Source organism: Setaria viridis, chromosome 6, assembly GCF_005286985.2.
Source record: "Setaria viridis chromosome 6, Setaria_viridis_v4.0, whole genome shotgun sequence".
NCBI classification, from domain to species: Eukaryota; Viridiplantae; Streptophyta; class Magnoliopsida; order Poales; family Poaceae; genus Setaria; species Setaria viridis.
This window is the reverse complement of record NC_048268.2, coordinates 6,819,857-6,882,701: the sequence shown is the minus strand read 5'-3', so window position 1 is coordinate 6,882,701 and position 62,845 is coordinate 6,819,857. Positions and strand designations below refer to the sequence as shown.

Genomic DNA, 62,845 nt, shown 5'->3' with positions numbered 1-62,845 from the left:
TGGCGTGCGGAAGAAAGGCAGGGGCGTAGCCTGAAACTCATATGGAGGTCAGGCCAGACATGGAGTCCCTTGTGGGAGTGCATCCTTGGGTTCGGGTAATTATGTTTTTGATCTTTGGGTATGGCTAATCGAAAGATTGTTATGCACAACTCACGCAGTTGTGCATGGCTAGTGATCACTGGGTTCGGGTAATTATGTTTTCGATCTTTGGGTACAGCTAATCGAAAGGTCGTTATGTGCAACTCACGCAATTGTGCATGGCTGGTGATCAGGTATCTCCTGCATGTACTAGTCCGGATCACCGTAATTCTCAGTTACGAATGAACTTGGTCATCCCTTAAGCATCATAGAGTAAACAAGTTTAATATGATGTTTTCCTACTTAATATTGTTGGATGATGTTTAGTTCCACTTGATTGATCAAAATATTTTATTCACCTAGCATGATTAGTTAAGAATTAATTGTGGTTAAAATAATAAAACTAAGGTTCCACAAGTAGTAAGCTTTTCACAAAATGTTGAGTCAGCCAGTACACTAAAAGGCTATCGTACTCCTTGGAACTTTATTTTAGTTTATCTATATTGATTAGACGGGTCAGCGTACCTTCATACTCAGGGGATCCCTGTTCTTATTTTCAGACGTGCAGCAACAGTCTACTGAAGAGGAAGGCTCAAAGAACTAGGGTATTTTACGGGTCTCGTGATACCCTAGTGTTGAATCTAGTTGTTTAATTACTTACTTCCCAGACCTGTTGGTTTGAAACTCCTAGAATGGTTTAACTTGCACTCTAAGTTTATTTCAACCTATGGTTTGTAATAATTCATACCTTCAGTATTTATGTAAAAATGTAATATTTGTTGATACTTTTCCTTCATGGAAGCGATCCTAATGTATGGCTAAGATTCAAGTCGTGAATGATTCGAGGCGTACTAGGGACACTCGACAGACTATCGGATTTAAACTATTTTAAGTGTGTTTTGAATAATCGTTGTTCCAACAGCGATTAGGTGTGCTTAAGCCAGTTTAAGTCGGACGGTTCGCCACAACTGCCAAAGGTGAAACAGAAGGGATAACTTCCTCCGTTATTTATCACTGTGGCGTAGTAACAACGGCGCAAATAAAGGGATTTTGGTTTAAAGGAGACTTGAGATTTTGGAATACCTGATTGCCAGTTACCTCTTTTTTCGGAAGAGATAAGATTTCCTTTCAAAGATGGTCACGTTGAGCAGAGGCTAACCCTTTTACCCACCAAACTAGTCGGTAAAAGGCTCAGGGGCTGTGTGCCACGTGTCCATCGTCAAAAAAGTTTTCTCTGGGTTTTTAGGGAAAGTGATGCAAATTACAGATTGACCCTCAGCCTGATTCTTCGATTCAACCTAAGGCTCGGGGGCTACTCCATATGGAGTGCAACTTTCGTCACACTTCCATATAAAAATTCAAGACTGAATGATATGAGACTGAGTTAAATAAGGCTTGAGTACATTCTAGTCGCATGGCAGTTTTTGGGTACCTTTGAAGATTCAACCAGACGAAGAACTCGACCAAAACTAGTAGGTGAAGTCTATAAAAGTACTTAGAACTGTTGTATTTGACTAAAAAGTACTTGGGAACTTGTCGTACATATATCTATGGGCCCACCAGAAGGTTTGGACGGTCCTAAATATGGGACTGGACACTGAGACATATCTGACATAGAGACTATGGCGCAGGACAGCGTGATCTACATAGGAAGATAGGAACCAGTCGAGAATTAAGAAAGTACTCGTAATAATAAGAGTAGAACTTATCTAGTCGTATTCAAATATTCTTGTAACCAACCGACCTGTAACCTGCCCGGCAATATAAGGCGAGGCAGGGACCCCTCCAAAGCAATTCAATCCAACCAACACATAGGACGTAGGGTATTACGCTATTCAGCAGCCCGAACCTGTCTAAATCGTGTGTCTGCGTTTACCTTCGAGTTACTGATCTTGACGAGCCCCACCAACCAAAATACTATCTCGGTCACCCTTTGGTAGGTTGCCATATCTAAACAACACCAACATGTGTCGCTAGTCTCTACTCATCCTCGTGCACTGTGTGTTAGTTTAGGTAATTAATGTTGCATGCGGTTACTAAAGAAAACAAACTTCACAAATGTCACAGGCATTTATGGGTTTTCAAAGGAGGCATTGATTTGTTAAGATGAACCCTACGTAGGGTATAGCCGTATAGGGTTACATCTACATGAGATGGTGTTATTTACGCTGCGGAATCTTATCTTGTTTGGTTTTGCGGAAATGCATTTGCAGGTTTTGGATTCTTGTACCGGATCTTTGTGGTTTGCAGCATCTGTTGTTGTCTTTTGATTTTTATTATTGTTGTTGGAGTTATTTGTTTTCAATCAATTCCATGGCTATTGAGGTTAAGATGCGCCCGTCCTGATCCCGCACGGTTGCAAGCTCTACGAGCTCTCCTGCAGGCTGCAGCCCCTCCGGCGTGATCAGATCGAAAATGCCTTCTTCTTCATGTTCCCTAAGCGAACAAGATGAATCCTGCTCTAGTTTTTTTTTTGGGGGTTAACACAGCGATAAATGGGCCGGTGCCGGAGACCAGTTGCAACGGGGGTCGCGGAGGTGCAGTGCTATGGGACTCCTGGATAATCCAAGATTTTAGTCCAAACGTTATCCAATATATCCATGTTATATTTGGATCCCGAGTCCATGTATATCCAAGTCCAAGGAGGTCCAATCCAAATGAGTTGGTGAGGCAAAGTCCAATTGGACCTTGGACTACGCAAATTCCAGCCCCATCTTTAAGTACAGCAATAGTATCTGTTCATACGATCAAGGGTTTTTATCTTAATGAGATTTCACAAATTTCATTCATTCCGGTGGAACCAAATTAAATTTTCATGGTCAGGTAACTGAATGATCGTTTGATTAAGGGCCGCCTAAACTACCGAATGAAGCACACAAACTTGCACAAGCATTGTAAACATGTAGCACGCCTAATTGTCGTTTCCTAAATCCTAAGCAGTTCCCTGCAAAAAAAAAAAAAAAAATATCCTAAGCAGTTGACTCCTGATAGCTATGCTCCGGCAGTCTGGCTCATGCATTCTGTTTGACTTTTAACCATTCTCCTTTCCAAACAGGAGGTGCTCAATTATGCAAGGCTTAAAAAACAAATGATCATCAGCAACTAGATCGCAAAAGCGACAGGCTGCAGCTCCACGACAAGCTCATCCCGTCCGAGCACGACGACGTTCCCCGCGGCGTCGGCGTCGACGATCACCGAGTCTCCTTTCATGATCTCGCCGTCGAGCATCTTGTCGGCCAGGGTGTCCTCGAGCAGCCTCACGACGGCCCTCCTCAGCGGCCTCGCCCCGTAGCTCGGGTCGAAGCCTTCTGCAACCACGAGGTCCACGAACCTCTCCGTCACCAGCAGCTCGACTCCCACCTCCCTGATCCGGGCGGCGACGTCCTTCACCATGATGCCGGCGATCTCCTTCACCTCCACCTTGGTCAGCGGCCTGAACACGATCGTATCGTCCAGCCGGTTCAGAAACTCGGGCCGGAAGTAGCGCTTCATCTCCTCTTCCACCAGATCCTTGCTCCCGTCGCCGCCATGGCCGTCGCCATTCGCAGCGACGATGGCGGCGCCGCCGATGTTGGACGTCATGATGATGAGCGTGTTCGTGAAGTCCACCGTCCTGCCCATGCCGTCCGTCAGCCGGCCGTCGTCGAGGATCTGCAGCATGATGTTCATCACGTCGCGGTGGGCCTTCTCGACCTCGTCGAAGAGGACCAGCGAGTACGGCCGCCGGCGCACGGCCTCCGTCAGCTGGCCGCCGTCACCGTGCCCGAGGTAGCCCGGCGGCGAGCCGATCAGCTTCGACACCGCGTGCCTCTCCATGAGCTCGCTCATGTCCAGCCGGACCATGGCCTCCTCCGAGCCGTAGTAGTAGGCGGCGAGGGTCTTGGCGAGCTCCGACTTGCCGACGCCGGTCGGGCCGGCGAAGACGAAGCTCGCGATCGGCCGGCGCGGATCGTTGAGCCCCACACGGGCGCGCCGGATGGCGCGGCTTATCGCCGTGACGGCCTCGTCCTGGCCGACGATGTGCCGGTGCAGGGCCTCCTCCATCTTGAGCAGCTTGTTGGTTTCGTCAGTGGAGACTTCGCGGACAGGCACGCCGGTCCAGAGGGACACGATGTGGCGAATGTCTTCTTTGGTGACCACCGGCACTGCTGACATGCCAGGATTCACCTCATCGTTGGTCATCTCTTTGCTCTTGCCGCTCAGAGCTATGATCTGGGAGTTTAGCTCCAGTTCACGATCGCGAAGCTCCTTCGCCTGATTGCATATCATTCAGATCGTCATATCAGTCACATGTTTCAGCAATTGGAGAAGACGAGACGACCCAGAGAAATGCAATCGTCTGTTCATGAAGCAACAAAATCCATGTGTATCATTATTACCCTTTTAAAGTTCTGGCTGTGAATGGCATCGTTCTTCTCCTCCATGATTTTCTGGAGCTCTGTTTCAAGATCTTTAACTTCCTTGGATAGCTTCCGCTGTGGATCAGTTCAGATTGATATTTTTTCGTAAAAATGCATGCGAGAGTTAGAGATAACAAAAGAATGATGGTACATTTGTGACCGTTTGTACCTGGGCATGTCGTAGACGGACAAGGGATCCTGCCTCGTCAATCAAGTCAATGGCCTTGTCCGGAAGAAAACGATCACTGCAAACAGAAGATGCTGTCAAAATTATGAACGTTCACTCTCGAAGCCATAGCTCCTTTCTTAGAATATGGAACAACATTCACTGATACCATAGCTCCTTTCTTAGAGTAACAGACCTGATGTACTTGTGCGAGAGCTCAGCAGCTGTAGTCAGTGCTTCATCGGCGTATTGGACTTTATGATGGGTTTCATATCGCTCTCGAAGCCCTTCTAGAATTTCTCTGGCTTCATCGACTGTTGGCTCAGGAACTTTCACCTGTCGAAAACGCCTTTCCAGCGCTGGGTCCTTCTCAATATGTTTCATGTATTCATCAGTCGTAGTGGCTCCAATACACTGACAACCATCAACGTCAGTGAGAACCTTAGTTAAACAAATTGAACAGAAAATATTCCCACATGTCAGGTCAAACGTGATATGCTGACCTGTAATTCGCCTCTAGCTAGTGCTGGCTTCAAAATGTTAGCAGCATCAATAGCGCCTTCCGCCGCTGCTCCTGCTCCTACTAGGGTGTGAACTTCATCGAGGAATAGTATTATATCACCACACTTCTTGATTTCTTCAAGAAGATTCTTTAGTCTTTCTTCAAACTCTCCACGGTATTTTGTACCAGCAAGAAAACGTCCCATGTCAACGGAGATAACCTACCATTGATGAAGTTTTGGAAACCAGAATTAATTACTGACCAGTGACCACCCCATCTCATGTTTTGCAGGACAGGTCAAATAAAGCAAAAGAAAATCATCACATTGGCCCTATATCAGAATTTAATTTATTTTCGGTAAATTTGCATATTAATGAACTAATTTATTCATCTGGATGTATGTCTTCAAAGAAATTCATCCAAGGATAGTAGCTTACAAATTCATAGCGATTAAAGCCTATTAAATGGAAAAATTCATAGGCTTAGAAGTGCAAACTGGGCAAAACAAACACGAAAGGAAAAACAGCACTGCAGCATCTTATAAATCTAACCAACATAAATAGGTACTCCTTTCCATACATCTAACTTGTATGTAAAACAGTTTGTTGTTTGAAATAACAATCAAATAGAATCAAGACAAAACAAATCACAATAGAGGCCCTAAATAACAAGGAGTATTGACCTTTTTCCCTTGCATCGTTTCAGGAACATCCCCCCTGGCAATGAGCTGGGCAAGCCCTTCCACTGCTGCTGTTTTTCCTACTCCTGGCTCTCCAATCAGACAGGGATTGTTCTTCCCCTTTCTGCTTAAAATTTGTACAACTTGATCGATCTGTTTTTGTCTTCCGACAACAGGATCCAACTTTCCCTAGAGTAAATAACATGATCAAATTATAATTAATGTCCCAGAACATTATGGATTGTGTTGCACTCTAATAAGTCCAGAAAAGTACCTCCTTTGCTAAATTTGTTAGATTAGTTCCATACTCATCAAGTGTGGGTGTGGACTTCTTGCCTTTTGTTTTAGCAGAAGTTTCACTGCTTTGAGTTTTCAAAGAAGTCTCGCTTCTTCCTCTCCCAACTCTACCATCGATGATTTGGAAAGCCTGAGATGCAAGACAAGTTTATGATTATCAATTGACTAAGAATAAAAATGTTATCAAGAGTGATATAGGTAAAGAGGCAAAATACTTTATTTGAATATAATTTACCGCATTGAGTATGAGGTCCAAGAGAAAAATGCAAATGCACTGTGAAATGTGGCTCCATAGCATTTGGTTGCTTCCAATCTTGAGAACTAGGTGCTGCGTTTCCTCTCGTGCAAGTGCAACAATGTTCATAATCTCCCCAGTGAAACTATTGAGCGTCACCCTGGTGACAAGAGAAGCATTCTTTTGTCCTCTTGATGATCTGCTGGGAAGTATAGATTTGGAACCAGGTAAGGGTGCAGGCGCAGGACTATGCACTGCGCGTAGACTAGCAAATGCTGGTGTCTTGGCTTGATGGTTTTGAACCATCGATACTACTGAGGGAGGCCTCCTAGTGCCCTGACATTTCCAATTGGTTGTGCTACCTCCAGATGGCGATCTAAGAGAAAGTGGTCTAGATATGCTTCTTGCCATGATTGCAAATGCAGTCCCATAGCCTGCATATGATAGATAATCAGGTTAAGAGAAAACACATTCTAGATGCTTCCTCTGGTGAGAAAAATGAATTAAAATTTCTGGTATCTACTTCAGTTATATTTGAGTTCATGTATTATTTCGAACACGAGAATTTCAAAAGAACTAGGAGTCATGCACATACTCTACAGCTTTTTAGTTTAATTGATTATGACCAACTCTGCAGAACAATAATTAGTTTTAACTATTAAGCAACAAAATCCAATGCTACAATGCATGGTTCTACATTACTAAGATAGATGAACCTACACACTTCAAGAGTTCACCAAAAATTGTATATGCACATAAAAAAAACAGAGAGAGAGAGAGAGAGAGAGAGAGAGAGATCATGCCTCATCTCTTTTTTTTTTTTGTCCAGTACACATAAATATACTATTACCTAATTTTTTGTCAGGTGTGCAGCATTTGGCACGATATGCCTGTATAAATTTTAGGAGAATATTTTTGAAGTGTAGAAGTTCATCTACCTATAGTGGGTGCAGATGAATTTTAAGTATTTATTTGACTTCCCTAGATATGAATGACAGGAAAGAAGGATCCCTGAAACCCAACTGAACCTCACGCAAACGCATGTAGGCATGGACACAATACACAAGAAATAACCCCCATACAGACTGCATGAATCAGAGTGCAAAAAATCCTAGATTTCACAAATAAGCACGTGTGTTTCGACGCACCTGCAATCCTTGCAGCCTGTGCCACGCTTATGGTAGGGCGGACGGGGACATTGATAGGAGGTCGAGTAGGGGCCCAGCAGAGTGAGGCCATGACTTCAAACTAATGCGTTGCCTGTGAGAGGGTCGATGATTAGAGTAACAAAACAAAGCATTCTACATGTTAATTTCCCAATATGAAAAATGGATTGGATCTGTGACACATATCTATGTCGCAGAACGTAGAAGTTACCATGATCATGCTTCGGTTTGAGGCTTTGAGTTCAATTCATAGCCAAATGTATGTACATTTGAAATAATTTCACAAGTATTCTACGGGAATCATGCCTTCGTCAGTAACATCCACTATAGTTTAAAACAAAGTATCGCCCAGTTTATGGCATGCTACAACAAATCAAACTGCGCGCGGCTTTTACCACGATCATCACTGGCTAGATTTCTCCTCGTCCATGATTTTACTTTACCACGATTATTCATGGTACAAGTACAACAAATCCCGAAAATTCGGCTGGGTGAGTTAACCATGGGCTAGGCTTCCGACGGTTCAGCTAAGCAACAGATGCCCTGAGTCCACGACTCCACGGACGATCAATGACTACGAAGCAAGCACTGAAGCTACAAAACCCCCAAACAAGCAAGCGCTCAGCCGCGAGGAGGCAAGGATTGGTTGGTACCTGCTGTGACGCGGCGGCGGCGGCGGCACGGCGGACTCCTCGACGAAGGCCTGGCCGCTGCGGCGACGAGATTTCTCGCCGGTCCCACCCCGCAATGGCTGGCAACGAAGCGGGTGGCAGGATCAAGGTGGGGTTGCCGGAGGGTGAGCCGCTGAGGCCGAGGCGACGGCTACGGGCGGCGGCGGAGGAGGAAACTGGGGCGCGAGGATCGGAAGGAAACCTCATCCCGCGCGAAGCAACCGGGGGTACTAAAGTAAATTTGGAGATCGCCGTGGAATCGTGTCGGTTGAGGAGTCCGTTTCCACTTTCGACTTCCAGCCCCCTCGTGTCGGTTGAGGAGAGTCCGTTCCACTTTCCAGTTTCAAGCCCCCTCGTGTCGGTTGAGGAGAGTCCGTTTCCACTTTTCAGTTCCAAGTCCCCGATGCGGGTTGTGTTGTGCACTTACACTGTTCCAAATATTACCTCTTGCAACACCCGTTGGATCCAAATTTTACAGGCCACATTTTTTCAAATTGGTGTAAATTTTCATAAAAATTTTGCTCAACACTAATTTTTGCATGAACATGCACCCTTCTATCATCTATCCATTCATATTTTGTGTTGAATTTTTCGTGAACTTTTGTGATACGGGAAAACCTGAACTGTTCTCAAACATTATAGGCCAATGGACACGGTAACAGCTGCGCCCCCGAGAATCTCATCATTTCAGGTGATTGAACGGCAAGAAAGCGTGTGAATTTCAGAAACCATCCATGACCTGGTCTTTTGATCACGCATGGATTCAAAATTCCATGAGACAAAGATAACCAACACTGCTCGGTGCCCACCAATCCACACGAAGAGCATGTTCCGACGCATTTTTCTATTTTCCAGCAAGGTTGCTACAAAATCCTACACAAGCCCACTGCCAGCAGGCCTCTTCAGCCCACTACACACATGTAAAAGAGCTCATATATTACACAGAATGCACACGGCACAACAATCCTACAAACATCACATTACCAAAAGCCAACTGTCTGTTATGCTTACTGAGAGGGTAAGCTGAAATTAGTCTCTCTCTTTTTCCCACAACACTACATTGACCAGCTTGTGGCGCTGCATCCTAGCTACTGGGTGCTATTTCTGACATGAACAAGGTTCCTCAGCTCTTCAAATGCATCCATGGTCTCTGGGTCGAAACCACCAGCAAACTGCAAAAATGAGCGATAGTTTAGATATAAATGACAGAGAGCTTGCAGATTTGACAAAACAACAGCTTCTTGCAGACGAGCGCCATATGAAAATGATTCTGTTGAATAACTTAGTGGTTGGAAATAAAGATATGAGAAATGCATCTGTATGTGGTAATGATGTTAGCAAAGAATGATTGCTAGTCTGATCAATAGCTACATGCATGGGAGTTTCCCTTTTGCTACAATGTGTTACCTGATGCATCCTGAAAGCAAATCTGACAGCCTGAAGCAGCATATACTCCAGGGCTGGATCCTTGTTCAGAGGTCCCATGTACTGAAGCTCCATAGCGACCCTTTTCATGTACATCTTCGCTAATTTCACAGAAGCAAACTTTATCTGCAGCCACCAAGCAGAAAACATAAGGGAATACTCCAGCAATATAAATAGATAGAACAGCAGGTCTTTCACAAGCTGGTGTTGCGTTATAGGCTTTCATGAATAATGGCAGGAATATAATCTGCAATTGCTGACAAGGGATCAAAGACTCCTGAGAGACTGATAGCATTCCTTAAGCAACAGTGCTCAAAAGCAATAGTTTCAGCATTCTCAAGGAAACTAGAGAAAATCACAGTAGATTTCTCCATTTAGGATTATGAGGCTCTTCAAGTAAAAAGGAAAAATAAGAGGTATTTACAATGTCTCTGTCACCATTGAACTTTTAGTAGCCATCATGCAAAGCATGCCTAAAAGTAATGGACAGCAAGCTATCATTCATTCCAGTGAAGTAGTGTAATTCTGACAAGGCCATTTGCAGTTTTATTAGCTGATGAAAGAGTACACTTAGAATTTAAACCTGCAGGGGGCAGTCCAACTTAGAACATTTACCTTGCTAATAAGATTGTTATCAAGCATCCAGTCAGTAGGAATATTGAACTCCTTGCACTGCCTCATCATAGCATCTCTTGTCCTCAGAAGGTTGTAGACGCCTCGCTCAGTCCTGAATTAAGAATGCCAATCAAATTATCAGTACCTTGTTTCGTTACCTGAAATAATTATCAAATGGACGCATGTTCATTGTATATTTAAGTAAACTAGGTCATACTTTTCAGATACTGTAACCATTTTCTTCAGTGCAATGTCACAGGGTAGGCGTGGATCATCTTTGTAGTTTGAAACTTCTGATTCCAATTTTTTCAGGTCCTGGTAGCCGAAAGCTGCCTCTCGTAGAGTGTCTGCCTTCCTCTCAGGCCAATCAAAATGCTTTAACACTGCTCTCTCATCCACCTTCATGTGAGGAAATTAAAAAAAGGAATAATTTAAGTGACTGCTGCAATTGAAAATGATTACTCAGAAATCAATCATATCGGAATATACATACTAGGAAGCCAAGTTCATCATCTAGCCACTTCACAAATGCAACCACATCTTCGATATCTTTGTAGGCTGCATTAGTCACCTCCTTAATCAATGATTTCACAAATTCACCTTGAGTCTCAACATCCGCCTTGATCTGAAAAAGGAATAAAGTACACAGTTAGTGCCAGAACCAACAAATTAATACTATTTGTATTGTCACCGTATTTCGATAAGCAAGACTGAGTGCACTACTTACTGCCTGCAAATGGGAAGAGCGGTTCTCAATTTCACCAATCATGCTACTCCGCACATTAGCAGAGTTAGCAGCTTCACAGACTCCACCACTGGAAGTATCCTTTTTTGAGTCCCTTCTCATAAGTGAATGGTAGAGCTCTGCGACCTGTGGTGCCCTCTTCATTACACCAGTACTTTTTGAGGAAAACTTTGGCGGAGGCGGAGGAGGTGGTGGCCGTGGCGGATTTGCAGTCGATCCGTTTGATGGACCAGAGTTTGACACAGAAACAGAAGGTCTTGGTGGAGGGTTAGGGATGCGCAACACACGCTTTTCAACATCCAGACACTGAGACTTACATACTTCTGACTTGCCAAGAACAAATCTTGAACTTTCAGATCGACCAAAATCATACTTGTCCACGAGAAGATCATGCTTCTCCCTGATTGTCGGATCCTTATCACAGGAGAATGACTCATCTGTTGCGTCTGGAAGGCTGATAAAGGTATCAGATTGCCTTCTCTTCACGATGTTGAAGTCTTGCGCACATCCCTTTGGCCCACCAAGTGAGTGCCTACGTGTCGGACTTCGTGCTTCTGCTGCTTCTACCCAGGCCCTATCAAGAAGTGCTTCCTTTTTAGATGCTTGACAACTCTTATCATTCTGAGACCACTGTTTGATGCGTTCTGCAATGCTGAATTTTATATCGGAATTGTCCTCAGCATTTCTTGCATCACCTTCAATGCTACCAAACTCATTAAAAACCATGCCACCATTATAATCTATATCAGTCATTGCTCTAGCTGCTTGATCCGAGTTACAGAGCTCATGGCGTAGGCATGAATTGATCCACCGAAGATAAGCAAGTTCCTCAACCTCGGTTAGCCGACTCATTTGCAATCCCTCAACTTGCTTGCTCAGATTTGCATTTGTGTGCCTCAGCAACGATGCCTCAGCTTGAACCTTGGCAACAATATCACTCTGTGACAGTATTCAACGCATAGCAAAAAAAAAGGATTAGTTGAAATACCTTCATACAAAGTACAAAAAGAAATAATCAAGTTCAAACAATGGTACCTCTGCATTCTTCTCAAGGCCAGTCAATTTGGACTCAGCTGAAGAGAGCTTAATTGCTAGGTTTCGTTTCTGAAACTGAAGCTCTTTGTTTAACCGGCGTAGTTCAACAACTTCAAATTCCAAGTTTCCTGAAGAAGATGTATTGTCCCCATCTAGAATAGGTACCCGATTGCCATGCCCATCTAATCTTACATTTTCCTCACGTTGTTCTACCATAGAAGATAGAGCTGATAATTGTTCAGACAGACTTGTTTTCTCAGCTTCTAATGAAGTATTAAGTCGTGCAAGCCTGTCAATTTCACCTTTCCTAGCATCAAGCTCCTTCTCAAGTTCTGAAACTCTTGGGTTTTCTCTGCATTGCCGCAACTCTGCCTGTAATGCTAGCTCCCTTTCTTTCGACTCACGCAGTTGTTCCCTGAGATGATCCAACTCAAGGAAAAGATCATGAGATGCGGGGGACCTAATATTGTGGCAATCAAAGACATGGGGATGGACTTGAGCACCAGCTGGTGAGCAAGGGAAGTCTCCAATAAGAGATCTTTTAACCCTAGAGTGATATGGAATCTGTTGGTTGGTCTGATTGACATTTTCAACAGTCGCAAGAGGTGGTTTCTTGCTTGCAATGGCAGCTGTCTTCTTGGTTTTCTTGTCTGTTGTAAACCCTTTGACAATTTGGGAACCCCATGAGGATCCAAACTTGGGCTTCAGAGAACTTGGATTGCTTTTGGAGTCAACCCTCGATCTGCATGGCTTTGTTTGGTTGTCAAACATGATATCTTCTTTCATCTTTTCCCAAGATTACCACATTCAGAGCAGTAACCATGCAATTGTGACTGAACCTGATCAGTACAATGCTCCAGTAGCAAAACCTGCGAATAAATGAGGAAAGCCATTACTACCATATTGGTAGCAGCCAATTTTGCCATGAAAAGAGAAGGATAAATAATAGCGTAAAATGGTTTTGCAAAAGAGCTATAGGATTAAGTTTCCATTTCTAAACTCTCCGCATATAACCCCAACTTGTATGTAATTAACTCATCAATCTCAATTTATTACCAAATGAGTTGTTATCACACCTATGCATGGAGCAATTAACGCAGTAATGAACCAGTTAGCCTCGAAAAGCCCTCCCTTTCCTACTTACTCCTACGAAGCCCTTACACGGAGCATTAAGAGAGTAGCATTCATAGTGATGAAATCAACTCTATCAATCCCTATACACAACAATTGGGAATCAAAAGGAGAAATACAAAGGTCTGAACAATCATGTTTAGTACTACCAGGGTTGCTGTTCTCCACAAGGTTTGAGTAATCAAATCAACCCTGGATTCCTAATCCGTCCAAATCGTATAGCATTTGTTGGGGAAGATTAGAAAACCAGCTCCAGGAATTGTGTTCTACCAGACTACAAAGGAGATGTACACAGTAACAACCTCATTTCCACAACATCCTGAGTATTAGGCTTACTGAAACATGGAAAGATAAGCGGAGACCCCTCCAAATCCGAAAACTTTTAAGCAACAGGCATCCTAGATTCCCAACCAAAAAAATGCCAACTTATTTAACAAACATGAACACGGTGCCATCAAAGCACAACCTTTCGCCATCTTAGAACAAAAGGAAACCGAGAGCATTGCACATGCCACTTGGTTGAGCAGCTCATACCTCTTATCCTGATGCCGCAGACCCGCTCAAAATCATAAGTGTCCGCTGAGGGACCTCACCTCAGCTAAAACCATGAGCAAGAGAAAGACGAATCTGAGCTGAGGCACACTCCGTTCAGAAAACCCCTAATCTTTCCCCCGCACTACCAGCTCAAAATCACCAGGATTCAGTACGACGAGATGGGCGGAAAACACAGCTCAAATCGATCTTGAAATCCCCCACCTAGCCTGCGCACCAACAAACCCCAAGCAGCTGAAAGCCGCGGCCTTCCGGTTCCAATCCCCTACCGAGAACCCCCGAATCAGCTAGGACGAAACCCGCAGCCGGGACCGCGGTGGCCGCCGGCGATTAGAATATCAAGCAGCTAGCAAACTAGCAGCAGCGGCGCTCCGGTCAATAAATAAACAACGAAATCGAGCAGCGAAGACTAGAGGATGGATGGATGCAGACAAGGGGGGTGGTGCTTACTGCTAGCTTCGGATGCTTTGCCTCTCGCCGCCCGAAGCGGAAGAATCGCCTCCGCCCCCCACGCGCGGATTTTTCAATGGATTCCTCCCCCAACTTCGAGACGCCACGCGGCCGCCTCGAGGTCTCGGCCTCGGTCTCTCCCTCTCTCTCCTCTCCCGTAGCGAAGAGAGAGAAGGGGATGCAAGAGGAGGAGGAAGACGGCCGGGGTTTGAATTTTGAAACCGGACGGGGAAAAAAGGTGGGTAGCCGTAGCGGTAGCTGCTGCAGGCTTGCAGCAGCAGCACGCTAGCGGGGGGCAGAGGGCCAGGGCAGGCAGAGCAGGGAGGGGATGCTGACAGGTGGGGCCCGGGGTGTCGGGGCGGTCGGCTTCGTCTTTTCGCCTGATTTTTCGCTGCCTGTGCCCGTGCGCCGGGTACCGTGTGTGCTTGTAGGGGTGGGCCCGCGTGGCAGGACGCTCCCCGAGCTGACTTTGTCAACGGGTTTTGTCCGTATTGTAGACGTCCTTCAAGTTTGTCTAGTCAACTTATCGTTTCTACTTGAAGAAGCCCTAGCGGAGGATTTATGTAAATTGTAACCACCAGATGGTTTTGGGAGAGAAATTTCGACATGATCTGCATGAGCAACCAACCGTCCGATTTGATTTGGAAAGCACCGTTCATGATTTTTTTTCTTCGAAATCGAAAAGAGAAAAAAAAAATAGTGATGCCGCACTGATTGACACTCCTGCCAGAACTGCATCAAGCCGGTTGCAATTGTAATCACCTGAGCTGCTTGATATTTGACAGGTAGCGTGAGGGCCCTTTGGCACGGCTTAGCCGGTTTCGATTTTGGCTTCTTGCTACAGTAGTCAAGCACTATGCTGCACTGTTTTCTAGTGTAGCGTGAAATTGGAACGCAAAACGAGGCAAAAAAAATGAATTGAGTAGAGGGGAAGCGGTGGAGCCGAAAAAAGTGTCTTACCCGGATTCAACTCCGGTACACGCTACGATGCGCTACATTAGCGCACAGTACCGAATTCGGAGCCGGCGTAAGCCGCACCAAATGAGCCCTGAGTCCATCCCCAGCCAGGGCAGGCCCGTCGATGGCCATGTGCCAGGTGGGTGACCGAACAGGACCCCAGCCACGATGGGCCCCCAAATTAATAGCCAGGCCTGTTAACAGCACAAGCCTAGGGGCTAGGGATCCGCCAGCGACATCATCAAATATCGGCAACTCGCGCATGTACGCCGTCCGACACATCCGCCGCCTCCGCCAAAAACTGAATCGTCACAACTCGCGAGCTGTACGCCGCTAGGGGCACATCTGACATTCCCATCCGCTCCTCCTCAACCAGACAACCATGACTGGTGCTGTGGCGGATCCACTTCGGATCTACTTGGTTAAACATGATTTAGCCGCCTGATACGCGACGCTCATGCATAAGTCGAGTAAACACGAAGTGCCGTCGGATTTTCCTCCGATTTAACCACTTGAACAGGACCATTTTAGCAAACTCACACGAAGGTGAGCGGTTCCAGAGAGTACAACAAGTCCACCGAGTTAACAACTTAACCACTTAGTTTAGTTGCGAAATAAACATCAGAGTCTTACAAGGTTTTCAGAAAGACAAAAGAAAATAAAACCACTAGCGGAAGCAATCGTCGGGGGTCGGACGTCCTAGTGAGGCCAGCCGGGACATCACTGATCCCTCTCCTCGCCGTCCGAGGAGGGATCCCACTCGACCGTCCAACCCGGAGGGAGCTGGGGCGGCCAAGTGCCAGCAGGAGAAGGGTCGGGAGCAGCAACTTCACCTGAAAAACAGGAGCCACAACAAGGCTGAGCTACTAAGCTCAACAAGACTTAACCGACAGGGTTAAGCTACTCCATACTTCTAGACATGCAGGGCTTTTTGGCTAAGGGGTTTGTTTGCCAAAAGCACTAAGTAAAACCCTATTTTCAAGTTTTAGCTCCGGTTCTAAGTTCATTAACCGGTCTAGGTTTTGCAACCTATTCTAAGCAATCATAGAACCCAAAACAAGGTATGTATATATCAACAAAACCATGTCATCATCAAATTCCTCATTTACTCAGGGTGACATAGCCATCAAGCAGTCTCAAACTGTGAGAGGCAGACGAATCGATTCGAGTTCTTTAACCATGCATGGTGAACCTAACCTCACGACATCCGCGCACCCGGAGGTCGCTTCCTGTGTCGGCCTTCCCCATCAATCCCCTAACCCGTGTCGGGCCCATTTCCTTTGGTGCAAGGTTCCACAGACCCGGCCTCTGCTGTTCTGTGACCACGCTTGCCACCACGTGCGACAACCAGCAGGGGAAACTCCGTTCCAAGAACAATGGGACGACCGCTCACGTCTAGGTTCAATCCGGTACTCGGCTTCCTCATCCCATACTAAGTATGAGGTTAGTACTTTCAAACACTTGATCACGAACACCACCACTGTCGGGCCTTAGCAAGTTTCATAGATAGACGGGGCGATCAACCGACCACCAAAGAGTTACCCAAACCCTGCCCCGTCCATCGTCCTTACAGTTGTAACAGAAAGGTAGACATCCAACTCCTACAACTCGCGAGTGACAGGGAATCACTCGGCTTTTACCGTCTCCTAGTTAAGCAAGCAGCTACTCGGTCCAACAGCTAGTGTTCAGATCATGGGACCATCTAAGTCATGCATCTAGGGTTTCAAACAACTCCTATACGTAAATGCACAAGCATGTTTTAAGGAAGGCATGTGCAAGTTTGGAAAACAACACAGGGTTTTCATGCAACCGGGGCTTGCCTTCGAGCAAGGAGGAAGAGAACTGCTCGACTTCGGCTTCTGGGGGCAAGAGCTCAGCTACAGCTTCGTCTTCTGGTGCCGGGTGCAGCTCGTAGAAGCCGTCGGCGAGGCGCAGCTCTACACGAATGCAATGCATTAGTTAGCATAGACGGTTATTTCAACAGCAACACTTGCAAGTCTGAGCTCAGAAAGTCGCGACAAAGAGCAGGAGGGTGGGGAGGTTCAAGGGAGCTGGTGGAGATCAAGAGGTAAGGGTTGTAAAGGAACTTATGATCTGATCCTTAAACTAGAGGATTTGGTATGCTAGGGATCCTCAGACTCAATCGCTGAAGGGTTCCCAAGTTTTACACATACACCCTCGGGTTGAAGAAAAAGATCACAGCCGAGCCCTCGGGCGAGGCGGAGAGGGGTCGGCGGAACAGATAGGGTCGGGCGAGACGGAACCGGGGTCGGGCAAAGCGGACAGGGGTCGGCAGCTTACCTTCTTCCTACAAGGAAAGCTTGGGGTCGGGAAGAAGCAGACTTGGGCGGGGGGACTAAGGCTTTGAACAGCAGCGAGGTCCGGCGGTGCTCCGGCGGCGGCGGTGCTTCTTGTGGATCACAAGTGAGCTCTTACGCAGCACGGAGGAGCAAGCGGCTGGGTGGCTTGGGGAAAAACGGAGTGGAGCGGAGAGGAGAGTTTCTCAGGAACTTAGTGTGTGGCGCTAGGAGCTTGAGCAGGGAGCAAGAGAAATGGCGGAAGGCAGCAATGGCGGAGGGAACTCCGGCGGGGCTCGCGCATTCCCTTTTATAGCGGCTGGGAAGGGAGAAGGGAAGCGGCGCGGGAGAGAGAAGGGGAGCGGCGCAAAGGCCGGAGAAGAAGCAATGGAGTGCTCTGCCGGGGCGGCGATTGAGCGACGAGGGCGGTGGTGCAGGACTTCGGGGATGACGCCAGCGGTCATTGGGCTCTGGCGTCAGGGCGGCGCAGGAGCGGGTATGCCGGTGGTTGAGATTTGGCGGAGGCGGGCGTCGTCGTGCGGTAGATTTGATGGAAGTGACCGGGTTAACGGCGCTAGAATCAAGGGCGCACAGGTGAAAAGACAGGCAGCCGCGGGCGCGCGGGCGAGCACGGAGCAACAGATTGTCGGGCGGCTTCTGACAGGGCGGGGAAATGAGCTGTCGCTGCCGTGGTCGGGGTTGGCGAAGGAGGAATCGTCGGGTAGCGAAGACCAGGCGGCGCGACTGTGTTCGAAGTGACGGAAAAGACGGGCGACATCGGGCTCTGCGGCCGGGATCTGGCGATGTGATGATGGGCGCGGGAGGCGAGGCGTTGCAGAAAGGTCGCAGAGGGGCTTCCGCTACCATTGAGGAAGGGGGCGCGAGAATCCATTCGGTCGCGGGTCAGAGACAAAGCTGAGCGGCGAGCGTCGGAGAAATTGAGCCATGCGGCGGGGAGACTCTGAAGCGGGCATGCAACTCGAGTGCGCCTATTGCGGAAGATCTGGGGGAAAAAGATCTCGCGGGTCCACTGGTCAGATAGAACGGACGTTTTGGAAGGGCTTAGAAGGATCCGACGGTGGGCTGGTTTTGGCGGGGTCGGAACCGGAGCGAAGCGGGGAGGGGTCGGGTCTCAGGGGTCGGGACCGGTCGGGAGGTTGAACACTTCGGCGCGGAAAACTAGACAGGTGCTCAGGGCTAGGATTACGATTAACTAGGAAGATTTAGGGCCGGTCGTCACAGGTGCCCTGTCTGATCCTGATCGTGGTCACCTCCGTTACGTACTGTCCCACTATCCTGATCCTGCAGGCTGCACTGCTACAGTCCATGAGGCGTGACTCGTGAGTCCGGCCGTCCGGGGAAGTACTTCTGTCACCTGCCGGTCAGTTTTCTTTCTAATATATGTCTTGTGTCTTCGGTCTTCCTGAATTGAATCTAAACAATTAAATAAAACTTCAAATACATGTGCTATACTGCTATTTGATTTAATTCAATTATTCAAATAATTTTGGAACAGATGTTGGTGTCCTATGTCTACTACAAGAATTAGAAAGTATAAATCTGGTGCTGAAAAATGTAAGAAGAAACAAAGACTAGAAGCTTTTGCTCAATCACAAAAGGGTGCACTTGATAGATTTGTTGTCAGAGAAACTCTAGAAGCTAATATTGGTGATGATGCAATAGAGGTTGAGACTCCATCTGCTGAAATTCCAGAAGATAATGTTGATGAAGGCAACAGTAATACAGATGAAGAAGAACGAGATGGTGATGGCGATGGAGGTAATGAGGCTAATATTGTCGATGGTGTTGGAGGTACTAATGGTAATATTGGCGATGGCATCGATAATTCTTTGCAGCCTGATATCTTTGATCCAAGAATTTGGGATGCGCTTGATTCTAAAATGATCGATATTTTGCTAGAAAAGGGTCCTAAAAGAGACATGTCCATTGAGCATGGTCCTAGAGACAAATTGTCCAGAAGATTTTGAGCACTATCGTATAGTAGAGTTCTCTCAAATGGAGAAAAGTGTGACAGAGAATGGCTTGTGTACAGCAAAGAACTTGACAAGGTATTTTGTTTTTGCTACAAATTATTGAGAAAGGGCCTTGTGAGAGGTCAGTTAGCAAATGAGGGGTTCAATGACGGGTCTCATCTTAGCCATAGGCTTAAAGAGCACGAAATTAGTAGAGAACATGTGACAAATATGACCTCATGGTATGACTTCCGTCTCAGGTTGGAGAAGAATCAAACAATTGATAATGTTGCCCAGCGAGAACTTGAAAAAAAAGGGAGCATTGAAGAAAAGTTTTGCTCAGGATTCTTTTGATTGTAAAATTTCTCGCAGAACACAATATAGCATTTCGTGGCAGTAATAGCAGATTGTATCAAGATAACAATGGCAATTTCTTAGGATTGGTTCGGATGGTGGCTGAATTTGACCCAGTTATAAAAGAGCACATTGACCGCATCACCAATGAAAAAATCCGTGATCACTATTGTGACGACCCTGGTTGAAATCAGCCGAGTTAATCCTAATCCGAGTCTCTAATCCCTCTGTCTCGGCTCCCCTGAGCTTAAGCGCTCCACCTCCGGTCCTAGTCCCGACCCCTGAGAACCCAACCAACCCCGTCGGTTCCTTCTGAGTTCCCCAAGGCAGTGCTCCTTTCAATATTGGAGCTGTGGGACAACCAAGACTGACCGATGGACCCGCAAATCTTTTCCTCAGATCTCCCGAGGTAAACGCACTCGAGCGGCCTGCACCGCTTCAGAGCTTCTCCGCCGCTTGGCTACATCCCTCCGACGCCCGCCGCTTCGCCCAGTCGCCGGCCGCGACAGGATGGATTCCCGCGCCCTCCTCCCCAATCGTAGCGGAAGCCCTTCTGCAACCCTTTCTGCAGCACCTCGTCTCGCTCGCGCCCTCGCCGGCCGCGCCTTGGTGCTCCGTCGCCGCTGTGGCAGAGCTTTGCCACCTGCTGCGTCAAACCGCCTCGCGGCTCGCGCCCATCATCTCGCCGGATCCCCGGCTGCAAGGCCCGATGCCTTCCGGCTTTTCCGCCGCCTCTCCACAGTCGCGCCGCCCCCGAACTCGCTATGCGACGATTCCTCCATCGCTAACCCCGACTCCGACAGCGTCGCTCCCTTCTCTCACCCCCCAGTGCCGTGCGCCGGCAATGCCGCTGTATCGTGCTCGACTGCGACGCCGTTCACCCTGTCTTTTCGCCTGTTGCAACCTCGCTTGCAGCGCCTTTCTCCCTGTCACACCAATCACATCCATCGCTCGACGACGCCCGCCTCTGCCAAAATCTCAGCCCCGACAAAACCGCGCCTGCGCCACCTTGTCTCCAGTGCCCAATGGCCAAAGACGCTATCTCCGAAGTCCTGTTCCGCCGCCCATCACCGCTCAATCGCCGCCATGGCAGCGCACTTCCTCCTTCTCTTCCGGTCTTCGTGCCACTCGAAATCTCTCTCTTCCGCGCCGCTATAAAAATGGAATGCCAGAGTTCCACCGGAGTTCCTTCGCCTTTGCTGTTTCGCCGCCCTACTCTGAGAGCACCTGAGCACTCCCGCTGAAATCTTGAAAGTTTCCCCTCTCCGCTCAAGTCCGCTCCCCCCAATCCACCCAGCCGCCTGCTCCTCCGCGCTGTGCTAGAGCTTCCTTGTTGCTCACAAGAAGCTCCGCCGCCGCTGGAGCACCGCCGGACATCGCCTCCGTCCAAGCCCTAGTGCTTAAGACCTTCCGCCCAAGTCTGCTCCTTCCCGACCCCAAAGCTTCACCTATAAACCGAAGGTAAGCTGCCGACCCCTCACCGGTTCGCCCAACCCTATCTGTTCGCTTGACCCCTTTTCCGTCTCGCCCGACCCCGTCTGTTAGCCGACCCTTATTTGCCTCGCCCGAGGACTTGGCTGTATCTTTTTCCTTGACCCGAGGGTATCTGTGTAAGATTTTGGGGACTTCTCTGTGATAGATCTGAGGACCCCAAACACAGTTATCCCTTAAGGTTTAAGGGTCAGATCATAAGTTTCTTCCAATCCGACCCTTGGTCTTGTTCTCTATCCACTGAAGCTTGAACCCCCCCCACTTTTTCCGTAGCTTTGCTACAAGTTTCTGGGCTAAGACTTGCGAGTGTTGCTGTTGAAATAACCGTCTAAACACTAACTCCTGCATTGCATTCGTGTAGAGTTTTATCTTGCTGACGGCATCTATGAGCTACACCTGGTGCCAGAAGACGGAGCTGTAGCTGAGCTACCAGTTCCAGAAGCCGAAGTCGCCCCAGCTGAAGACCAGCTTCCCTCCCCTCCGCTTGAAGGCAAGCCCCGGAGCATGAATCCCAAATTTTCCCAAACTTGCGCATGCCTTCTTTCTCATGTTTGTGCATTTACGTATAGGAGTTGTTTGCAACCATAGATGCATGACATAGTTCCTTTGATCTGAACACTAGTTTGTTGGGCCAAGTAGTTGCTATGCTTAAATAGGAAACGGTAAAAGTCAAGTGATTTCCTGTCACTCGCAAGTTATAGGAGTTGGTTGTTTCTCCTTCTGTTACAATTATAAGGACGATGGACGAGGCAGGGTTTTGGTTAACTCTTTTGGTGGTCGGCTGATCGCCCCGTCTGTCTATGGAATCTGTTAAGGCCCGACAGTGTTGGTGTTCGTGATCAAGTGTTTGAAAGTACTAATCTCATACCTAGTATGGGATGGGAAAGCCTAGTACCTGATTGAACTAGGGCGTGGCTTATACCCCTGCTATCCCTGGAACAAGGTTCCCATGGTGCATCATGTAGGTGCAAGTGCGGTCACAGTACGGTAGAGGCCGGTACTGTGGAGCATTGCATGCCAAGGGAAGTTTGGACCTGACACGTGCCTGGGAATTGATGGGGACGGCTGACATAGGAAGCGACCCTGGTGGTGCGCGGATGTCGTGAGATTAGGTTCGCCATGCATGGTTAAGAAACTCGAATCGATTCGTCTGCCTCTCACAGTTTGAGACTGTTTGATCGCTATGCTACACTGAGTAATGAAAGAGTCTGATGATGATATGGTCTTGTTGATGAGCTTATACATAAATATGGATTTATGTTTGCTTAGAGTAAGTTGCAAATGTAGACTTGTTAATGAACTTAGAATCTGAGCTAAAATATCGAAAGTAAGGACCCACTGTAGTCGCTTTTGGCAACACAAACCCCTCAGCCAAAGAGCCTTGCATGTCTAGACGTTGGTGGAGTAGTCCTCCCCCGATCGGTTAAGTCTTGTTGAGCTTAGCAGCTCAGCCTTGTTTGTGGCTCTCTTTCAGGTGAAGTCGAAGCTCCTGAGTTTGCTCCTGTTGGCTCTTGGTCGCCCCAGCTCCCTCCGGGTTGGACGGTCGAGTGGGATCCCTCCTTGGACGGCGGGGAATGGGATCATTGATGTCCTGACTGGTCTCACCAGGGACGTCCGACCCCGACGAATAGCTTCCGCTTGTTTTACCTTTTGTCTATTTTCTTCAGAACTTGTTAAACTCTGATTTACAACCAAGTGTGTAACAACTTATTAATCTAATGGCGGACCTGTTGTATTCTCTGGAACCACTCACCTTCGTGTGGGTCATGCTAACTCGGTCCTGTTAAGTGGTTAAATCGGAGGAAATCCGACGGCACCTTGAGTTAACTCGATTAAGGCATGAGTGTCGCGTCTTAAGCGACGTAACTGTGCTTTAGTTGAGTTAATCCGAGGTGGTTCCGCCACAGCTATCTTGATCCTTCCATCCAAAATGAGTTAATAAATTTGTTAGCTTCTGCAATTAGATCTGTAATTGTTGCAAGGTAAAAGAAGCAAAGTATTTCTCAGTTATACTTGATTGTACTCCTGATGCAAGCCACCAATAGCATATGTCTTTGATAATAAGGTATGTTGATACATCTTCAGGTTTTGTTTGCATTGAAGAATCCTTCTTAGGTTTTTTGGATGTGAATGATACCCGGCAAGGATTATTTGATGCTCTATTAGAGAAATTGAAAAGTCTTGATCTTGATGTAGACAATTTGAGAGGACAGGGATACAATAATGGGTCAAATATGAAAGGGAAAAATATAGGGGTACAGAAGAAAGTATTGGATAGAAATCCAAGAGCTTTTTATTCAGCTTGTGGTTGTCATAGTCTGAATTTGACACTTTGTGATATGGCAAAGTCTTGTCGGAAAGGAATAGAATTTTTTGGAGTTATCCAGCGCATCTATACAACATTTGCTAATTCTACAAAAAGGTGGAAAATTTTAAAAGATAACATATCCGGATTGACACTTACTCATTGGGAGAGTCGTCTTGAAAGTGGTAAAGCTATAAGATTTCAGATCCTAGAAATAAGAGAGGCTTTACTACATGTGGCTGAAACTGATGATGACCCACTAAGAAGTAGTGAAGCTAAATCGCTAGCGGAAAATGAACTTGGTAGCTTTGAGTTTTCAGTGGCAATAATCATCTGGTTTGAAATATTATCTGCTGTTAATTTGATCAGCAAACATCTACAATCAAAAGATATGCTTATTGACATTGCAATTGAGTCTGTACAGGGATTGATTAGCTTTTTTAAGAAGTATAAAGAAACTGGCTTTTTGAAAGCATTGGAAGCCACAAAAGAAATTGCAATGGAGATGGATATTCACCTAGAGTTCACTCCCAAGCGCAAAATCAAAAGAAAAAGACATTTTGATGAGGCTGCAGATGATGCATCAAGTGTTTCACAATCTGAAGAGGAGTCATTTCGGGTCAATTATTTTATATATGTTATTGATCAAGCTATAGTTTCACTCACCAAGAGATTTGAACAATATCAAGGGTATGAAAAGATTTTTGGTTTCTTGTTTACTTTAGATAGGCTGCGATCCTTGGATGATAATAGTTTGATGGCTAATTGTGTCAATCTTGAGAACCCACTTAAGAGTGGAGAACATAAAGATATTGATGGTTAAGAATTGTTTGCAGAATTAATTGGCATCCAAGATTTAATTAAAGAATCTATGGGTTCTCTTGATATCCTGAAGTTTTTGAAGAAGCGCCCCTTTTATCCCAATGCCCTTATTGCATATAGAATTTTGTTAACCATTCCTGTGACCGTCGCATCTGCAGAAAGGAGCTTTTCTAAACTCAAGTTGTTGAAATCCTATTTGCGTTCTACTATGACACAAGAAAGACTTAATGGATTGGCAACAATAGCACTTGAAAATGATGTCTTGGAGAAGATTAACTATGAAGACATAATTGAAGATTTCATTTCAAGAAATACTAGACGGATGATGCTTTTTAGTCGAACATGAGGTTAGTACTGTATGTATTTTTTAGCATTAATATTTGAAGTATTTCTAAATATTGTGTGAAATGACATAGGCTGAAAATGTGCCTTAGTTATATTGAATATATTTTTTAATATTGAAGGACCACATTCTGCATTCAACACACGGGCCTCCAATTCCTGGAGACGGCCTGAGCCAGGGCTCTGGGATTTGAGCTCTCCATCTCACGTTCACGTCTCCATGTTTGCAAATTGCAAGTTTGGTGAGCAATGCCCTTTCAGTTTCAGCTCAGTTTTTTGCTTTTTGGTCATGTAGGATTCTGAACATGAACCGGCCACCAAATCCAGACACATGTATGCAATGCGATGGAAGCAACCGGAATATGTGGATTGGATTTTAATGGTTGCCTCTTTTTAATTATCAGCCAAATCTCCCCACTGGTTACTTGGATAGTGATAGCACGAAATATTTCCACTCTAGTAGGTGTGACTTTTCAGCATTGTTTTATTTTATTATAAGAACGCGTGTGATCAAATTTAACTTTATTATTAGAGAGATTTTAGAGTGATGGAAAAAATGATTATTAGAGATATATAAATGTATTGGAATTTTAGAAAACAATGGTATCAGTGTATTTTTGTTATGATTTTTTTCATATTTAGAATGAAGAGTAATGTCCAAGTGTTTATATTGGATTATGTGACTATATGTCGATGTCCGAGCTCTGTGAAGAACGTGAAACCATGATTTCTCTCGACGTGCCATTGCAAAGTTCCTTGATCGAAAGTGCCCGTCCATGTCAGACTTATGGGTGGTTAGAATGGCAATTTATTCATCCTCTTCCCAGTTTATTATAACGTACTCGTAGATTTGAGCTCTTGGTTGTTCCCCGCAAGTTTCGGTATGGTTCTTCATCTTTTGTTTTCTGACAGGTGACAACTTGCATGTTTCACTATGGCTCTGAATGGACTCGTATGCTCCATACTAAAGTGCATATATGCTAACCCATGCACGGTAGCAATTCAATAGGTTACCAGATCTGTACACTATACACAAATAGGATTGTCATGAAGAATCTAATCTGGCTACACTGATCGAGTGATTGGAAATCTCAGTGGATAAGAGATCATGGTAAAATTGATGCAAAATCCACTACTGAAAAACGGCATTAGTCCTGTTGGATAGGACTATATATCCCGAAAATCTAACCGGAACTAAATTTTCAAGACAAAAGGGGTCCTTTAGTCCCGGATCATTCACCTGTAACTAAAACTAAAAGGTTTCAAAAAAAAAAGAGGCCAGCACTCGCCTGTTGCCGTCGCGGCCTGTGCCCGCCCGACCGTGCCAACCCGTCGCCGCTCGCCCGCCACTACTCTCCAGGAGAAATGCCTGCACGAGGAGGAGATAGGAATTAGAAGAGAGAAATGCCTGCCCGAGGAGGAGAGAAGATAGGAATTAGAAGAGAAATGATGCGCGAGAAGATAAGGGGCCAGCGCTACTGGCCACCGGTGAAACGGGATGTTTTGTCCCGGTTGAAAATACCAACCAGGACTAAAGGCCCCTCTCCTTTAGTCCCGATTGGAATTACCAACCGGTTTAGTCTCAGTTGGAATTACTAACTGGGACTAAATGGGGGCCTTTAGTCCCGGTTGGTGTTTGCAACTGAGACAAAACGCCCCATTAGATTTTTTCAGCCCAGTAGCTATTACAACCGGGACTAAAGGGGGGATTTAGTCCCGGTTGGTCTTTACAACCGGGGCTAAAGCCCCCGTCCCCATGTGGTAGCCTTCAATGGCACATGGATGGAAGGGCAGTGATTATAAATTTTTATAACCCACAAGTAATGATGTAATCATGTAAAACAATTTCCTTCCCCAGTTATAGCATGCATCTCCACGCTTTGCTCCAAATAAATACATACTCCCTCTGTCCCCTATTAACTGTCGCTCGGGAACTGTGTTTCCCTCACAATCCCGATTCCCAAGCGACAGTTAAATCGGGACGGAGGGAGTAGATGGTTATTTTTCTCTGAATAGCATCTCTAGCTTCGTTGCAGGGAGCGAACAATGATGCATGGCCATGATGACCTTTTTTTTCCACACCTTTTGAGATCACGTTTTATTTTATTCCAGGTATTTTCGAAGAGAAAACGTTGTTTCTTATCCTATAATTATTGAAATGGGCTCCGATCTAGTGCGTCTTGTTCCTTTTACTTTTTCCTTAAGTAAATTCTTCTTTTTATGCTCATGAATTTTTCTCTTCCTGTGAAATTATTCTCTAATGCCTTACATCTTTAACATCAGTTTTGCTCATGCTAATGGAATAATTCCCTCTAATTGAGCTTTTTCTGCTTACTGTTTTACTACTATATTTTACCTGGGAAGATATTGTCCAGATATGATAGAAAGCATCAAAGCAAAGTAACATTACGCCTTCTTTTGACGGAGACTTCCTCTTTTTCTTTAAACAGAAAAATGACACATAAGTCCAGCTTCCATATACGGGTCAACTGCCGCACTGGAGATTTGGAGAAGTGCTACTGTGTGGTTATATTGTGGGCCGGGCCAACTCCGTTTTGCTCGTTGTAGCCCAAAATGCAAATAAGCCGTAATATCAACTAGGAATATCCTCTCAAAAATATCACTGGCAAAGTCAACTCAGTTGATCGACTTGAGATTAGAATCACCTTGCAGTTTTAACTGGAATTTAATGAGCATAAAAGGAGACTGCCAAATTTCATCTACAGAAGAACTCTTACCAAAATTCCCTATGCTTACTACAGGAGCGAAAGGGACAAAAAATGATGATTGCACGACATTTTCAGTTACATCACATAATGTCTCGTCTTTTTTTTATTCTATTGGCAGTGATCCATCCAAATAGCCGTTTCAATTTGAATATAACTCCTCATGTGCCATGTGGAAATTCTGTTGGTACATGAAATCTACTATATTTGGTTTAAAGCTAAATTGCCATTCCTAAGGAGAAAGGACTTTATTTGTAACCGCCCATACCAATTCACCAACCAATGATAATGTTGGGGCCAACAAATAGCTGCATTGCTTTTGTCTTAACAGGTCACGGACCAAACACCATTACATGACAAGAATTTGACACAATAGCTAGGTTTATTTTGTTACATCCAAAATGTTAACTGGCCTACCTATCAGCAAAAAAAGGAAGTAGGAACACATTAGGGAAAGGCATCGATTAAGATATATTCAAGATAGTATATATTTAATGTTTAAACTTTTTGCAAGAGAGAACTGATAAGCATATGACACGTTCTTTTTTATATGGTATAATGAACGTGCCATTTCAGAAGCTCTAGCTCTAAACACCATATAAGTGATGGAGTTTCAGCTAAGCGAGAAGCTAAAAGTAGCAAAACGCCTACAAGCTTTAAAATTCCCATTATCCATTATATAACCTATGCTTAAAATAGCAAATAGTCATATGACCTATCAAAATTAGCATACCAACAAATCTTATCGAGGATAAAGTGTTATATCATGTGGGTAGGCGTGGATCAAACTCGAGTCACATCTTTTTCCTAAACACGTACTACAACTTTAGCGTCTAATTGCCAAATTACCACAGAGACCACGAAGACAGCAGCGCAGCCCTAGTTCTCCGAACACGCCAGGTGCCATCCCTTCGATCACTTACTCCTAACATTTTTTCGAAACACCTTCGTACACTCTATCCTCTAGACACGGAAAGCCACCGTGTACTCTATCCCTAAGATACCACCATTTTAATTCTCGTGAATCCCTTCTTCTGAATTGCAAATTTGCAACTCAAAAGGCTACACCTAAACAAGAAACACCACCAAGCGCTCCAAGAGACGATGGAGATCAGAGAGGGAAAAAAAAAGCTGTGATGAATTAGAGTGAGAGAGAGATCCACAAGGAAGGTACTCTCTCTCTCTAGTCTACCCCCCTTCTCTCTCTCCTTGTGCTGTGCCTGTGCCGGTGTGGTGTGTCCCTCTCTGCATCCCCTCCTGCCCTTTTCTATTCAGTCGGTTCCCCTCTCCCCCAAGCCAAACACCACCACCCCTCTCCTCCCCCTCCCCACCTCTCTCCCTCTCTCTCTCCTCGCCTCGCCTCCCTCTCGCCGCTTTCCCCACCCAATCCGTCCGCTGGGCCGCCTTCCTCTCCGCCGGGGCGGGCGATTCCACGGAGATTCCGCGCGATTCGGCGCCGATTCGGGGCTCCTCTCGGCGTTTCCCGGCGAATCGGCGGGGATCGGGGTCCCGGGCTGGAGGTCAGGCACCCCTCCGATCGCTAACCCTCGCTGCTCCGTGCCTGCCGTGTTGGGTGTGGGTTTGGGCGCTCGCGTGCGCCGGTTGCCGGTGTCGGGTGCGCCGCGTCGGCGCGTCTAGGTGCGCTGAACAGACGAACTTGCTTGAGAACTCGGGGTTGGGTGGGTGGGATTCGATGATCGGTTCGCGTCGGGGCGCCGCTTGCTGAGCCCCCTTGTCGGATGCGCGGAGTAGATTGCGGAGGGGTGTGAGTGGGGCGCTAGTTCATGGTGATTAATTAAGCGGTAACGAACTAATAATTGTAGGAGTGGATTGCAGGTGGGAATCTACCTGTTGGCGTTAATGACTCCGTGCTTATCCATTCGGTATGATTTTGGCTGGGAAGGGATGCGTGCTCTGTGCGTGGGGAATGTTTGGGAGGTTGGAAGGAATGCTGTGTGGAAAAAGTAGCATTGCGAGGGCAAGAGGATTGCTGATGTTGCGTGGCAGTAGAGGTTGTGTGCCTCAGCTTGTACTGATATGGACAAGAATTAGGAGTTAGTGGTTTGCTGGAGAACTTTTGGATCACCCAAACATGTGACTCTAGCAGTATACTTGTTGTTTGGACTGAAATTACAACCTAACTGCAACTTATGCTTACATATGTCGAATGTGTTTGCGGCAATTTTACCCTCTGTAGCTGTGCAAGTAGATTAGGTGTAGAGCTTTTGTCTGCTTGGAAGGTTGGCTGATACTCCTTGGTATGTCAATCGTTCAGTATGCGCATTCCTTTTAGTATGTTTTGCTAGACTAAAGCAGAGCATCTTGTCAATTTTCGGTTCAAGTAGTAGCGAAGAATCTTGTTGGTTTCTCCAACGACAATTGGTTTCCTGCATTGCAGCAATGCTCTTTTAATTCAGTAAAGCCTGGCACAAGCTAGCGCTGTTATGGCTTTTCTTTGATCTGAGCAGCCTAACTGTGTCATGCTTTTGATTATTCTGTGGGATGCGCTGCTAAGTAATTGGATAAATCTAAGATTGACAATAAAGAGTATCTTACTACCTTCTGATACGAAGGTTAATGACCATGGTGTCCTTTGCTGCGTAGCAAATGAGTTTTTTCTCCTCTTTATGGAGTGGAGTGCTATACAGTCAGAACCGAGGAAGGAATTTTTAACAGGGCCAACTAATTATTTTTTGTTCACAATGTTCAATTTTTGTTCACAGGGCCAACTAATATGAGTGCTAATATAGTATTAGCTTTTAGATGGCCCTTGTCACGTGTGGTATGGAGGATAGGATTGGTTTGTCACTTTGTTCCCGCTGCAATGTGTTCCTTGCATTATTTCTTGTTAGTTTTTGTGTAATGAAAAATTTCTGGTGGTTTTGCACTGAATTCTGAAACAAAGGTTAAGCTAGAATCTTGGCCTTGTTTGATGATTAGTGACTCACTTTTTAATTGATGCTTCTCTGCAGGAACCTCCATCTGTTTTAGTAACTCATTGGAATATTTTACTTGGTGCTTGAATAACATCACCTTCCCTGAAGTGAAAAATATATGGGCTGACTTTGGCATTTCATGGGAGGTTTTGAAGATGATGAACCACCCTCAAAACGCGCAAGAGCATCCTCAGTAGAATCTGCAAGCTTGCCAGATTGTTTCTCGTTTTCGAAATCTGCCAATCCTTTGGGAAGTACAATGGCTAGACCTTTGCCTTCCCAAGGGAAAGAAGTTATGGTTGGTTCTAAGGGTGTTATTAAGAAAGAGGAGTTTGTCAGGATAATCACAAAAACTCTGTATAGTCTTGGATATGAAAAAAGCGGAGCAGTTCTGGAGGAAGAATCAGGGATAACTTTGCATAACCCTATGGTGAATCTTTTCAGAGAGCAGGTGATTGATGGGAATTGGGATAATGCAGTGGTTACCTTGAATAAGATTGGCCTACTCGATGAGAACATTGTGAAATCTGCTGCATTTTTGATATTGGAGCAGAAATTCTTTGAACTTCTGAGAGATGACAATGTCATGGGTGCTATGAAGACATTACGAAGTGAAATCACACCCCTTGGTGTTAATAGGAAAAGAGTGCACGAATTGTCGAGCTGTATGATCTCTTGTTCTCCACAACAATTGTTCGTTGGTTTTTCAAAGCTTGGCATTGATTCTTCTACTTCACGGTTGAAGCTCCTAGAGGAACTGCAAAAGGTGCTCCCTCCAACAGTTATGGTACCAGAGAGGAGGTTAGAGAATTTAGTTGAGCAAGCACTTACTGTGCAACGAGATGCTTGCTATTTCCATAATTCTGTAGATGGGTTATCACTCTACATTGATCATCACTGTGGGAAAGATCAGATACCATCTCGCACGCTACAGGTAAAAAACTAATGCTTGTGCTTGCTTCAGTGTTTACTTGGAGCGCTAATTCTCCTACATAAGCACCAGTGCTGTGTCTGCTGCTCAGCCACTCATGTACTGTCTTGATTCGTCATTGTACATTATTTAAAACACCGCTCGATGGTTCTTTTCTCTTCTGTATAATTGTATTTCACTGCCATCATCTAGATTTTGGATTATGAAGTATGGCAATTTGAAAGAAAGCAATGGAATTCCCAACTTTGATGTAGTAGTTTGCAAATCTGAAGGCATGATCCTTTATAGCATGAAGACCTCTTAAGCTTTCTTCTAGCTTGCTCCATCATGTTAAGGATCTGATCTTTCACCCCAAGTAAAAAGTAAATAGAAACATGCAACTCGCACTGTGTCATACTTATATTTTCACTTGAAACTATTGTTGAAGTTAGATAATTTGGTTACCAAGATTAATCTTTTTCTACTAGCTGCATATCCTATAGTTCGATGATTCTAATCCAAAATTCTATAGCAGGTTTTGCATGCGCATCATAATGAGGTGTGGTTTATCCAATTTTCAAACAATGGGAAGTATTTAGCCTCAGCATCAAATGATAAATCCGCAATGATATGGGAGGTAAACTTGTGAATCTATTTTTTTAACGTATTCTTTTCTCATGGTCTGTGGACAAATTGGGTGGCCTACTCCTTAGTTTCTTATTTTGCACCTCATGTCAAGAACTGAACTTTTCCAGTCTTACTAATGCTTTTCATTCGCTGCTCTTTATGTCTTTAAAAAAGTTTGAGTTTTGAAATCCTTGGTTATTTTCGAGAAGAAGACAGAAGTTTGCCATTTCATATCACCTTTTTCCTTCAAGCCTACTACTTACATCTTGTTAGCTTCTGTAACAAAGGAACTTAAGTGTAGATATTTACCAAGTTTGTTCCCTAGCTTGCATCCTGCCTCTTCTCGATGTTGTTATTGATCATGAAAGTGTGTGTCACCATGTTTCCCCTGTTAACATTACATACCATCTTACAATTACGCGGCCATGAAAGTTGGTCCTTATGCCCACAAAGTGCAGTTTGACTAGTGGATCTGAGTGTGTTTTTTTATGGTTGAGTGCTTTATATTACTTAATTGCAACAACAACATAGCCTTTAATTACAAAAATTTAAAATATATATTTTTCTAGCTATAGGATTTTCAGCATGTCATCTTCAAAGCTCAGGTGGTCCCTTATTGTACCATACGCTACAGCTTTATGAACATCTAGTTATTTGTGGATTGAAAAGGGTGTTTTCCCTTTTTTTTTCAGTTGTCTTTTCATGCAGTAATCTTTACATTCGTAGGTTGATGAAGATGGAGAGCTATTACTGAAGCACACATTGAATGGTCATGAGAAGTCGGTGATGATGGTTGCATGGAGCCCTGATGATTGTCAGCTTCTCACGTGTGGAGTGGAAGAAACCATCCGACGCTGGGATGTTAAATCTGGCAAATGTCTTCATGTTTATGAGAAACCCGGCATTGGTTTAATATCATGTGCTTGGTTTCCAGATGGAAAGCAAATATTGTCTGGTCTAGCCGATCAACACTTTTGCATTTGGGATTTAGATGGTACGGAAGTAGATTGCTGGAAAGGGCAGAGATCAACAAAAACGCCCGATCTTACTGTAGGAAAAGATGGAAAGGTTATAATAAGCATGAATAGGGAGAACACAATTCTTCTACTTGATAGGGAGACAAAGCAGGAGAGGCTAATTGAAGAGGATCACACAATTACTTCATTTTCTCTATCTGAAGATGGTGATTTCTTGCTTGTAAATCTTGTAAACGAGGTGATTCATTTGTGGAACATACGAAATGGTCCGATTCGAGTCAGTCGGTACAGTGGCCATAAGCGCAGCCGGTTTGTGATAAGGTCTTGTTTTGGCGGATCTGAGCAGGCGTTCATTGCTAGTGGGAGTGAAGATTCACAGGTATGATGATTGCCTTGTGACCACCTATGGCTGTAGAACTATTATATTATGGGGGCACTTTAAATTTTTTTGTCTTTGTGTGCCACTTATATTATTTGCACAACTCCCAGACAAATGCCATTGTAGATAATTATATTTGTCGTCTGATGGTCAAATCTAAATCAAGAATGTGGAGGATATGTTTGTCATTTCAACCATCCTCAATGCATTGGTTATTCTTTTTTTATGATATAAAACATTCAAACATGTTCCAGAAATCTTTGGTTAACTCATACACTGTTGCGATCGGCACTTATGTCTAGGCCTATTCTTCAGATTGGTTATAATTCAATAGGCATGTGTATATCTGTATGTGCACATGTCTCATGACTTGAATCATGCTGCTGATTTTTTTTTAGGGTAGGAAATGCCATTTGAATGATAGAGATATGTTGGAATTATCTTTTTCTTTTGACTGAAATGCCTTTTCTGATGAATTAGTACTTTAATGGGTATAATGGAGGCATGTAGTGATGACATCCATCCTTCCGGTAGGCAGTAGAAATTATGCTGCCTTGCATTTCAGTTTAAAATAGAAACTAAAAATTTGTTGTATCTTAAAGTTGTAATGGGAAACAGAAGATTTGACATTTTCAATGTCTAAGCAATTGGTTGGTCCAGCCATGCGGTTCATTGCATGTTTTCTCTTCACCAGAAAATGGCCCTGAAGTAATATTGTTTTCAGGTCTACATATGGCATAGAGCCACCGGGGATCTCATTGAGACTCTGGCTGGTCATTCAGGTACAGTCAACTGTGTAAGCTGGAATCCTGCAAATCCCCACATGCTCGCATCAGCGAGCGACGATCACACCATTCGTATATGGGGTGCAAAGAAGGCCAGTCTGAAGCGCAAGGATGTTGGGAGCAGCAGCTGCAGCAGCAATGGGATCCACGCAAACGGCAACACCCATGGCAATGGTTTCATTCACCAGTGCAACGGGAATAGCACCAAATGATAATCACCAAGGCAATGTATCCCCATGGATGGTTGACTGGCACCTGTAAATCCCCCTTTCCCTTACTTTCCTCCAGGAAGAAGAATCGCGGCCGCCATAGTAAAGAAAATGAAAAAAACCAAAAAAACAAAGCTGCAGCACAAAGTGTGGGGAAACCATCTGGGTTTCGTGCGCCATCTTTCCCTTGTTCTACCATGACTGTTGTCACATTTATTTCTTAATTCAAGCTGGGATAGAATTATGATATTAATTTGCATCTTTTATATCTTGATTTGCCCTCCCTGATTGATTGTAAGTGCATTTTGGTGGTCATGATGGTTAATTCCTCTGATTGACTACATGAACTAGCCAACTTTTGCATTGAGATGAAATGACATGTCCGTGAATGTTCGGTTAAGAACTGGGACGGAACATCTGATCATAAATTTGAATTTAATCCATTTAGTTGGTTCTACTAGTAAACACATTGTGTAAAAATAAAAATTGCGAACCAAACAAATCATTCACGTTGATAGTAGGGGGTGATATTATGTGAGCAGCTGCAAAAGGAGGATGATATGACAAAGGTTATGTTCAGAATGTAGAAAATTCGCAAAAAACAAAAAAAAAACAGTTGGAGAGAAACATCATATGGAAAATGATGAAATTCTCGCGTTAGTGGAGAAAATAGGGGCTACAAATCCCATTTTGCTAACCTAATTTAAAGACATTACAGTTGTATAGGTAGGTTTGGAAGGGATCACCGCATGAATTTGGAAAATTCGGTTGAATGTGCCCTATTTTCCCAAATTCGGGTGGACAAATTTTGAAGCAATATTGTTTTATGGCCTCCGTCGGGCTCATATTTTGCCTCCCTTCCGAGAAACACGGCCCACCTAAGGCCCAAGCCCACGTCCTCGAAGCCGCCTGATCACTCCTAGGGTTCCGCTTCCCTCCCCACCTATATATACCATCAGCCGCCGCCGTCTCCCATTCCCCTCTCCCCATCGCAACCCCGCCGCCGACGCCGCAGGAGGAGACGCGCCGAGGAGAGACCGCGAGGAGGCGACCATGAGGGCCAAGGTATCCTCCACTCTCCTCTTCTCACCCTCCTGTCTAGCTCATTGCTTAGATGATTAGATCCGTGTGGCTTAGCAATTCCTTGTCATGACTAGTGCTTGCTCCGCTCGATTCGTGCTTTTGTGTCCTGGGGCTGTGATTACAAAGAGAGAGGCTCGAGTGGCGTAATTCCGGGGGAAGCCCTCGCCGGGACGGCGGATCTGCCTCGCTGTGCGTGTGCTCCCCTACCTGTGGCTGCGGGACGAACGGTTTGGGATCGTTCCATGGGCTGCGAGGTGCCGCCTTGTGCGAGTCAGGGCCTTTCTGGTTTGACATGAGCTGAGCCGAGCCGAGCGAGCTGAGATCGATCTTGTCGCGCGGGCTTGGTATCTCGTGCTCCACGGTCCCGTTCCGCGTCGTCCTGCCCGCTGCGGTCGGGAGGGGTAGCTCGCGCGCGCGTGGTGCTCCGCCGCCTGGTAGTAGGGCTTCCCCCCCTGCCACGGTGAAGGTTTCTTTATCGCATACACTTGATATGAGCCCTGTGGAGTGTGGTATTTTGCTTTGTGCAGTTTAGTTAAGAATTGTACCACTTGTTTTGCAGCATCTGATTGATAAGTTAAATCTTTATAAAGCTGGGTATGATCCAAGATTTGGTATGTTGTTACATAATTTGCTTGCATAAGATTGGATCTGACGCTGGAATTATGTGAATGTCTTCCAACAGTATGTTTATGCGTAGACTTTTCCAGTGGTGTATGAACTAGGGTTTTTCTTCCTGTTGATGTGATACTTCTGTAAAATTGTGGGTAGCATTTCATTCCTGTTGTACTGCCTTGAATAAGCTTCTAGTATGTGTTTAGCAGTAGTCAAGCCTGATCCCATTACTACTTACACCTGGTAATTTATTTGTTGTTTACCTTCACCTACTTGGATTTGTTAGCTTTTTCCACTTTGTTAGTAACGTAGTGACACAAGCAAGAAGCATGTAACATTAACAAGCAGCTAGGACCTTATGTTTCTTGCATGTGGAGAGTTCTCCAAATTTTCTGTTAGACAATGAACCATTTCAAATTGCCTTGAATATTGTTTGTCCATTATTAACATGCTATTCGTCCTGTGTTAGAATTATCCTGTTATTACATTCTTTTGCTGTTACTTAGTGTATTGTTTCCTCTGCTGTGCGTGCTATTAGTTTCCTGTCTTTAGCCGATGCTTTGTTCGCTGATGCATTCTCATTTGTATCAACTTTCAGTGGAAGAAGAAGCGCATGAGGAGGCTGAAGAGGAAGCGCCGAAAGATGAGGCAGAGATCTAAGTAAGCTGATGGAGATGGATGGTGGTGGTAATGGCATGCTTGTATGCATATCTTCAGATGCGATAGCCTCATGGAGAGATGTCTCCTAGCCATGGTGTTGCTGCTCATCGTCTGTTGAATGGCTTGTCTTGGAAACCTGCGCTTCAGTAGGCCTGTTATCGTTGTTCTAGTTATATCGAGAGTTTTGCACTGAGACAAATCTGTCGTTTTGTGGACCTGTTATGGAGCTTTGTTTGCTGCTAATATCTACCAGCCTATTAAGTAATTCCCGTGTTGGTTCATTTTGTGTTTCAACTGGCATCGGTATTTGAATGGTTCTCTGCTGCTGCTGGCTGAAGCTTCGTGGTTGATAGCTATGTCCCATGTGGCTTGAAGTCATTGCAAGAGACGCTTCAGCATGCCCCAGTTTTGTGGTGTGTTTGCCTTGTTGTGATGATCCTGATCACGAGGCATAAGTTTCTCTTGCGATGCTTACGTTGAATGTGGCCTTGTCCTGTGTTGTGATATGTTTTGGTGCTCTGCATCTTTGTTATGTGCCCTGCTTGGATAGCAACGCGCTGCTTGACGAGAGCTTCGTCATGCGGAAGCTGACCAGGCTTCATCTGAAGCTCTTCGAGATGAAACATGATGCGCTTTTCATGAAGCAATGTGGTGAATCTGTCTTAAGAAGATAACGTAGTACATGTAACTTGACCGGTGCAAACTGCTGAAGCATTCTCCCGGTTTGCACTGGATCCTCTTTTTGTGCATGTATCTTCCTGTGAATCTTTCTCCGTCTCACTACTATCATCTCCCCTTCAGGTCAGCTCCATCTGCATCATTGTTATCTCGCTAATCCGCATCATATTTCCTCCACAAAGGAACTGCATCTGCAGCTCAAGAAATAGCCACTGATAACCACGTCAACAAAATTCTGGGATTAGATCCAGATCCGGAACCAACCCTTGCGTTTGCATATAAGCATTTTATACTTTACAGTGTAACTGATAGTGTCTATCCATCATCTTGAATAAATTACAATTATATGTATACAAAACGATGCATGATTTTCCAGTGGTTCTGGCACAAGGTGATCACACGATCATAGATCAACCAAAGAAAACCCAATAATATCTACCACCAGAACACAATTACACAACCCAAAATACGTGCTTTCTCCCTTCAATGCGATATCATCGCCAAACTTTTTGTAGAGACCATGTTTTCATTTGCTTTGGATTTGGACCGGATGATTCCTTAAAAGCTCAATGGCAAAGGGAATTGATGCCATAGATGCTGCATTTGGGCCGTAGTGGAGTACACAATCTGCTCAAATCCAAATGTACTTTTCTGTCCTGCTGATATTCTTGTTTGTTCCGGTTTGGTATTTTCCTGTGCACAGTAATGGATGGCAACATAAGGAGCGAGTTACCTAAATAAATTATGGATGGTTCTGTGGTTTTCTCAGCAAACAGACAACAGCAAACTAAAATTACCTGTTTCATTCCTTCTCGGAAAACCCACCCAAGACGGTTAGAAATACGATGCACATGAGTGTCCACAGAGATTCCATGAGTATCTTCCAAGCAATACTCATGACTCGTGAGACGACCTGTTCAGTTAAGAAAAAATAGCTATGATAAAGAATTGTGTCTACATTTCAACTATGAAGGATATAATCAGAGGAAGCAGCTCATTCAGAATCTGGAATATCCCCTCCAGTGTTCAAGGCAAATTTAGAAGCTTCTTTTATGAACTGAGCTATTCTCTGATAGAATGCAACCTGATAAAATTACAAAAAGTATGGTATGAAACATAGATATGAGAAATTTCTTGCAAGTTCCGCCTTCTAGGCCACTTGACTCTAAAGCAATGGTCTGTTTCAATCAATGTTAAGTTTGGCATCTTTGCTATAGCTTATGATGTGATAAGTGTAGGCATTTGCATTTCCATTTGCATGCTTCCAAGTTCATTTCTTTTTTGGTTACATCCAATACAGTAATTATTGACTTGTGAACAATGTGCACGAAGTATTCATCCAAATCAGGTAAAGACCTCTGGCAACTTACAGGTTTGATAAGATTCACAAGCATGGCCTCATCAGTTCTCACTATAGCATCTGGATCAAGTAAACCATGGCCAGAGAATGGTCCACAGCAAATGACAAGAATAGACTCCCGGAAGGACAAAACAATTACAACAGGCTAAACACACCCTTAAACTTAATAGTTTGGATCCTTAATAGTTATTTATCCGAACCATATAATGCAAGCATATGCACACACAGAGGTTATGGAACATTTGGCTCAATATATCATTTAGAAGAAAACACTGAAAGATCTGATCAGTTGTTCTCACCCAAAGATACAATTGCCTTACTTGAAGATGCTGATGCTTTGATCTTATCATATTGAAAATCTTCAATGTCCTAACATAGCAACCTGCATACGTATAAAACATTTTCTATTGAGGCGATCATGAAGCCAAGTACTAAAGCAACAGCACAAGCTTCTTTTTTTCCCTTTCCACAGAATGGCATTCTATTTCTATTTAGACAGCAGGTATCTGTTTCTTCTGGATGCTCCCCATTTACTTTGAGATCTCATTTCATCCTTTCCACTTAACAGAAGCAGGCAAACAGACTTGGAAACGTGGAAAAGGAACACTGGGTTCACACTTCACTTCTTGTACACCTGAAAAGGTACCAAAGGGATGCTTTTACTGACAGGATTATAAACTATACAAAACTCATCTTGAAAAGAGTTAATGCATAGGTACTGCTATTCAAAGATATGTCTTCACATAGTAGGAAGATTAACCTGGCAGTTGAAGGCTTGAAGCAGATGGATACATTTAAGTTGATCTGAAACTGTTGGTCACTTACATTATGTCCTAGAAATTAAAATTAGACTTTCTGAGAACCGTAAATCAAACAAATCATGTAAGCAATGGGAAATTATGTGGTACTACTCATTGTGTCAAATTTAAAATAAAATGTCTGAAAAAAATTATGTGGTAATTTTGATAACATCTTGTTCATCTGCAGAACCCAAATAAATGGTACAAGCTGCGTCAAAGGAATTTATCTTATGAAATTACAACCCAAATATGTTCAACTTGGCACGATCATAACATTGATCTGCATATCCCTACACCATAGCAACAGCTTATTTCCACCGGCTATGAAATTAAAAAAAAGTGAGATAAACCTTTCAGAAAAACTGATTTCCCACCACACAGCAATTAAAACTCACAAGAAAAGGATAAAATACAGAAAGCACGCTGATTCCACCCAACTTACAAAAGGAGCTGCGTAACTCCAGACACTAAAGTTCTGCAGCAAAAAATTAGGGATGAACCAGAAAAAAGGGGGATGGTGAGTGTTATTTCAAGAAGAAACCCATCATTATGCCACTAGTTTAACTAAATAAAGCTTGTCTTCATTGTGTTACAGGAACATTAATTGGTTAGAAAAACCTGTCTTCATGCATCATAAATAGATCATGGAACATGGCAGCAGCCATTCTAGATGCAGATCTCTGAGAATCACATTGCACCTGTTTCTGGAGAGAAGACTGGGCCAACCAACCTGTTAGTCTGTTACTGATCACAAATCTAGTATCTGAAGAAACCTTCCAATAGAACATATGTTTATGAAGCATTTTGCATCACAATTCGCTGCGAAAAGTGCATTGCGAACCAAAGAGATGACCCAGAGGATTAAGTAAATTAAACAATTTTGTAAGAGGAGACAAGACAATCCAGCAACTGTAGCCACCCACAGACAAAGAGCATCAGGAAAAGAAAAGAAAAGGCCATATGAATCTACACAGAAATGCCCCTGGATGCTAAATTCTTCTTCCAGTACTCTACTAATTAGCTCTCTTGTTTTTAAATGGCCTGCTACTATATAGGATGTATAAAAACTGTAATGCATTTCAATATAGCAACAGAGCACAAAGTTGAATTTAGAATGCTGCTCAGCAATGGCAGAACGCTACTGCGTTAAATTCTTGCGGCTCCTGACATTTCTTCAGAAGTTGTGCTGCAAGTACAGGTTTTCCTGCGGTGAAGCCGGGCTGATCTCTTCCTCCAGTGACCGCAGTCCATCACCTATGCTGCTCCCGGCATTCCTACCTTCTGTGGTCGTTCGGACGGTGATGTCAGCTTCCGATGCAGATGATTTCCTCCTCTGTGATGAGGTCACACTAGGGAAAGTTATCCAGGATGGCGCCCTGTACTCGATACGCTGATCCTCGCCGTCGGCAAGCTCGTTCTCTGAGCAAGAGTGGTTAGAGGACATCTGTGATACCTTGTGCATCCGGCTACTTCCAAGAACAACCTCAGTCGGTAGAATGGGCTGCTCGATGCACGGACTGCCCATCAGCAAAGCAAGAGCATGCTCCAGAGCTGTTGTCACCTTATCCATGGAAGGCCGATCTTTCCCTCGCATTCTGACACACTTACAAGCCACAGAAGCAATCTTCTTGAGAGCCTCAAGGTCGGAGGGTGGAGATAAGACTGGATCAAGGATGGCAAAAATGTCCCCAGCTTTGATTAGTGGTACTGCCCATTCAACAATGTTTCCTTCCTCGAACTGCATGTCAATCGCTTTCCTGCCACTTAGTATCTCCAAGAGAAAAACTCCGAAGCTGTAGACATCGGACTTTGTAGTCAAGTAATGGAGACGGTAGTACTCAGGGTCAAGGTAGCCTAGTGTCCCTGCTGGCAGCTCAGATAGCGGGGTACCGCTATCTGCAGGACCCATTATAGATAGACCGAAGTCAGCGACACGCGCATTGTGATCCTCATCAATCAATATGTTTGACGACTTGATGTCCCGGTGAATTACGGGAGGGCAAGCATAGCCATGCAAGTACTCGATTCCTCTAGCAGCCTGAACAGCAATGGTGACCCGCCTGGCCCAATTCAGTTGCCTTTTTAAGTTTGGATCGTTACCATGCAGATGCTGGTACAGGGATCCATGAGCCATGAACTCATAAACCAAGAGCCTCTCACTGCCATCTTCACAGTAACCAAGCAGGTTGAGCAAATGTGCATGGTTGAGCCTGGAGAGGAGGTCAAGTTCATTGTGGAACTCCTTTGAGCTCTTCTTCACATCTGATGCTTTTATTGCACGCTTCACAGCGACCACTGTCCCATCTCTCAATATGCCCTTGAATACACATGAAAAGCTGCCTTTGCCGACTTGTGAATCCTCTGAAAAGCCACCAGTTGCTTGCTCTAACTCTTCATAGGAGAATTCCTGAGCTCTCCTGACCTTCAAATCCTCCACGTCAGGCTGGATCCTCATGTTATCCTTCCGGAAAGAGTACGCTGTGCTCTTTGCCAGTCTCAGCTCGCTATTTGAACATTGGCAATGTCGAAGTTTGTGCCGGACATACAGGCAAGTGATTACTGATACGCTGAGTACCAAGATGATGGCAAATACAATCTCTGCTACAAAGACACGCATCTGAAAGGCCATCAACTTCCGGCTCTTGGTCTGCTTCTGTGATAAGCAGAATGACAAGCACTCTTGTGCGACACACCTCAAGCAATCGAACTGGCAAACACGGTCAGCTGTCGCATTGCAAGGAGATGACTCATACGAGTCTTCTGGGCAACCTGTACTACAGGGCAAGCAGAGTCTAGAATTCGCAGGCTTACACACCTTGCTAAGGCCAACTTCACCGTGGTTCACATATTCATAGTACCCATGGCTGCATACAGTAGGTACACAAATTCCAGGGGGTACTGCCATTGGTAATGCCAATGGCCCACTGTTGCCCCAGCACCTTGGCATCAGTGATGTCTCAGCAGGCACTCCACAAGTAAAGTAGTCCCCAGCAACGAGCACATACATCTTTAGCCCTTTTGGTGGTGATGTACTGTTATGAAGTGTGAAACCCCAGCAAGCTACTTGGTGATCAAGGCTCTTGATGCCACAAGCGTGGAACCGTCCACCGACCACAGAGACCATCGCATCCATTGGCACTATGTTCACATCACCATCACCGATAGCACTGGATGGTGCCACCTGCTGCATTTCCAAGCTCCTGCCCCAGCAGAAAACCTGTTCATTCTCCAGCACCCCACAGACATGGTAACCACCTGCTCCAATAGACTGGAAGTGCAGATCCCTTGGTGCCAGCCTGATGACACCACTCACCGTTTCATCACCCCAGCAGAACACAGTCCTGTTCCGCACAAACAAGCCGCAATTGAACATTGAACCGGCTGAAATGGTCGACACGGCTTCAGCAAGAACATGTGTGGCTGTCATATTGTATCCCCAGCAGTCGATCAACGATGCACCATCGTTAGCGCCATGAATCCCATCTGCAGCTGCTCGCAGTGCACAGAGGTGGTTGTCCCCTGCACTGATCTCAGAGTACTTTGCGCCCTCAATCATCGGCTGCGGCACCCCGCTCTTGACATAGGAGTTGCTCCCCCAACAGTATGGCTGCCTGGTGTCAAGCAAGAGGCCACACACAAACCCATCCCCCGCTGTAAGGCCAAGGAAAGGGATGTTGGGTGGCGCGCCATACAGAACAGAGGCATCTGCACCAAAGCAGGAGACCAGGTGGGAGCCATCGGAGCTAAGGCTGCAAAACACTGGACCGTCCTCCCCATAAGACACTGCAATGGATGACATGGAGCCAAGGCCACAGGCCCAACCAGGCAACAAGACCAGGAAGCACACTGCTAGAACCAGCACATGGCCCATCTCTTGAAACTTGGGGCGGGCGCTCATGCTGAGAAGATCCCTGCAAGAGTTGCAGATTTTTGAACTTTCTTAGTACCAACAGGCATCAGATGAGTCTTATTATATTAAGAAAAATCGTTTCAGAACCAACAGGGATCAGGTGAGTCTTATTATAGATGATGAAACAAGAAGCTTTCCCCTCGGTAGTGCCTACCAGGAAGCAGAAACGAGGGTGGTGGAGTAGCTAGTCAGTCACCCTCACCGCACAGCATTCGAACAGGCGACTGATTTGTTGGTTTCCCCCCTTTTCTTTGGTACCGACCTAGCAGGAAGAAAACAACACCGACGATTAGAGTAGCGACATGGCAACCTGGATAATGACCTGCCGGCGAATCAAGAACCCAAGCAGAGAGCAAGAGAGGAACCGGCTCATCCGTACCCAAAGATCCACGCGTCCTTGGACCAAAGATTGCTTCAAGCCTTCGTCACCAGGCACTCACCAGCGTCAGTGCCGCACGACCGCACCTGAGCTTCCTCGATGCTCCCCTACTCCGCGGGGGCGAGCTCGCCGTGGGGCATTGGGGCACCGGGGACGCAGCTTCCCAGATCTCCTACTCCCGCGGCCGGGGACTGGCCGCGCTCGTCGGCGACGGCGGAGGGCGAGCGGGCACCATGCCCCCGGCGGCGACCGCGGTGCAGCGAGAGAGGGGGGACGGCGGCGGCGAAGTGCGGAGCGGCGGCCGCGTGCGTGCGCTGTCTGCTCTGCGCAGTGCTCGATGGGAGTGGTGAGAGCGGCGGCGGCGGAGGAGGTGGAGGGAAAAGGGCGGCATTGAATGCCCGAGGCGGCGTAGGTGGGGAGTGTCAGAGCGAATTCAATGCCACCACCGCGTATGTCTTGCACTGCACAGTGCTGCATGTACGCCCACCCACTGTAATTTGCACAGACAAAAAAAAATATGCAAACTTGATATTCCGATTCAATCATTTGTACCCGTGCCAATTATAAAGCTTCACCATATTTATTAAAATCTCACTATAGACAAGTTTTTGAGTTTGGACATCACGATTGGTCAAATCCATTTCACATCACTCTAATAAACCGGGAATGTGATGCCATCAAGATTTGAAAATCGTGTACAATGGAAACATCCCGAACTATGGTCAAACTGTGGATCATTTTGAATTCATAAATATTATTATATATCTAAATATAATTATATCTTTTTTTAAAGACGTGCATATCATATTTTTCATTAAAAAGAGGAGAATTACATGGACGCAGCTTCAGGAGAAACTTCAAAATGCATAAAAATATCTATAAGAAAAGTTAAAACAACCTACAATTTGGAACGGAGGAACTACCGGTGAGCATCATGAAACGTTCCAACAAAAAAAATGTACGTATAGATCATATAATTTAATTATGTGTAAAATTTGAAATTAAATAAATACCAAACTACTCGGCAGGCTCTAAGAGCAACTTCAAGATTACCTAAAAAGTTCTTCCCTAAAATTATATATTGTGGACCGTTTCAAAAAAAAAATTCCACAAAAACATATCACCCCACAACAGATCGCTAATAACTAGCCTCTAACATTTCAAAACAAGCCACATCATCATAATTGGGTCCATTAGTTGGGCTGGTCACCTGCCCCTCGCACGCGCACCTCCCCCTCGCGATCTCCAGCGTCACCGTCGCCCCTCACGTCGCCCGCACGATGTTATTTTTAGCCACCCCATCTTTTTTCGATGGTGTTCAATCCACAGCAAATATCTCCTCGTCCCTTTCCCTCGTCAAAACCCCATCCAATTTGAAACCCCTCTCGCCTCGCCATTTCACCTTCACCTCCGCCCCTCCTCCACTTCGCGGCCAGCCAACCTACCTCTTCCCTCGGCAGCCATGGCCACCGCAGCGTGCGCCGTCGTCGCTACTCGCCCGGCGCAGCCGCTCCTGTGGCAGAACTGTCCAACTTAAACCGGCTTAAGTGCGTCTAATCGCTATCAGAACAACAATTATCCGAAACGCACTTAAAACAATGTAAGTCCGGTAGTCCGTCAATTGTCCCTAGAACTCCTCGAAACATCCACGACGTGTTCCATAGCCATACATCAGGATCACTTCCGCGATAGGAAAGCATCAACAAATATTACATTTTGACATACATATCGGAGATACGGATTATTATAAACCATAGATTGAAGTAAACCTAACAGTGCAAGTTAGTTCAGTACTAAGAGTTTAAAACACAAACCAGTCCTGGGCAATAATTAAATAGCTGAGTTTTATTCTAGGGTACTATGAGACTCGTACAATACCCTAGTTCTTCGGGCTTCTCCCTCAACGGTCTCCTGCTAAGTTTCTAAAACAACAACAAGGATCCTCTGAGTACGAGGGTACTCAGCAAGACTGACCCGACTAACCAATATAGATAGTTTTCCAAAAACTGAATTATAGTTGTTTGGTGTACTGGCTGACTCACATTTTGCGGAAAAAGCTTACTATAAGTGGACCCTTAACTTTATTCTTTTACTTCCGTTTAGTTGTTACCTAACCAGTCTAGATGAATAAAACATTTTTAACAATCAAGTGGAACTAAGTCATACAACATATTAAATTCAAGAAAAACATTTCATTCAACTTGATTACACTACGATGCTTAAGTGATGATCAAGTGCATTCATAACCGAGAATTGCGGCGATCTGGACCGATTTACATTCTGCAGGAGATACCCGACGACTAGCCATGCACAACTGTATGGGTTGCACACAACAACCTTTCGATTAGCCGTACCCAAAGATTGGGAATATGACTACCCGAACCCAGGGACGCACCCCCACATGGGACCCCACATCTAGCCTGATCTCCATATGAGTTTTAGGCTACGCCCTTGCCTTTCCATTGCATACCAAGCACGGGTATGAAATATTCCCGATCAGAGAGCCAGCTAACCTACCGGGCTTTACTGGTCCCATACCCAGTAAGCAACCAGGTAAAATCACTTGATTAAAGGTTAAGACAACGAACAAGCCTTAACCAAATTAACTTATCAGACAGAACTACCATCTCTAACTTTTGTCTGCATTTCCAAAATCTCAAGCCATTTCCTTGATTAACATGTATGACCATCTTAGCCTTAGAGTTGAGTAACCAAAGTTACTCACAGGTATCTAAGCATTACTAAGCATAGGATAGTTACTAATTGTTTAATAGGTGGCAAAGATGTCCTTAATAACAAGATTGGATTATGCATAAAAGTAAGTTTTCAATAAACTCCTAGACCTAATGCACACACATAAGGAAATAACTATTAATTGGACTCATGAATAGTAATTTCTGAAAGTAGATGGGTTTAGATGCACCGGGGCTTGCCTTGATCCAAAAAAAGGTTAGCATCTTCAGATGATCCTGCCTCGCAAGGGATCAACTCGACAACCTCCTCAAACTCCGAAGGTTCTTCAAAAAATTCCAGAAATTCCACTTCTGGAGCTTCAGTGTCTACGATTTAGTACATGCAGGAGTTAGAGATGCAAACTTTTGAACACATGACTATACAACTTTCCTTCATGATAAAGTTGTAAGCCAACACTAAACTACCCATAAAGATTAACCCACAAATTTTAGTTTCCTTACTAACCTAACTTAAGCTTGTTATTTTATTTTAGAAAAGCATTATAATTATTTTCTAATCTCAAAACTTAATTCCTTTGAATTAATAAAAAATTGTGAATAAGAAAACATTATTCAAAATTTTAAGCATTTAATAAAGGTTAAGTATTTACTTAAATACCTTAAATAAAGGTACTAAATAAATACCTAATTTTTTACTATCTGTTCCTAGGGTTTAAGAATTTTCATGCATAAAGGAAAAATAAACAAGCCTAACAAAATTGGTTTCACTAATTTTGGACAACTCTACAATTTCAATGAATTAAATGGTGAAAAATGAATTTAAACTATTTATCTGCAAATAGAAAAACCTATGATTATCCAAACCCCCTAGAAGGACCTTTCTCACTTACCCCGCCCTACCCCCTCTCTCTGACCTACGGACCCAGCCCACGCACAGTACTCCCACCCCCAATCACGGGTACAGGCGCGGGTACGCGCCGTTCCTTGCTGGTGGCGAGGTCTCCGGCGACGGGGCTTGGCTTGCTCAACTCGCCTAGACATTGCGCACATGGTGGTGGTGGTGTTGGGGTGGCTCGACCGACGACGGCGGCGAACCGCGGGTGGAACGACGACGCTAGGGTTTGCGGCGGTGGGTGACTCAACGGCGGTGACTCGACGGCAACAAGCTCGATTAGCAGCTTTGCCTCGACCTACAATGCACGGCGCTCGCCCAAACTAGGGCTCCCTATGGCCAGAGCTCAGAGCTCTCCTACGACGGCCATGGCGGCAGCGGACACACGGCGGCGCTGGCGTTCCGACCACACCGGCCATGCTCCAAGCCAACGGGCGGGTTCTACACCATCTACAACCTATGCGCAGCTCGCCCAAACCCTTGGACGGCGACCTTAGCCCCAGCAACCAAGACTTCCACAATGGCAGGTTCCTTACCAAAATAGAGCAGTGGCCGGGCACAAAGAAGATGATGGCGGGGCGGCATTGTAGTGGAGAAGGTGGAGCAACTGCTAGCGGCGGAGGTGCAGGGTGCTCAGGCGAAGCTTTGGGTGGAGGGAAACGGTCAGCGGTGGACGGACGGCGGTGGAGCATGCCGGCAACCGGGGTGCGGTAAAAAGCGAGCGGTGGTAAATGGATGAGCAAGACGAGCAGGAGCGGTACTTATCCGAATTTTCACCATGCGCATGGTTGCCACCTCCAGCTTGCTTGCTCGTGTGGATGCTGGCCCTGACTTGTGCATGGCACGGCGGCGTCGCGCTGGCCGACGAGCTGGCGTGCAGCTGGATTGCACGGCACTTTGCTCTACTTCGCTCCCCCCCTTTCTTCTTCCTTTCGACCAAAATTTCAACTCACAAATTCGCCCAAATCCAAATCCAAACTCTCAAATTTTGTTTAAGCAAACTTGTAGAGGATCCCAAGTACTCCATTTGATAGTTTTGATTCAAGTTAAAAAGATCGCTATAAGGCTATGAATTTCGAGCTACAAAGTTCGAGCAAAACTGAAACTGTTAACTAAATCATGTGATTTAGTTTCGTCAGACATTTTGACAGGGCCATTTACCCCTCTTTAGGCTCGATTTTAAATGCTCAACCTTCTTTTGTTTTGTCCAACTTCCACTTATCTTTGTTCAGCAAGTAATAAGGATTCCATTTTGCACATACTCACATACACCTTTCACACTAAATTTCTCAGAAATTTGCACCAAAAACTTCTAAACAACTTTGTTTTTCTGGGACTTAAACAAAATTCCTCTGACAACATACAGTTTCAATCTTTGGGCCCTTAGAAAAATTCCAATTCCTACTTATCCTTGTCCAACAACACCTTCCATATATTCCTTGATCCTCATATCCTATTTGGGCTCAAAATCCTTTCAATGTTTATATGGAAAAATTTTCAGAAACGAATTTCAACCTCGCATAGTTATCACTGTTTTTAGATAGGAAATATCTCAGCAGCTATGCTGAAATCTGCTCAACTTCCCCACTTTGAGCTTCATTTTAAATTTGAATCCTTCACTTTCTTTGGCCAACAACACATCCAAGAGACCCTTCATGAACCATAGCTCACTCATGTTCCATAATATCTGCCCACTTAAATGAAAGATTCTTTAGAAACTAATTTCAAAATGGGGTACTCATTGCTGTTTTCAGAATTGCATATTTTCAGATTGTGAATAGTACTCAATTTCTCTCATTTCTGATTTTTCATTTGTAGTACTTGTAGCTGGAATTTAACTCCAAACTTTATTCCTTTGGGTTTGAAATACCTTTTAGGCTTGACCTCCCATTTTTGCCTATTTTTACCAAATTCAAATCTCAAAATTGAGATTTGACCAAATTTGGCTCCAATTTAACTTTGGCCCATAATCTTCCTTTTTCCTCCAAATTTCACCATTAACTTCTTAATGACATTCTTAAGCTACCATTAACATGGGGTGGTACAGCTCCTTCGGTCTCGGCGCCTCCCGTCCTATTCCTCCTCCCGCCCCCCGTGGCAACATGGTGGCGGAGTTGGTCCGTCCGTTGCATGGCACGGCAGCCGGACTCCTCCTACTCGCCGCTGCGGTCGGGGCAGGGAGGTGACTACGCGCTGACGGAGATGGCGCCGTTGTTCCCCGGGTGTAACTACGAGCACTGGCCTATCGACGACCCATGCGGCGGCGCGGAGGAGCAGGGGGCCACTGCCGGCCCCAGCCCGCGTGGCGTCGCGGAGGAGCAGGAGCGCTGCGGCCTACCCTGATGGCGGTTAGTGCGGGGGGCGCGGAGGATTGGGGCTGCCGTGGCCAGTCCCAGCGGCGGCCCGTGGCGCTCAAGCTCCCGCAGCACATCACGCCGCCGCCGCTCCTTCTCCCTTGCCCCAGCTCTGCATCCGTCGAGCCAGTGCCGGGCATCGGGCGCCGGAAGACTCTCGCGAGTGCGGGAAGACTCTCTCGCGTGCGCGGGAAGACAGATTGGGGGAGGAGGAAAATCGTGTAAATATGCACGGCGACGGGCTCTGTTTTAGCGTCGCGAATAACTTGAGGAAGTTTTGCCCTAAATAAAGTATTAGGGGGTAGGATACAGATTCTTATGGAGTTGCTCTAAACTTGTCCCCGAGGATCATTTTATGTTCCTAAGCTTTTAAATTGTGTTATTAGATCTACCGAGAGAATAGGATCTATGATAATGTCTGTCTCTCTATTTTGGACTACTGATGACATCCATGATAAATTTAAGATCTAAAATGTATTTTGAGAGCATTAGGAACTGATAATATCTTAGAACAATTTTAGGATCAAAAATGTATTTCTAGAGCACCTGGGACGAGCTCAGAGACCTGATGACATCCCTTCGTGGTCATTCATGTATTTTACTTCTGAATAAAATATGAGTCATGTAAGAAGAAAAAATCGATTATCTTTTTTAAGGCTCGTCAGCCCATTATAGCCCGATTTTGGCCCAATTTTTCGGCCCAACGGTGGGCCGCTTCGCTAGTTTCCACCACACTACTGGAGCCCTCTAGATGGGACCATCAGTAATGGACGGCGCAGATCTCCCCTCCTCCTCCGCCGCCGCCGGCGACCGGCGTCCGGAGAGCGCGGGGCACGGTAGCGGCGCGGAGGATGAGCGGGCCGCGTACCCGCCGGAGCGTTGCGAGGCGCTGGCCGCTGCGATCGCGGGGGTGCTGGGCGGCGCGCTGCGGGAGCACGAGGCGCGGGCGGCCGCCACCGCCCGGAGCCAGGACGAGGTCGCCGCCGCCATCGACCGCCTCAACAGAGGTGGGTGAAAAATCTCTGCTGCTCCCTCTCGCCTTCCCCGCGACAATCCCTTCCACTCGCTCCCTGATGCTACTGCGGTCACGTGAATGGCCGTGTTGCTTAGGGTTCTGAAACTTCTGATGCGTAGCATTTTTGCCTCATTAATGCTAGGTTAGGTTCATATTGTAGTGTTAATTCAAAACTGAAGATTTAATGGGATCTAAATGGCATACCGAATGGGTTATGTGTTCTGTATTTGTATCTGGGTACACTTTGCCACTTTGGGATCTTAACCATGCACAAGGCGAAGTCAAAATTTTGAGTTCGTTGCCACGGCAATTGAGTCAAAATCTCTCTTGTGCAATATTAAATCTCTCTTGTGCAATATTTCTTATGTTTTTACATGCGTGTATTGAGGTGTATATGAACCTCATTTGAATCATCCCGTGTAAACTATAAACTACTTCCTTCTTTCCTTTATGTATGGGGTATTAGGATTTCAAAAGGTCTCGACTCTCGAAAGTAAACTTTGACCATTAATTTCTCTCCAGTATATTATCAATGTAAACTTGTTGGTAAATATCATATTAAAATGCTAATAAGCCTTAAATTGAGAAAAGGAGGGAGTATGTTGTAAACATATGATCGCAGTAGTTAATAGTTGCTTTATTTAATGCCAGCCAAATCCAATTATTGCTAGAGACTGAGAGTTAATGAATTGATTTGTAAATTCTAGCAGTTAAAAATATGCCATCAATAAATCGAGCAGCTCAGGGTTCGGGCCAGCTTGTACTAGAAATAATAAAGTTCAAGATAATCTTGGAGCTATACTTTTACCTGTCTATTCCTTGGAGTGCTCTTTTTTACACTTTCTACTTTCTACTTTGAACCCCCCCCCCCCTCGATTGTTCAATTTTTTTTTTCATATATCAATGGACTAGACAATTTTTTTGCTGAACAATATGTATGTGTACCCAGAAACTGCATGGAACTGAGCCTAATGTTTTTGCAGAATTGGACAGACTATTAGAGAATGCACCTTCACTGGTAATAATGCAACATTCAGCAAGGATTTCCACTATCCGTAAAAGAATTTCAGCACTGAACATGCTACTGAAGTCCATACAGCGCCGCATTGATAACATTGATAGAGTAATTTCGACTGGTTTGACAAGTGGTACTGCCCGTGATAGTAATGTTATCGTCTGATTCTTTGTCTGTGGATGAACCATTAAGATGAACACATGGCTTTGTTTTTGCAGATCATTCATCTCCTGTACAGTCTCAAAGCCTGAAGCCCAAGTGAAGTTGAATTTAAGGTGCACCACTTAGTTTTTCTTCATGTTATTATCCATTTATCTGTGCTGGAGTCATGATAAACCTAAGCAAACAACATAAAGTATGCTGGCTTTAGTATTATGACAGTACTTCTGTAGATGCAGGTCTTAGTATTTTTTTTGCTAACACTTCATGAGAGATAAAATTAAATCCATAGAGGTGAGGCTTCCCTACTTTTGCTGGAAACAGTTAGATCCTACTCTGTAGTAAACAACATAAGAAGCAAATCTACTTTTCTTTTGTACACTTGCACGCTTGTTTGCTTAGTTGCATCCTAACACTGTTACTCTTCATTACAGGTTCTAGAAGAGGAGTTCCAGTGGTGTCCATCAATTGTCCACCATATCTGTGCGGTAGAGTCATCATTCGGTGCAGTCTGCAGATCAAAGTGAAATTATACGGGGTTGTGCATAGAAATGAAACCTCATAATTTCTTTTTTCTACGAGAGGTGTATCATTGAAACACTCCGTTTCTTTTTGGGAAGAATGAAGTGTGCTTTTAGCTTTGCCATTTTCCCTTGTACTTGAATATTATGGGGAACTCATAGTATAAAATTGACACCTTTGAGCGATTTTGATCCATGCTCGCTTCTATTCATGATTCTTGAAGATGTCAAAATCTGGAATCCACAATTGTTTATCTTATCAAAAATGTCGGTAGATGCCAAATATGCCATGAACATTTTTAGATCTGAAGGTTCCTTCTGGGCAGGTGTGAAGGTGTCTTCTAGCCAGGCCTATCTCCAATTCCAAACCAAATGTCAAACTCACAAGCAGCAATTTGTTTACTCGATGGATCCAATCAGCACACCTGCATATTCTGGTCGGCACTTTTGGAGGTAAAGTACTTGCAACTTTCGTTGCTTCCACAATCAACTCAAGGGAAATAAAACAGAGACTTGGTCATGTTTTGCCAGCATTGTCAATTGCTAGGAATGTGCAATCATGCTGGCATGCAGCAAAGCAATGAACACACCAACATGCTTCAGAAGAACAGGCCAAGCATTTGTTCAGCACGTTGCAGTTTCAGCGTGCCATAAACATGACCAAATTTGCTTGACTACATAAAGAGCAGCCTGGAAGAACAATGGCCAAGTATCATGGGGAAATTGTCACAGTTTTGAGGGGAAAAAATGTTACAGTTACGACCATGAGCTTATATGCTTCCCCAACATACCAAAGACTACAACAAAAATGAACTAATCAATGAACAAGATATGAACCTCCAATGGAGGTTCTCCTTCAAACCTGTACATGTGTTGACTGTCTAGGATCTTTTCCTCTAATTTTACAACATCACTGTCATTAACCTTACCGCTGAGATGAGCACCGTAGTTTGTAACTATTGTCATAGGCGCATGTAACCTTCTTTGTGACCTTTGAAGAGTTTCAGGTGTCTTTTGTTCTGAGAATTGTTCCGCTTCAGTTCACGACGGGTTCTCCATGTCGTCACATGTGAATACAATGAAGGAAACAAGAAACAGAGCAACAGAAGCAGCAAGATCGCGACACATATTAGCATGACATTCATGAAGCCATCTCGGTTCTTTGGGTTCTTGTTCTGCTCGGTCCATGGCACACCACCAACATTCATCCCGAAAACTGGACAAATTGTGCAATTATAAGTCATGTAAGTGAGAACCAAAGAAATGAATTGGGGAAAGTAGACATGAATGAGAACCAGTAGAAAGAACTTACCTCCTGTGACAATGGATAGAGGAAGGAATATTATGGAGAGAAATGAAAGATAGTATAAGCTTTTGTTTATCTGCTCGGATTGCCAACTGTCCAGACTAGCCTGAAGTGTTGTCACTCTATTTGTTATGAATCCTAGGTTTTCTTTGAGCCTCCTAAGGCGACCTATCAGATCTTCAAGGGCGGCAATGTCTCCTGTTGAGAACCAACTCTTGCTCGCACATTTTTCCTTCACACGGGGGAACACTTGTTCACCATGAGAAACAACCTACACAAACAAAATAGTAGCATCAATCTGTGCCTTCTGTAAGTCCATACATTAATTCAATTCAACTGACTGTTCTTTCAGAGTATGGAAGTCAAATTACAAGCAACACAGCATGATAACCTTCAACATCGAATGGTCACTTACTCCATGCACATTGCAATTTTGACTAGAACTCAAACAGTGTAAATTGTAAACATAGGATCCCAGGATTCCAATGTACCTGAAGCAGGCGCTGTAAATCAAGATGCATTTTTGGGAATCTCCTGCCATCCAGCAAAAGTTTCCTCATAAAGTGACCACCTGCAAGCAATATCCACCACCAATCATGAAGCTAAGTCCTTAGGGAGGAAGAGGTGAGAATGCGAAATGGCATTTGCCAGAGTATACTAGAATGCAGGCCAAGACGTTTTCCCTCTAGATTTCCACAATGCTAGCCCTTTTCCTGAAGCAGACACAATTTACTAGACATAGGTCGCATTGCATTGTAGATGGTTGACACTCATGACCATGTGAAGTGGGTCTAATCAGCAAGCACTACTACACCAGGATCATGATTCATGACATATCAGGCATCAGAGTCCTTGTCAATGTTACATTCAGTTCAGGACTTGCATTCAACCATTTCGAAATGTCTCGATTTGTCGTTCTGATGCAAATTAACAATCACACGCATTCGACAGCCACATCCATCCCGTAAAGCATCCCAATCCCCATTCTCCTCTGACCAATCTTGCCATTTTTGACCAAATGTCACATTTTTGACCAAATTTTGCAATAGTTTCTCAATTTATTGAACACCATTAATTAAGATCCCATCAACCTAATTAGGATCTGAGTTCATGCAGCAAGAGGTCAACATTTTCGCCTTCACCAACCACAGAGGCGTAGGTTGGCAGCAAAGCGAAAACTTTTATCCAGATGAGGAATATGAATGGAAGCTTACGCGATTGCCGAGCAAGAAAGCAACCCCCGACCGACCGACCGCTTACCTTTGTCGAGCTGCAGCTCGATGGCGTCGAGGTCCATCTCGAGGCGCGTGACAATGTCGTGGACGTGGTCGACGTGGGTGCCGAGGACGTGCACGAGGAGGTTGGACACCGTCCGCGGCACCGGGTTGTCGGTGTGCGCGCCGTCGGCGTGGTTCATGGCGAGCAGCGACTCGAGCAGGCGCTCCTCGATGACGACGCCGCCGTCGACGGCGCGGCCCCCGCCGTGGCCCTCGTTGGAGAGCGAGGCCGCGACGCCGAGCGGCACCTCGGAGAGGAGCGACGCCTGCGTGGTCCCGAACGCGAGGCGCGGGACGCCGCCGACGGAGACGGTGACGACGGAGGTCTCGGCGACGCGCGCGGCGAGGCGGAGCGCGTACGCGCTGCCGACGGGCCCCGGCGAGCTGACGCGGAGCAGGAGCGCGTCGCCGCCGCCGGCGGCGGAGGCGCAGTGCGGGCCCGTGGCGACGAACGCGAGGATCTCCTGCAGCGTGAGCGGCGGGCAGAGGAGCTCGATCAGCGCCTGCGCGTGGTGGAGCGGCTTGGCCATGGCCGCCGCGCCCGCGCCAGCGCCGCCGGGAGCCGCGCGCGGGAGCTCGACGTGGTGCCACGTGAACTCCCCTGGCCGGCTCGCCTTCCCCGACGCGGCAAGGCCCCAGGGCGCCTCCGCGAACCCGCCCTCGCCGTCGAACACGTACGAGTGCCGCGGCACCGCGCCGGACGGCAGCAGCTTGCCGACCGCGGGGGACGGGGAAGGGGGCGGCGGCCCCCACCGCGGCGGCAGGTGGTTGGAGCCGAAGCCGGCCGCCTCCGCAAACGGGGCGGGGTCGCCGGCGCCGGCCGCCATTGGCATTGGAATTAGCGCCCGCGGAATGCCCACGTGAACGGCTTATATCGCAATTCGCGGGACCGCAGGGATCTGGAGGCAAATTCGCGAAACATGGCTGGACCTTTCTGCAAAATAATCTGGACCGTTCCTTCGTTCCCCAGTGTCGGCTGGTAAGGAAGGTTGTTAAGCGTAACCCGGGGAGGTTAGTTGCTAATATAATAGTAGTAGTACTCATATAGAATTTTTAGGTTTTATCAGGGTAACAGTGGTAATAAAAGTTTTTAAATAAAAAAATAAATGGTTCAATAGAATTATGTGATTTTTAAAATATTTTCAGTTAGGGTTGGTATGAGGCGATTAATATAAAATTTTTTTAGGTGATTTGCTTAAAAATGGGGGGAAGAGGAGGAGGGTGAGTGATCTTTGCATGGGTTTGACTAATTTGGGAATCTCTCTGGTTTTGTGCCGGATGGAATCCATCACAATGTGCAGGTGCTGTCAATTCATTATTAGCCAATGCCCAATGTAACTTCTTATTTTTTTTCGTTTTGGATTCAGAGTTTAATCTTTGTTCATATGCATGATTGCACGTGAGTCCAGTCAGCCCTGCTTCGGACAGAAAAAAAAATCAGGGAATAGTGGAACCACTTGCTCTACTAGGAAACTAACAAAAATTAAAGCTGCATGACCTAATCACATTTTCGGGACATAGATCTCCAACGTCTGTCCATTCCTTTTAATTCAAAATTTTCGGTTTTCTTTTGTGAGGAGGTTGATTTCAGGCATTTCTTTTTGCGTGGAGGAGAATACTAAATTACTGGGTCAGGCCATTTAGTCGTGGTGATGGATGGCCCAGCCCATTTGGGATGGACCGACCCAGTCAGATCGCGGGCCTGGATGTGATTCCACTCGTTCGTTCATGCGCGATGTGTGATGTCCGGCGAGTGCTCAGCTCTTGCTCTTCACCGACAAATGGAACTCTTTGCTTGTTCCCGTGGTTAAGACTTTGGCTTGCAGAATAATGTTTATTTGGATTTGTACTCTTGCTAAAATGCTGAACTATGTGTGATGTGATCTTTTGAACAATGTGTGATGCATTATTTGTAATGTTATGTGATCCCTGTGCTTCATATATTATGTTGATTTACATAATTGATGGCTGTGAGTTCCCGTGTGGGCATGCCCGCGGGCACACGGCACCGGTGGGTGACGGGCATGAGCGTGAGCACAACTTTTTACCCGTGGTGGGTTGTGGGCACATGTGTGAGATTAACTTTACGGGAAAGAAAAATGATCTGTACAGTATGTGCGCATAAATAATGTGTCCGTTACCATCCTTAGATGGAAGCACAGTCGAGCCGCCCGCGAGGAGGTGGCGTTAGAAAGTGCAAGTTCCACAATCCACTCATGATAAGGGTGATCTGAGCCCCCACGCAGCTATGCGCGCGTGCATTTGTCCTCCTCCATTCATGGATATCCACCGCAATAGCTCCAAAACATTCCCTGCCCCCGCCCCACAAGCGTCTCTGTGCCAAGCAGCACCCAGCCACTCACTATGTGAAAACACATCATGCATAATAGGTGACACGAGAAAGGTGACTCAATGAGAATGTCAGAATATTTTAGTGACACATGCAATGCATTTCACTCAAAGGAGAATGGACCAATCAACCCGGCCATGCAAGGATTGATGTGATGCTGGTGGAGTGGGTTAGTTGGGGCACTACGGGAATAGCGAGGCCCGCCATGCATGCTGATGTGGAAAAACTAGATCTCTTTTGGATCCCAACAAAACAAAACAAAATCTCTAAAAAAAAATCCGTAATAAAAGGGCACTACTAAGAGGAGTGATGGACGAGGACGGGATGGGGCGATGGTGATCTGTGATACGATGATGCTGGTCAAATGGCGCTAGCATGCAGGAGCCGGAATTAAGATCAGATCGTTCCATTGACCCTTTCCATGCATGCAGACGTGAAGGCATGTGTGGCTGGAATTGGTGCTGCAGCAGGACATGCATGGGAATGAGTCATGCATGCTGCTTATCCATCCCTTGCGGCAACCAACAGAATAAGATCACTCACCCTGCCGTCTCGATCATAAGTTCATAACCTGCCGCTACCGCAGCCCTAATTAGTCGACCAGCCCTAACAAGTTTCTCTTCCTCCGTGGCCGTCGTCCTCCGCGATCTCCACCCGCGCTTGGAGGATCGGATCTCCTTCAACGCACGGTAAGGAACACGCACGTTTCTATTTAGTTCGTTTGCTTGTTTCAGAATTCGGAAACTAGCTAATGCTGCCGTCAAAATCTCTAAGCAGTTAGGTTGAGTGCTTCGACTAAAACTAATGACCTGTACACTGTAAACTTCCTTCAATACATTCTTTTTTTTAGATCTTCCTTCAACACATTCCTACTTGATTTCACTAAGCAGCAGGCTGTGATGTTAATTACTTGACGTGCTTGGAAATTGCAGATGCAGACGGCTCCGGCGAGAGGAATGGAAGTTGTTCCGTAGCTCGCCATGTTCCCTTCCTCTTCCGACGGGTGATCGGAGGTGAGCTCGCCGCCTGTGAAAAGCAGCTAGGGCATGGTGGCCAGGGAGAGGAGCGGTGGGATGGCGGTGCGGTGCGCCAGGAGGATCGGGGTTGCCGCCTCCGTGGCGGCGAACCTGGCCTTCCTAGCGATGTACATCCACCGGCGCTACTTCGGCGGGGGCCGATCCGACGGCGGCGGAGGTAGCGGCAAGGAGATCACCACGGTGGAGCCGTCCAAAGGCAAGCCGCCGGTCACCCCGGACTCCGTCGTCAACCTCGACCAGTGAGTCATCTGATCTGATACATCCATCGATCTCATTTCTTTTCTCTACCTTATCCATCATGGTGTCCATCTCCATGATGAATTCTAGATCTCTATTCAGTTTTCTTTCTATTTCTAAAAATACTGGGAGTTTGTCTTGAAGATGAATTCAAGATACATGCATGTGCACGTACGTGTCCTTGCAGAGGTGACCCAACTTTGTACGACGAATTCTGGCGCTTGATGGGAGGCCGTGCGACGATCACGATCCCTGGATGGCAGACGATGAGCTACTTCTCCGACCTCCGGTGGCTTCTGCTGGTTCGTCGAGCCTGGGTTCGAGCGCCAGGTCCGCCGCCTCCACCGCCTCGTCGGCAACGCCATTGTCGACGGGTACCACCTGCTAGTCGGGACAGGATCCACGCAACTCTTCCAGGCTGCGCTCTTCGCGCTCTCGCCTGCAGAAGATGGCGAGCCCATGAGCGTCGTCTCGCCAGCGCCTTACTACTCGGTAACAACAGATCGATCGTTCATGACGAGAAATGCATGCCCTTTTGATGAATTTTGAGGAAATGTTCACACGATTGTGTACAGTCCTACCCATCTGTGACAAATTTCCTCAACTCCGGGCTCTACCGCTGGGATGGCGATGCCAATACGACGTTTGCCGGTGACACCTGCATTGAGCTCGTTTGCTCGCCAAACAATCCTGATGGCGGAATCAGAAAAGCTGTTACCAAGTCCAAGTCCGGGAAGACCATTCATGACTTTGCCTACTATTGGCCGCAGTACACCCCCATCACCGAGGCAGCTGACCACGACATCATGCTGTTCACTGTCTCTAAGTGCACCGGCCATGCTGGCACAAGGCTAGGGTAATCATCTTTCCATTTATGATCAAAATTGTTAAATATGAAAAATAACGTCTTCACCGATAGTAATCTATCACATAATTTTTACATAAAATCAAAATTAAATGACCCATGGTTGTTTCCTAATTTTTTCCAGGTGGGCGTTGGTGAAGGACATGGAGGTGGCCCAGAAAATGACCAAGTTCATTGAACTAAACACCATTGGTGTGTCTAAGGACTCGCAGCTCCGCGCCGCAAAGATCCTCAAGGTTGTCTGTGATGGATATGAGCTATCGCCCACTAGCAAAGTAAACCTCCTCTTCCATTTTGCTCAACGAAAAATGGCAGAACGGTGGAGCAGACTCCGTGCTGTTGTGGCAACCTCGGGCATCTTTAGCCTCCCAGATAAGCTCTCTAGCTACTGCATGTTTGCTAAGGAAGTCGTCTCGGCCAATCCTCGTAAGCATCACATCTTTTTTCATCTTTTTATATCTAAAATAATAAATATAGTTGTTTCTCATATTAAGTTCCTTATTGCTAGCATTCGCATGGCTTCGTTGCCATAAAGATGGTGTAGAGGACTTTGAGTCTTTCCTACGTGAGCGTAAAATAATCACTCGAGGTGGATCAAAGTTTGGAGTGGATCAGAGGGTTGTGAGGATTAGCATGCTTGACACAGATGAAGCCTTCAATGTGTTCATTGGTCGTATTACCTCCTTAAAGTGAAGCCATGAATGTGGATAGAAGCACTGCATGACTTCAAGAATAAGATGTTATAAATGTTGATTAAATGGAAGGATGCATCTGACAATTTTAGAATTTTCTTGTTTCGTGATTTATCGAATTTATATTACTATGATGTCTTATGTTATATAATTATGACTAGTTATTGTGATAAACTATTCATGGACCATAACTATATTGGGTCAACAATAATTCATTTTTTCTATTCATATTATACTTCAAATGTATCATTGTAACTAATAATTATGATATAAGTAAAGGTCTACTTATATGAATAAGTGCAATATAGGGACACATGTTCATGCGCTCATGTGCCCAAGGACCTATTTCATTCAGTCGCACTTAGATTTTGCATTGTGATTAGTTCCAAAATTAATTACTAGAAAGAGATTGAGTTAGTGAAAGGATCTTGTATGTCAACTAGAAGGGGGTTGAATAGTCAAACCTGAAATTTATCGCAATCTAAAACACTTTTGTCAGCGACTTCCGGAGTTTTCGCAGATTTCTACGGAATCTCCCCAAAAACCGGCTTAGCCGGTTTTCCACAAAAAACCCCAACAATGTGAAAGATGCCCCCAACTAGTTCTAGCACAAACCAAACTTGACATGCACTTCTATAGATGATTTCCAGTAGGTTGAAAAGGTCCCTGCACATAAGTAAGAATACCCAAGTAGGTCGAAGCGGAAGCACAAATAAATGCTAGATTGAACAAGCGAGGCAAACCGAAATGGAGACTCGAGGATTTGTTTATCCGAAGTTCAGATTTACCACTGTGAATCCTACATCCCCGTTGAGGAACTCTTCAGGATACGAGTCTCTTTCAACTCCCTTCCAATGACTTGGGTCGCACTCTACCGCTTCCCCATTTCCACTAGATGATCTTTTCCCTTGCGGAGGCAAGATCGCAGCCCTACAAACTTGCCGCTGCTCACCACACTTTGGGAGCTAGGCGGCGACGCCTAGCCGTTTAGGAGGCTCCACCTCCAAGAGTAACAAATGCTTCACAAGTTGCTTTGTTGTCAACTACAAGTGCTCAAGCTATGGATTGCTCACAGGTGCTCTCTAATGCTCACACACAATCTCACTCTCCACCCAACTCTAGGATTTATCAAGAATTACACAAATCTCACAAAGAGAGGGGAGAGCTCCACTAGTGTTAGAAAGGCTTCCGCACGCTCTAAGTCCAGCAAACACCAGCAACCCCTCAAGGAGGAGATCAATGGGTATAAATACCCCAAGCCAAATAAACTAGCCGTTAGAGCAGAGGAAAAACCGGCTAAGCCGGTTTCCCAAATTTGCTAGGCCGATTTTCAAACAAACTAGCCATTACCCGTGTCAGAGCCAGAAACTGGCCAAGTTGATTTTGGTTGAGTTAGTGCACTTCGGGACTTCTCTCAAGGCTTATCTCACATGGGTCAACTATAAACACTTTTGGTTTTGTCAATCAACCAATGTTGCATCCCTCTTGATAGTACAACATACCTATACTCAAAAATAAATATAAATGATATTTCAATCACTTGAGCTTGTATGTCTTCACTCATGCCATACTTTATCGATGTCAACTTGAGGGCTTCAACATTGCATTCTAGCTGAGCACATCCATCTTCAGATAGTAGCTTAGGATTTTCCAACATATGTGATCCAAGTCATAATTCCAATCCTTAAGCTACTCCAATATGTCCTCCGACAAATATTTGATGCATTGCATTGCTTCACTCGGTAATGCTTGATTTGATACCTCAAAATCTCCCAAGTACTAGCCACTTCACCCTAGTAAAGATCCCATGTCTCAAGTTGTCACTTGACCAAACTTTGCTTAGTACCTCGTCGCTAATCCCTTGCTTGACTTCTTCATCCAATCGTGCTATTTTGAGCTTAGCTTTGCCTTGACATCAACATTGAATATCCATTCCTCATTTGCAAGCTTTCAATAATGAGACCAATAATATCACATAGCTCCATGTCTCTTAGTCATGCACACTATCTTGCTCTTCTCTCTTATATTAACATCCCATTGTCTTCCAAGCTTTCATATTATTTAGAGACCATTGTATCAACCATATCACCATGCTTTTAACCTTATTTCAATTCGCTTGTCATATGTCACACTTTTGCTTCATGGGATCACATACTTTCATGAGAATGAGCCATGTATTCTTCCATTCATCAATAACACAATATACACATGAGAATAAATTTCCGCTCATAATCTTTAGCAAACAAGTTAGTCATTTAATCATTTTGTCATACAATTCACAAAAACCCACTTAGAAGCCTAGATGCTCTTTCAGTTAGTGAGCAGTTAACTCATAGAAAATAAAATCAAAATTTTACATAATGAACTTACGTGAACATGGAATGGGAAAAAATTTACTCCTCACGTCTTAATTTTTACATGAAAATTGCTCACCTCACTCACTAAAATGTTAAGAAACTAAAAGATAGCATTTCATCTACCCAGGACTCTCTCTTCAATACCTTCTCAACAAAATTTAATAAATAAATCAAATTTCTTTTACAACTATATATGTGTAGTGTAAAAACATAAAAATATATGGCATTACAATGATGAGTGTGGAGATGAACCAGCTGCAAGTGAAGCAATTCAAAGTATAACCAAGGAGTATTTAGTAAATCCAATTCAGATATTGATCTGCTCCCCAGATGAATTTTTGAATTGAGCCCCTCGA

At 45.3% G+C, this 62,845-nt stretch overlaps 7 protein-coding genes, 1 long non-coding RNA gene and 1 pseudogene across 10 annotated transcripts; 4 read left to right on the top strand and 5 right to left on the bottom strand.

Annotated features, from left to right (window-relative positions):
* Positions 1 to 2,902: 2,902 nt before the first annotated feature.
* Positions 2,903 to 8,524, bottom strand: LOC117860219 (chaperone protein ClpC4, chloroplastic). The gene is made up of 10 exons (XM_034743476.2): positions 8,177 to 8,524; positions 7,506 to 7,617; positions 6,358 to 6,791; positions 6,100 to 6,252; positions 5,829 to 6,014; positions 5,148 to 5,366; positions 4,841 to 5,058; positions 4,648 to 4,723; positions 4,458 to 4,553; positions 2,903 to 4,332 (listed from the first exon to the last, which is right to left on the bottom strand). The coding sequence occupies exons 2-10, from the start codon at positions 7,594 to 7,596 to the stop codon at positions 3,181 to 3,183; spliced, it is 2,625 nt and encodes an 874-aa protein (XP_034599367.1). The 5' UTR covers positions 7,597 to 7,617; positions 8,177 to 8,524; the 3' UTR covers positions 2,903 to 3,180.
* A 497-nt stretch (positions 8,525 to 9,021) lies between these two features.
* Positions 9,022 to 14,375, bottom strand: LOC117861472 (protein CHUP1, chloroplastic). Of its 2 annotated transcripts, none has more exons than XM_034745037.2 (8): positions 14,148 to 14,375; positions 12,015 to 12,883; positions 10,962 to 11,918; positions 10,728 to 10,859; positions 10,452 to 10,633; positions 10,235 to 10,346; positions 9,602 to 9,745; positions 9,022 to 9,366 (listed from the first exon to the last, which is right to left on the bottom strand). In XM_034745037.2, the coding sequence occupies exons 2-8, from the start codon at positions 12,798 to 12,800 to the stop codon at positions 9,283 to 9,285; spliced, it is 2,397 nt and encodes a 798-aa protein (XP_034600928.1). In that variant the 5' UTR covers positions 12,801 to 12,883; positions 14,148 to 14,375; the 3' UTR covers positions 9,022 to 9,282. The 2 variants fall into 2 exon arrangements, with proteins under 2 accessions (XP_034600928.1, XP_034600927.1); XM_034745036.2 differs by lacking the exon at positions 14,148 to 14,375 and adding an exon at positions 13,680 to 14,074.
* A 4,555-nt stretch (positions 14,376 to 18,930) lies between these two features.
* Positions 18,931 to 24,692, top strand: LOC117861698 (uncharacterized; annotated as a pseudogene).
* Positions 24,693 to 28,765: 4,073 nt separating this feature from the next.
* On the top strand, positions 28,766 to 36,857 carry LOC117860533 (WD repeat-containing protein 26 homolog). 2 transcript variants are annotated; one of them, XM_034743846.2, is made up of 6 exons: positions 28,766 to 28,934; positions 30,387 to 31,284; positions 31,796 to 31,897; positions 32,614 to 33,243; positions 33,968 to 35,302; positions 36,531 to 36,857. In XM_034743846.2, the coding sequence occupies exons 2-5, from the start codon at positions 30,490 to 30,492 to the stop codon at positions 34,238 to 34,240; spliced, it is 1,800 nt and encodes a 599-aa protein (XP_034599737.1). In that variant the 5' UTR covers positions 28,766 to 28,934; positions 30,387 to 30,489; the 3' UTR covers positions 34,241 to 35,302; positions 36,531 to 36,857. The 2 variants fall into 2 exon arrangements, with proteins under 2 accessions (XP_034599737.1, XP_034599736.1); XM_034743845.2 differs by having other exon boundaries at positions 31,793 to 31,897.
* Positions 36,858 to 37,520: 663 nt separating this feature from the next.
* Positions 37,521 to 39,384, bottom strand: LOC140223060 (uncharacterized). The gene is made up of 2 exons (XR_011898476.1): positions 38,068 to 39,384; positions 37,521 to 37,963 (listed from the first exon to the last, which is right to left on the bottom strand). It is a non-coding gene; the product is annotated as an uncharacterized lncRNA (long non-coding RNA).
* Positions 39,385 to 40,279: 895 nt separating this feature from the next.
* LOC117860532 (putative receptor protein kinase CRINKLY4) lies at positions 40,280 to 44,133 on the bottom strand. Its single transcript, XM_034743844.2, has 3 exons — positions 43,720 to 44,133; positions 43,495 to 43,602; positions 40,280 to 43,341 (listed from the first exon to the last, which is right to left on the bottom strand). Exon 3 carries the CDS (start codon positions 43,326 to 43,328, stop codon positions 40,605 to 40,607), a length of 2,724 nt encoding a protein of 907 aa, XP_034599735.1. The 5' UTR covers positions 43,329 to 43,341; positions 43,495 to 43,602; positions 43,720 to 44,133; the 3' UTR covers positions 40,280 to 40,604.
* Positions 44,134 to 50,406: 6,273 nt separating this feature from the next.
* LOC117859573 (uncharacterized) lies at positions 50,407 to 52,562 on the top strand. Its single transcript, XM_034742700.2, has 4 exons — positions 50,407 to 50,665; positions 51,657 to 51,821; positions 51,907 to 51,963; positions 52,282 to 52,562. Exons 1-3 carry the CDS (start codon positions 50,410 to 50,412, stop codon positions 51,948 to 51,950), a joined length of 465 nt encoding a protein of 154 aa, XP_034598591.1. The 5' UTR covers positions 50,407 to 50,409; the 3' UTR covers positions 51,951 to 51,963; positions 52,282 to 52,562.
* Positions 52,563 to 53,059: 497 nt separating this feature from the next.
* Positions 53,060 to 55,800, bottom strand: LOC117859572 (uncharacterized). Its single transcript, XM_034742699.2, has 4 exons — positions 54,935 to 55,800; positions 54,166 to 54,245; positions 53,681 to 53,945; positions 53,060 to 53,584 (listed from the first exon to the last, which is right to left on the bottom strand). The coding sequence occupies exons 1-4, from the start codon at positions 55,782 to 55,784 to the stop codon at positions 53,331 to 53,333; spliced, it is 1,449 nt and encodes a 482-aa protein (XP_034598590.1). The 5' UTR covers positions 55,785 to 55,800; the 3' UTR covers positions 53,060 to 53,330.
* Positions 55,801 to 58,347: 2,547 nt separating this feature from the next.
* On the top strand, positions 58,348 to 60,133 carry LOC117861655 (tryptophan aminotransferase-related protein 1-like). Its single transcript, XM_072294715.1, has 6 exons — positions 58,348 to 58,577; positions 58,763 to 58,877; positions 58,993 to 59,067; positions 59,151 to 59,431; positions 59,565 to 59,866; positions 59,949 to 60,133. The coding sequence occupies exons 1-6, from the start codon at positions 58,348 to 58,350 to the stop codon at positions 60,131 to 60,133; spliced, it is 1,188 nt and encodes a 395-aa protein (XP_072150816.1).
* The last annotated feature ends 2,712 nt before the right edge of the window (positions 60,134 to 62,845 follow it).

Bases quoted from the DNA above. Each gene is read 5' to 3' on its own strand.
- LOC117860219 (XM_034743476.2), bottom strand. From the start codon at position 7,596: ATGGCCTCACTCTGCTGGGCCCCTACTCGACCTCCTATCAATGTCCCC. The intron at 6,015-6,099 runs GTACTTTTCTGG...TATTTACTCTAG, and splicing joins TAACAAATTTAGCAAAGGAG to GGAAAGTTGGATCCTGTTGT. The intron at 4,554-4,647 runs GTACAAACGGTC...ACTGATCCACAG, and splicing joins TCCGTCTACGACATGCCCAG to CGGAAGCTATCCAAGGAAGT.
- LOC117861472 (XM_034745037.2), bottom strand. From the start codon at position 12,800: ATGAAAGAAGATATCATGTTTGACAACCAAACAAAGCCATGCAGATCG. The intron at 10,347-10,451 runs GTATGACCTAGT...TTCTTAATTCAG, and splicing joins ATGGTTACAGTATCTGAAAA to GACTGAGCGAGGCGTCTACA. The intron at 9,746-10,234 runs GTAAATGTTCTA...TGGTGGCTGCAG, and splicing joins ATAACAATCTTATTAGCAAG to ATAAAGTTTGCTTCTGTGAA.
- LOC117860533 (XM_034743845.2), top strand. From the start codon at position 30,490: ATGGGAGGTTTTGAAGATGATGAACCACCCTCAAAACGCGCAAGAGCA. The intron at 31,285-31,792 runs GTAAAAAACTAA...AAAATTCTATAG, and splicing joins TACCATCTCGCACGCTACAG to CAGGTTTTGCATGCGCATCA. The intron at 33,244-33,967 runs GTATGATGATTG...TATTGTTTTCAG, and splicing joins GTGGGAGTGAAGATTCACAG to GTCTACATATGGCATAGAGC.
- LOC117860532 (XM_034743844.2), bottom strand. From the start codon at position 43,328: ATGAGCGCCCGCCCCAAGTTTCAAGAGATGGGCCATGTGCTGGTTCTA.
- LOC117859573 (XM_034742700.2), top strand. From the start codon at position 50,410: ATGGGACCATCAGTAATGGACGGCGCAGATCTCCCCTCCTCCTCCGCC. The intron at 50,666-51,656 runs GTGGGTGAAAAA...ATGTTTTTGCAG, and splicing joins CATCGACCGCCTCAACAGAG to AATTGGACAGACTATTAGAG. The intron at 51,822-51,906 runs GTACTGCCCGTG...TTGTTTTTGCAG, and splicing joins TTCGACTGGTTTGACAAGTG to ATCATTCATCTCCTGTACAG.
- LOC117859572 (XM_034742699.2), bottom strand. From the start codon at position 55,784: ATGCCAATGGCGGCCGGCGCCGGCGACCCCGCCCCGTTTGCGGAGGCG. The intron at 54,246-54,934 runs GTAAGCGGTCGG...TATTGCTTGCAG, and splicing joins CGAGCTGCAGCTCGACAAAG to GTGGTCACTTTATGAGGAAA. The intron at 53,946-54,165 runs GTACATTGGAAT...TTGTTTGTGTAG, and splicing joins ATTTACAGCGCCTGCTTCAG to GTTGTTTCTCATGGTGAACA.
- LOC117861655 (XM_072294715.1), top strand. From the start codon at position 58,348: ATGGTGGCCAGGGAGAGGAGCGGTGGGATGGCGGTGCGGTGCGCCAGG. The intron at 58,578-58,762 runs GTGAGTCATCTG...GTGTCCTTGCAG, and splicing joins TCCGTCGTCAACCTCGACCA to AGGTGACCCAACTTTGTACG. The intron at 59,068-59,150 runs GTAACAACAGAT...GATTGTGTACAG, and splicing joins CGCCAGCGCCTTACTACTCG to TCCTACCCATCTGTGACAAA.